Source organism: Impatiens glandulifera, chromosome 3 (assembly GCF_907164915.1).
Source record: "Impatiens glandulifera chromosome 3, dImpGla2.1, whole genome shotgun sequence".
In the NCBI taxonomy this organism is placed as follows: domain Eukaryota; kingdom Viridiplantae; phylum Streptophyta; class Magnoliopsida; order Ericales; family Balsaminaceae; genus Impatiens; species Impatiens glandulifera.
Genome location: NC_061864.1, coordinates 43,755,496 through 43,827,584, shown reverse-complemented (window position 1 = coordinate 43,827,584; position 72,089 = coordinate 43,755,496). Strand labels below are relative to the sequence as shown.

At 33.8% G+C, this 72,089-nt stretch overlaps 1 protein-coding gene across 1 annotated transcript; it reads right to left on the bottom strand.

Annotated features, from left to right (window-relative positions):
* Window positions 1-40,052: 40,052 nt before the first annotated feature.
* Window positions 40,053-40,833, bottom strand: LOC124930253. Its single transcript, XM_047470608.1, has 2 exons — window positions 40,408-40,833; window positions 40,053-40,082 (listed from the first exon to the last, which is right to left on the bottom strand). Exons 1-2 carry the CDS (start codon window positions 40,831-40,833, stop codon window positions 40,053-40,055), a joined length of 456 nt encoding a protein of 151 aa, XP_047326564.1.
* Between the last annotated feature and the right edge of the window lie 31,256 nt (window positions 40,834-72,089).

Genomic DNA, 72,089 nt, shown 5'->3' with positions numbered 1-72,089 from the left:
CATCTTCACGTCTGGAGCGGTTGGTGGCTCTTCAGCAGTCACCAGAGCCTTCGCAATGATAACGGACGTGGGTTGATCTTCTTACATCCTATAGTTCAGCTCGAACTCATAGGCCTTGAGGTCAGCGAAGAGATCAAAGAGAGAGATCTTGTTAAGATCTTTGGATTCTCTCATCTCCATAGTCTTTATGTCTCATTCCCTTGGAAGAGCATGCATGACCTTGATAGCAAGCTCCCAGTTTCTATAGGTCTTGCATAGGATAGACAAAGAGGAGACGATCTTACTAAATCTGGTGTCGAAATCGTTCATTTTTTCACCAAGACGCATTTTAAAGCCGTCGAACTGTTGAGTGGCAACCATGATCTTGTTTTCCTTGGTTTGCTCGTTGCCTTCGCACAGTTGAGTGAGTCTGTCCAGACCTCTTTGGCAGTATCGCATTCGATAATGTAGTTGAACTTGCTGTCATCGAGAGATCTGTACAGAACATCAAGAGCCATGCTGTTGAGGTTGTTTTGCCTCTTTTCATCAGCGGTCCAGTCAGCTTTCTCCTTATCAATCTTGATAGGACCTTCTGCAACAACGCTCCACATGTCATCATGAAGAGAAGAAAGATGAGTACGAACTCTTTTCTTCCAAACAAGGTAGTTTTCTCGAGAGAAATATGGAATGGTTGTAGCACTAGCATCTTTGGATATGGTAGACATATTTCAGGAAAGGCTTGAGAATAGAAACAAGGCTCTGATACCAATTGATAGGATCGACTTTATCGATAGAGACGGGGGTCTGGCTAAGGATGAAGGCTTATGAAAAACGGTTTGAAAGAAATCTTGTTAGGGATTTAATTCTCTTTCTATTCTACGCAAACTTTTGTAAACACTTGAAACGAAATCAAGGCGGAATTGTTTACTTGGGTTTGAAGCACAAGATGAAATATGAAAAGATGACAGAAATGAAGAACACAGAAGTTTGTTTATGGATGTTCAGAGAAACTCTCCTACGTCACCCCTTCTTCCAACCACCGGGAGGATTCACTATAATATGATTCGAATCAAATACAATTTACACCTATTTAGCTCACTATTGAAAAGAACATTTTCTGTTCAATTACAAGATGAAGAATATCACTCAGCTAAAGGTGTTTTGATTCTAGCTCTCTCTTGATTCACACATAGTACAATCAGAAAGCAGCTTCACAGTATGAGTTCAGTAAGCAAGATGATTGAGTAGTTTTTCTCTCTGCAAAATCAGATTGCTTGTTCGTTCTCTAAGGAAAATTCATAAGGCAGATTGTCCGTTGTCCTTGAGATTTGTTAAATATTGAGCAGGAGCTAACGGTCGAATCTTTAAGAATGATACGTGGCACTCTTCCATTGGAAAGCCTCCATGGTACACAACAGGTTCTAAGCACAAGGAAATTGGCCGTACATCACTGGTAGTGCGCCGAATATTCCATCAGGGATGTACCTGCAAAACAATAATGTGAGGAAAATTCTCTTGCGTGGCATTCCTTGGTTGGTTGCATATAGCTGTTGTACTAATCTTCACTAGAAAATGGAGCAGGAGTAGGGTACAGCTATAGCACGTGGGTAGGTGAAATGCTAGCTTCAAGCATACTGCTTAAACTGAGCATTAGATGTATTTCAGTTAGACGGATTTGTAAAATTAGTCTAATGAAATCACACATCTCCTTTTAATAATAACGTCTACTAGACCGCCTGGTCTAATAGAATTAGACTCACGTCTAATTACAATAACCATTAAACTGCACGTCTAACTCCACTGAGTTAGACTGCACGTCTAATTCCGGTTCTACCTCAGACTTGTCTAAAGGAGTTCGACTCGCGTCTAACTTTCACTAATTAGACTACACGTCTAATTATCCAATAACCATTAGACTACACGTCTAATTCCGGTTCTACCTCAGACATGTCTGAAGGAGTTAGACTCACGTCTAACTTTCACTAATTAGTCTATACGTCTAATTATCCAATAACCATTAGACTGCACGTCTAATTCCGGTTCTACCTCAGACTTGTCTAAAGGAGTTAGACTCACGTCTAACTTTCACTAATTAGACTACACGTCTAATTATCCAATAACCATTAGACTACACGTCTAATTCCGGTTCTACCTCAGACTTGTCTGAAGGAGTTAGACTCACGTCTAACTTTCACAGTCTATTAGACTGCACGTCTAACTCCACTGAGTTAGATTGCACGTCTAATTCCGCACAAATTAGACTATCCATCTAATTGCAAATATATTAGACTACACGTCTAACTCCGGTGAGTTAGACTATACGTCTAATTCCAAAATATCTATTAGAGCATCCGTCTAATTACAAGTCTATTAGACTACACGTCTAACTCCGGTGAGTTAGACTGTAAGTCTAATTTCGAACACATTAGATTTACGTCTAATTCCGTATATATTAGACTTACATCTAATTCCTATACATTCATTAGACTACACGTCTAACTCTGATGAGTTAGACTATACGTCTAATTCTATGCATTTATTATACTACACATCTAACTCCTATGAGTTAGACTGTATGTCTAATTCTATGCTTTCATTAGACTACACGTCTAATTCCGATGAGTTAGACTGTACGTCTAATTCTATGCATCTTATTGCCAAAATCGGTCTAATGATCCTCATTAGAGCCAAGTCTCATGAAATATTGTTTCAATACACCTACATTAAAACTCATTTCATCATCAAAGTATCAATGGTTAAATTATTTCAACACTTAGTCAAAATAATTTGACCCAACACGAACGCATCGAAGTAACTAGTGTAGTAGCGACACAAGTTGCAGATTCTGATGCTGGTGCATTGTGCATTGTTGATTCAAGTAGTGATGCTGTTAAAAAGGGGGAAGATAGTAGTCGATGGGCAACCAAGCGAAAGGTAAGAGGTGGAAGCGGATCTTGCAATCGGGCTCCTCAAACTCAAAGAAAACCAGACCACAGTGGAGGAAGTGTAGGACTGAGTGGAGGCAGTCGATTGCAACAACTTATGTTCGGCAAAAAAGGTCTCGATGGGTGAAGCTTCATGAAAAAGAAAGGGAGGGATCCTAAACGCAAACTCTATATTTTTATATTTTTGTTGTGTAATAATATTAATATAATCATATGTTTGGAAAATTTACCGAGTTAACTTAGATTTAACATCATCAAAAATGAGAAAAATGTTAGAATAAGTTAACTAAGAAAAGAAGAATAAATTAATAAATTAAAGAAATAATTAATTAAGGAAAAACGTGTAAATTGATTAAAATGAACTTAGGTAAATAAGAACTAGTTTAATCAATACAACATAATTTTAATGGTGTGTTCACATAAAGCATTAATACTGCATTTGTGAATAAAACTAAGTTGTGTACTTGTCTTTGCGCAGGAACAACTCATGAGACGACTGTTTGACAAGATGACGAAAGCAGAGCTAAGGCAGCAAGCAGACATTTATCTCCATCAGCAGAGCTGAAGCGCTAGTAGACGTCTAGGCTTCAACAGATGCTCTAGTCTGAAGAAGCGTTAGCAAACGTCTAGGCTTCAATAGACGCTCTGGTTTGAAGAAGCGCTAGTAGACGTATTTTCTTGAAATTTGGAAAGATTACAAAACCTACTTGATTGTTTATCATTATCCACCCCCCAATAAAGCATGCAACCATCTCTACAACATCGATTTATTCACGGATAAACTCAAATCTTCAACCAATTTCTTTATACAATAAAAAATATACGACATACAATTATTTTTGGGTAATATTGAACTAATGTAGTCCATATTTTTATTTAAAGCACGCTCTGACCAATTGTTCTCAGAGTTCATATTAAGTTGTTTTACCGTAGATTATAGTTTACTCTCGTTTTGATGACTAGGCCAGATTGGTTGATGTGTCGCGTTCAATGCTTTCCAGAACTATTGTGATAAAATATTTGTGTTTAAATTGGTAGAAGCTTAATTTCACACATTTGGTTGGTTACTTGATGTCATTTCATATATCATTGACTCATACACATTCTATCTTTCATTTTAATCTATCAATTGTCGTTTACGTTTAGTTGTATATCTTTGAGTTTTGAATTGATTCTTCATGAGCAGACCACGTATAATACTTTTACTTGAATCCATATTTTAACAAATTATTATGGTATAATTTAGACGTATTAAACTTTTGAATACGATATTTTTTTTGTAGGGTACCTGATTTTTTTACCATCCATATAAGAAAGTTGAGTTGTTCCAAATAAAATGAACTCTTCTAAACCTTAAAAAAAATCATGCATCCATGTTTCTTATTGTACATCCAAACTCGATAAGATCTCAAGTTATATATATATATATATATATAATATGTATTTATATATATATATATATATATATATAAATGATATAAATATAGTATATAAATATATTTACTAATGTTGTATATAAAATCACATATAAAAAAATATATTTCTATATTCTCTATATAAGTTATATATATAATCTCATATATTTCTATATTCTATATATGTTATATATATAATCAAAGACAAGATAAAAATAATAACTTAAATATATAAAACGTATTCAATATCTTAATGTGTTGATCTAAAGGTAAATATTTTCTAAAAATGTGATAAAACATGGAGACATACATGAAGAAAAGAATATTATATATATATATATATATATATATATATATATATATATATAGAATATATAAATATTTATTTTGATTTTACATGAAAAATATAAAAGAACATAATTTTGTTGATCAAATGATGAAGATAAATATATTTTGTTATATAAAGGTATTAATTATAAGTGTATAAATAAAGAACTGAATTGTGTTAAATTAATTCTGTGCAGATTGAAGAAAACTGGAAAAAAATAGTTGTCCGATAGTTGATCAAATCCGGTATTTGATCAAACTTCGGTTTTATAAAAGATGCGCTTCCGGTTTTATCTACAAATCGGTATTCTATACTTCGATATTCTATACTTCAGTATTGTATACTTCAGTATTTTATATTCGGTGTTATATTGGAAGCATAACTGGTAGTTTGTAACTTTGATATTATAAAATATTTAATAAAAACGTAATGCTAGTATATTACGAATATTTCGAATGATGTTTTCAAAATTAATAAAATAATAAAATCTAGATTGCAAAAATATGATATTATACAAAAATAAGTTACGAAAAAAATATTTATAAGATTTAATGCATAATGTAATATTAATATATTACGAATATTGCAAAAGATATTTACAAAATTATTAAATATAATTGCAATACAATGTGCAGTAATACTTTATCATTGAGTTGCATAATCAATTGCGATTAAATTATTTATTAATGTTAATGAAATATATTAGAAATTTCATTATAAACAACTAACACAGTACTTATTTTACAACAATTAAAACCTTATTTATATATTATGTGTTATAATAGAGAATAAAAATATATTTTGTTACAAAAGAATTATAAATATTGACGTCAATATATGTTAGTAATATTATAGTATTATTTTTTGACTTCTGTGTTATTAGATTAATTTCAACAACATATTTATATAAATTTGAAAAATATTAAATATTTCTATTTTTAGTGATATATTTTACAATTAATATATATTTTACGGATTACATTTTTCGTAAAAATACGTTTTGGTTGAAAATATATTAAGAAGATTTACAATATTCATTTTTTATTGCAATTTGGATTGCACCATATATTGCAATTCGACACTTTTCTTTTGTAATGTAATCTCTAGGAAACTTGAAAATAAAATTAATTATTATAAGAGAAAAATGTAAACAGATGTTTAGAAATTACTAAGTATTAATTTGATTGTGTTGACGACACTGATGGATTAATTCAGATCAACTTAGATGGTGGTGTTGATGTGCAACATAGATTGTGGTGTTGCAGTGAGAATCCTAGTGAGGAAGGAATTCAATGATGTCTAATTGATTTATGAATCAATTTAAAGTATGATTTGGATGTATGATTTAAATCTAAACTTAGAGTATAAATAATAGGTAATATATATTTTTTGAGTATGATATTAGTTAGCAATGATTTTTATAGTTATAAAATCCATTCAAATTTGAAGTGTTATAAAATTAAATTTAAAACATGATTTTTGATATCTTAAAACCGTGTAACTTAACTATTTAATATGTCAGAAAAAGATATAATATGTGGATAAAAATAAATAGGCCTATCAATTTAATAGGTACACAAAATAATAATGATAAATGATTAGAGATTTTATAATTGAAATTTTATTAATGCATAGTATAAACCAAAATTTGAATTTATAAATTATAAAATAAAGTTATATGGGAGTGTAATTGTTATATATCTGAGAGCATGATGACTAATATTTTCTTTTATTTTATTTAAAATTTTCTCACCAACTTTTCAAGTTTTTAACTTTTCAAAATTTTCAATTTTTATGTTCATCGAGACAAGCATTGACCAAGCGAGTGACTTCTTATAATCTATATATATAACTAATGATTCTTAATAAATAAAATGTATGTAGCGTGATATTCACACTTTCACCATATCTCATCTAGGCTTATTATATTTTATAACAATTTTTTTCTTATCATGACTACCTATTCATAATTATTAATTTATCTTTAATATCATAATTATTAATTTATATTTTTTAATTAATTTTTATTTTATTTTACTAATTTTTGTTTCCTAATATTATATATTATTTTTCTTCATTAATTTTATATAAATTTATATTTAATATTATTTATAAATATATATAATATACATAATAATACTATATATAATATATATATATAATAATGTTTAAATGATTTATTAAACTTAAAAAAATTTACAAATTTCTCTTTTATATTTATTTCTCTTTCATATTTATAATATATATTTCCTAATTAATTTCCGTTTTATCACACTAATAATTAATTTATTTTTTATTTTCTTTTTCCTCATTTATATATATATATATATATATTATATTTTCTTATAAATAAATTTTATATTTTTTTAATAAAATAAAATTTTAAAAAATTTTAATTTATTTAAAAATTAATATTAAGTGTTTCTCTCTCCTAAAATCTATATATATAAAATCTATATATAGTATATTTTATCATTAATTTTATATAAATATTTTTTTTTCATATTATCTTTCTATTCATATTTATTATTTATATAATTAATTAATTAATTTTTTATTATTCATTATATATTTTATCTATTATTAATTAACAAGAATTAAATATTTATACAAATATAAAATTTTAAATTAAACGTAAAAAACACAAGTAGTGTAATGGTTAAAGTGTTCACATTTAATATTAGAGACCAGAGTTTGAGTTTCAATTTATGTGAATTTATAAATATGTGATTGCGCATGTGGGTATGAGTGGGTGAATTTGTGGTCGATGTGGATGGCATGTGTGAATCCCTGATTGCGCATGTGGGTATGTGTGGGTGAATTTATGGTCGATGGGGATGGGGATGGCATGTGTTAGTCCCTACGTAGTGGGTATGAGTGGGTGAATTTGTGGTCTATGGGGAAGACCAAAAGTAAGGGTAAAATGACATATGTGAGTCATTGCATTAATGCGTGTGTGAATCTGTGATTATGGGGAAGGCCAAAAGTAAAAGTAAGGGTAATATATGTACAAATTGCTCGAATGGAGATAATATATATTGATGTTTAAAACTAAAAATTTAGGGTAATATCTACCAAACTTTTACACATTTTATATGAATTTCTCATCAAATTCTTGCGGTACAATCGTCTCTCATTTATCCTTAGGTCTATGTCTTTCTTCAATCAACTCTCATTTCTCCTTATGTAAAGTTAACACGAGAATAGGAGGTGGGCGTCGACAATGGAAGTGAGACCAGAGGAAAATATTCGATCTTGATTTGAAGAAAAATGGGAAGCGAATGAATACGACGATTCGAAATTAAAAGGAAGTCGAGGATTCTCTACCTCCGTAGATTTTGAAAAGTTTTTTTAAAAATTTAAGATTAATTAATTTTTTATTTTTACACATTTTATATAAATTTTTAATCAAATTCTCGTGTTATATTCGTCCTCCTTTGTCCTTAGGTTTAGGTATTTCTTAAATCGACAATGTTTTCTCTTTAGGTATAGGTAGCACGAGAAGAGGAGGAGGGCGACACCGACGTGACGGAGAAGGGCGACTGTTAGATAAAATTAGACCGGTTAATAGAACTTAACACAAATAAACCTTACATGCAGGTACAAAGAACCGGACCAGTCAAAGTACTCAACCGGTTTGAGAAAACCTACCGGTCAGACCAATGAACCTGTTAAGAAGCTCAACCGGTCAAGTTATCAAACTGACCAGAAACATGACCGCTCAAAGAAGGCCGGAAACACCAGACAGCCGGTCATTCAGAAGCCAAAGCAATAACCGGAAGTCATCCGGTTAAGACAAATAACCGACCAGCATAAGAAGATACTTCGGGTATCTGTTGAGAATGATACCAAAGGAACAGACTAAACATTGCCATATTCATACAAGTCTGAGGACAGTCTGCAGGCTGCAGAAGACCGTCCTACAAGATCTTTCCACTCCAGGATAAATCAGAAAGGCAATCTTCCAAGTACAGACAACTGTCTAACCAACAGTCACCATATTTAGTAAAAGACAAACCTAGGAGGTTTGTCTTACACACTGGAAGAACAGACCGCCAGGTCTGAAAAGTTGACCGCCAGGTCTGAAACACTGAACCTCTGCTCAGCCAATCAAAGTCAAGGAAGTGAAATATGACCGTTGGCATATTTCACCTATAAAAGGAGCAGCTGAAGAAGAGTAAATGTGGGACATAAGAGATTTTTTAAAGGGGACACAGTGAACAATTAATTTACAAGTGATAAGATTGTGTTCTCTCTCTAGAAAAGGCCTAAGTGCTAAAGTTGTAGTGTGTATTTACAATTTCGGTGTAAATTGTACGGGTGTTATCGAACAGGAAATAAGTCTCGATCGGATTGTATTTGTATTCCTTAGTGAATATCCTTCTCGCGGTTTCGAGAGGAAGGGGTGACGTAGGAGTTTTATCTCCGAACATCCATAAAAATTTGTCTTGTCATTTACTTTCTGCTGGTTCTACATTCTTTATGATTTGTACTAACCTACTTACACCGCTTTGACCAACTCTATACTATCTAAACCGAATCACCAAGTTACAAAAACCGACCCATCAATTTCCAAACCTGTCATATTCAAAACCGGTTCTGCCTATCCTGTAAGTGTGCTGCTTCAACCTGAAACAAACCTCTTCCGCGCTTGAACCTGGTTCAAGGGTTTGTGACAGTTTGTGTAATATTGAAACCCCGGTGTTAATCTCTAACCAGATTAATCACCACTCTTTGAGTGAGACGCGCTAACTGGCCAACCCCGGTCCTCTAGCCGCGACCTAGATCCTAACAATTGGTATCAGAGCAGTTAGTTTCAATACTCAAGCAAGCATGTCTTTTGATAGGCCACCAATGCTAGAAGGTGATGACTTTTCCAACTGGAAGGCACACATGTACCTGCATTTAATCACCATGGATGATGAAATGCAGTTCATCATAGCCGAAGGACCGATAATCATTGATAAGGACAGGAAGGATTGGACAGCTGAAGACAGGAGAAGAAATAACCTGGATAATCATGCTAGAAACTGGATTTCCAACAGTGTGGACAGAAACACGTACTGCAAGATCAGAGACTGCAAAACCGCAAAGGAAACATGGGACACGGTTATTCAGATCTATGAGGGAAATGAAATAACCAAGGAAAACAAGGTAATGGTGGCTACTCAGAAGTTTGAAAGCATCAAGATGAAACCGGGAGAAACAATGAGAGAATACAGTGACCGGTTCACAGGTGTGTTAGACGAGCTAGCAACTCTTGGCAAGAAGTATGATAACAATGAGGTTATCATTAAAGCATTAATATCTCTTCCAAGTGCGTGGGACATAAAGACAATGGTGATGAGGGAATCAAACTGCCTAAGCAAGATGAACCTACATGATGTATTCGAAGACTTTAAGGCATACGAGTTTGAAATGAGATTTAGGACTGAAGAAGAGGTTTCGGCTTCAACTTCAACTAGAGCACTGATCACATCCACAGAACCTGTTGCACCTGCACAGATCAGAACCGCTGAAAAGTTCACCGAGGATGCCATGGCAATGCTCGCACAGAAATTTGGGAGATTCATGAAAAGAAGCCAACCAACAAACAACTACAACTATGGTGATAAATCCAATGTAAGATGCTATAACTGTAACTATTTGGGACATTTCAAGTGGGAATGCAGAAAACCGAGGAGGGATGACCGTAAACCGGACAATCAAAATAACCGAAATAACTATCAACAAACCGGTGAAGGAAGTGAGGTTCAGAAAGCACTGATAGCCGATGATGGAGGAAGTCTATGGGCTCATAGTGATAGTGATGATGAACTCACGTGCCTCATGGCAAATGAGAAACAAGTATATGACTCTCCTTGTGAAGAATTTACTAAAGATGAGTTATATAATGCATTAAATGATATGGTAGCAGAATATAAGAACCTACTAGCCATGTTACCTAAGCAACTCAACTTTAGAGCCGACCCTATAGTACCCATTCTAACAGAACCAGAAATATCTGTTCTAACCGAACCAGAGATCATAGAACCTGATGAAATCCCTACCTTAGAAACCGAGTAAGCACCTGAACCACCCCTCGAGACCGAACAGTCTAATGAACCAGCTCGAGAACTGACCGAAGAAGAAAATGCCCGCCTCCAGTATAAAATGGCCGCATATAAGAGATCTAGTGACATGGTAAAGAAGATGTGTAGCTATAAGAGACACCCTTTCTGCATGTTTGGCCTAGGATACAAGAACGATAGATCCAAAAACCAAAAACCCGTAGACAAAGTAAGGTTCACAAAGGACGACCTACCTCTTATAAGTTTCATTAGAAGCTCCTTAACCGCTGAAAAGGAATTGACAGCATACTATACGGCAGAAAAACTAACCTATGTAGGTCCAACATACTCTGAAAAGTGGCTTGACCCTAAGAAAAGAAAAGCCAACCTGCTCAAAAATAGGAGAGCCAATCCTCAACCGCAAGGACAAACCAAAAATCACCCTCATTTAAGGCCTTCGTAGAAAAACCAAAATACCCAAAATCGAATGCCAAAAAGACGGTTAAGACCTTAGCAAAGAAAGTTGTCCGGTTCGTCAAGGTCTGGATGCCTAAGGGACTAATCGCATGTGGACCCAAGTAAATGTGGGTACCAAACAGTTGTAAATATGTACATTTTGCAGGATTTAAAGAAACGGCTAGGAAACTCTGAATGGTACTTGGATAGTGGTTGCTCCGGGCATATGACCGGGAACAACAACCTTCTAACCGACATCAGAATAGAAACAGGTGCACTAATCACTTTCGGTGACAACTCAAAAGGTAGAACTGTGGGCAAGGGTAAGATTGTCCATGGTAACTTAACAATTGATAATGTACTCTTAGTAGAAAACCTACGTTTTAACTTGCTAAGTATTAGTCAAATGTGTGATGCTGGATACACGGTAGAATTTCTTAAACATGCATGCTTAGTTAAGAACTCTCAAGGCACCATACTACTAACCGGAAATAGGCTAGGAAATATTTACAAGGTAGACTGGAAAACTAAAGTAGAATACCCTGTATGCATGATAGCTAAAACCGATCAAACCTGGCTATGGCATAAAAGACTAAACCATTTAAACATGAAAACCTTAAACTACATTCACGGTAAAAAGCTAGTTGAAGGAATTCCTGACATAGTATTTAACAAGGACAAGGTTTGTTTAGCATGTCAAATGGGTAAACAAACTAGGTCAACCTTTAAGAGTAAATGACACATTCAATCTAACCGATGCTTAGATCTCCTTCACATGGATTTATTCGGACCGATTCAGGTCATCAGCCTAGGAGGTATGCTTTACACTATGGTAGTTATTAACGATTACTCTAGGTACACATGGGTAATATTCTTACCATCCAAACATGACACCGCATCAAACTTGATCACACTGCTTAAACGTTTGCAAAATGAAAATCAACTCGCATTAATAGTATTAGAAGTAATAGAGGTACCCAATTCACCAATAGTACCTTAACCGCATTTCTTGATGAATTCGGTATTAGACACGAGTTGTCTAGTGCTAGGACTCCTCAACAAAATGGCCTGGCCGAGAGAAGAAACCGAACTCTCAAGGAAGCCGCACGGTCCATGATAGCCGATTCGGGCATTGCTCAAAAATTCTGGGCTGAGGCTATTAATACTGCATGTTACACACAAAACCGGTCTTTGATTAAAAAATTTCACAACAAAACACCTTATGAGGTTTATTTTAACAGGGTTCCCAACCTTAAGTACCTTAAGATTTTCGGGTGTAAATGTTATATTCATATAAATGGTAAAACATATCTTTCTGCTTTTGATGCAAAAACCGATACTGGGATCATGTTAGGTTACTCAGTAGTGAGTAAAGCATATAGTGTGTATAACAATAGAACTTTAACCATGGAGGAATCAATTCATGTTGTTTTCGATGAATCGGTTGAAAGTAATACTGCATCATGCTTTGATCTACACAACAGATTGGAAAACAACAATATCCATTCTGATGGTGAATATGAAATTCCGGTTTTCAGGCGATTTGTCCATGACCAGATGGGTAATGTTGAAATCCAGCCGGATCAAGCTGTCCCGCGACAGGAAGCTGACACTTCGGTTCAAACCGAGGAAATCGGTCGGTTTGACAATCCTGTTCAGCCTACCGATATGTCTAGCCTTGATCAAGTAAACGATAATTTGGTAGACATCCCTGAACCGAATTTCAAAAGGAACACTAAACACCCTCCTAAGCAAATTATAGGTGACCCTTCAGAACCTGTTCGAACTAGGCATCAAATTCTGGAGGAATATTTCAATTCCGCCTTTATATCCCAGATTGAGCCGAAAAGAGTAGATGAAGCATTGTCAGATCCGGATTGGATATTGGGAATGCAAGAAGAGCTAAACCAGTTCGAGAGTAACAAAGTCTGGTACCTAGTCCCTAGACCAAAAGATCAACCGGCCATAGGACAAGATGGGCATTTAGAAATAAACTCAATGAAGACGGTTTGGTCACGAGGAACAAAGCTAGATTAGTGGCACAAGGTTATAAACAGGAAGAATGCATTGATTTTGAAGAATCATTTGCCCCTGTAGCTAGGATTGAAGCTATTAAGATTTTTCTAGCTTTGCTGCTTTGAAAAACTTTAAGGTTTTCCAAATGGATGTTAAAAGTGCGTTTTTGAATGGTGACCTCCGTGAAGAGGTGTATGTTGAACAACCACCCGGCTTCAAAAATGCCTAACTACCCAACCATGTATACCGGTTAAACAAAGATTTATACGGTCTAAAGCAAGCACCTAGAGCCTGATATGACACACTAACCGCATTTTTGTTAAAGCATGATTTCACTATCGGTTCGGTGGATAAAACGTTATTTAAGTTTGAGAAGAAGGAACATATCCTACTTGTTCAAATCTATGTAGATGATATCATCTTCGGTTCAACCGATCCCAAGCTATGTGATAAATTTTCAACCCTGATGACTAACAAGTTTGAAATGAGTATGATGGGGGAATTAAGTTTCTTCCTAGGTCTTCAGGTTAAACAACTCGAAGAAGGAACTTTCATCAGTCAACCCAAGTACACTAAAGAATTGTTAAAGAAATTTGGAATGGATACATGCTCCTCAGCGGCTACTCCAATGAGCTCATCGGTCAAATTGGACAAAGATGATGAGGGTCAATCGGTAGACCTGACCGCTTACCGGGGCATCATCGGTTCTCTTCTATACCTAACAGCAAGTAGACCGGATATTCTATTTGCAGTCGGTGTGTGTGGAAGATTCCAAGCCAATCCAAAACAATCACACTACACAGCCGCAAAGCGAATATTGAAATACCTAAAAGGAACACCTGACGTCGGCCTGTGGTATCCAAAGGATTCATCATTTAACCTAACAAGTTACTCAGATGCAGACTATGCAGGCTGCAAGATTGATAGAAAAAGCACATGCGGAACATGCCAATTCCTAGGTGATCGGCTTGTTTCTTGGCATAGCAAGAAACAAACAACAGTTGCCACATCAACCGCAGAAGCTGAATACCTGGCGGCCGGAAGCTGCTGTTCACAACTTCTTTGGATCCAACAACAACTGAAGGATTTCGGTGTCATAGCCGAAGAGTCTCCGATCTTCTGTGATAACACAAGTGCCATAGCAATCACCTACAATCCGGTTCTACACTTTAGAACCAAGCACATTGAAATAAGGCACCACTTCATTCGGGAACATGTCATGCTGAAGCATTTCCGGTTGGAATACGTACCAACAGATCAACAAGTAGCCGATATCTTCACCAAGCCTCTACAGGAAGCTAAGTTCTCTCAATTCAGACTTACACTCGGTTTAACCGATATTAGTCAGATCATCCCTAAGGATGCTTAAAAAGGGAAATCGGTTCGGACAGACAAAACCGGTAGTTCCTCCTAAACTGTCGGATTTCAAATCTTCCAAGGTATCTATGGAAGAACCGCCTGGTCTATCAGTCAAGAGTAAATCGATCGGTTACTTAGTGCATGCACCAAATAACCGCATCGGGACGAACAACTGATAACTGACCGGTTCGGAAATAGTTTATCTCAGAATATTTGAACTTCAAACAAAAGTGGAATAATTACATGTGTTTAAACTTATCTGTCCTGAAACATTGCCTTTTCAAAGTAAAATGGTCGCACCTAAAAAGACGTGAAGATTTGATATCTTTCATGGTCCAGGCCTATGACCAACACCCTAGGCTGTAGACATGCTTATTTCATGCAAAACTCTTTATCCTATGGTTAATAGACATTATCACCTGGGATACCTGGATAACAGGCTCCTCTCCCCACTAGTATATAAGTTGAACAAACCTTAAACAAAACAATCACAAGTTGTATAACTCTTCCTCTCACTAAGACAAAATGTCTCAGTTTTCAAACATCCTTCAAGTGGATTTCAACTCTGCTCAAAGCACTGAGCATTATGAGGTCTTCAAGATGATCAAGTCACTTCAAGATACTGGTCTCCAACACTTTCTAGATGACAAACATGTCATCTATTCTGAGTCTGTCCTAGAGTTCTTTTACAATGCCAGGGTTTTTCGTGGTACTCCTCACTTTGACACCACATCCAGTCAAAGGTAGGAGGAATCGTATTTGACTTTACCGAAAATGACTTTGCCAGATGCTTTAACCTACCAAAGTAGGGGCTTACCGACCTCAACATACCGGTTGAACTAAAAGCCGAGATCTCCTTAGCCTTTGCCCGGTCAAGCCATCTAGTGGATGACCATGGTGCTAAGTCACTATTGAAAGCTGAATACCAGCTTCTCAATGACGTAGTCGGTCGAGGCATCCTGGGAAGGGATGTGACCAACATATACTGCACCGCTGCCTTCAACATGATGGCTGCTATAACTACTGGCACACCAGTCAATTGGTCGAGGATACTGTTCGACGTCCTAATCTGGATGATTGGCGTTCAAATAGTCGGCCTCGTTCCTCAAATAAGTTGTCTGCTTTTGGAGCTTGGAGTTCCAACATGCCCGGGGAAGGGCTGCACCAAGCACAAATACTTACTAAGGAAGTTACCGACTCTTTCTATGAGCGGTTTGAGAAGGCGTGGAAGAGGAGGAATCGTCACATCCACTCCAATGGTCACACCAACTCCAACGGATATTAGGTCACTCCCTCCTACACCCGGTCATTTTGCTGCACACACCGGTTGTATCTCTGTTCAACTCTTTTATGATCATTTCGGTTTTATCTATGTTCTCTTCGGTTTAATCTAGGTTATCTTCAGTTTCAATCGGTTACTTTTCAGTATGTTGTTGCATTAGTCATTAATGAAAAGTAACATTTAATTAATGAGGTAACCCCCAACTACATGAGTAATTACTACCCAACTAACTTGGTTATTTTTCAACTAAATCCTACCTCGAGCTCCGTAATTAGTCAAAAGCAACCTCTTCCCAACACACTTTGGAAACATAAATATTCTCTTCTCCAATAAGACAAAACTGACATTCAATATTGATATTTTCCCTCCAAAACCGAATCTATATAAAGGGCTATCCCCTAATCAACTCAACACATCCTAAACATAATTCTCTTCAACACTCTCTCTCTCTCTTAGCAAAGTTCGAATCATGCCAAGCCGGACTCTACCAAACTTCCTAAGCATTGATTTTGACTCTTGCTTGGAAATCATTGATCAAGAAACAAAAGAGATGTTATTTGAATCCCTCATTAACACCGGTCTTCGAACCATTCTCGAAGAATCCAGCCCTATACTCCTTGAGGATGTCAAGACCTTCTTTAGAAGTGCTTGCGTCAGAGGAAACTATATTGTTTCCACGGTAAGAGACCATACGTTATGGCTGGATGAAGCCGAATTTGCTCAGATGTTCAATCTGCCCACTGAAGGGTTTTCGGACTTCCCACCCTGGGAAGGAAGAGCCGCGGTGTCTTACTCTTGGCTGTTCTCAGGAACCGGGAGGCCGGTGGAGAACAACGGGCCAAAGACCTGTCTTCGGTTCCACATCCAGCTCCTACTTGAAATCATCAATCGCTTGTTTATCTGCCAATCCCCTAACCAGCGGTACTCCAAAAAGGTGTATAACATGATGACCTACATCATGAGTTATGCCCCCATAAACTGGTCATCGGTCATATTCAACAACCTGAAAACTATGGTGTTGACCAAAAGAGGCCTCGGTTAAGCTCCTCATATCAGTCGGCTCATACTCAAGTATCGTCCAGAATTTGGACCGGGTGCACCGGCATCCCTCTCAAATATTCTTGATGTGGAAGAGGTAGAGGATAAGTTCTCTAGGATGGTTATTTCCTAGGCCATATTCCTTTTTATCTCTTTTGTATTCCTTCCTTTCTGTATTTCCAAATCGATCTATATATCAGTTTCTGTCTTGTACCTTCATTTAATGAAACTTTATTTCACCCTAAATAACCGGGTCCAAATAACAATCAGAATATCCATCTAAGTAACCGGTTAATATTATTAAGTAACTTCGTTCTCATTGAAATATCAGGTCAATATCAAAGAAATCGCGTCTTCGCAGTTATGCACAGTCTCAAGAAGAACCGCTTAATCAAAAGTTGTAAATAATTCAGAACACTCATCTAAATAACCGGTTACATCGATAGACAAACATGTGTTCGTAGAATTTTCCGGTCAAGGTCAAAACACCGCATCATTGCGGTTCACAAACCACTTCATAATACGGTTTCAAAAAGGGGATTGCGTCATCAAAACCGAAATCGAAAATCTTGGAGGGAAATCTCCCGCCCAAAGAGCTCCCGCTCAAAATTCCCGCCTCTAATTTGGCGCCCTTAGCTTCCCGCCCATTGATTGCCGCCTCTTTGATTACCGCCCTTAGCTTCCCGCCCATTGATTGCCGCCTCTTTGCTTACCGCCCTTGGGTTCCCGCCCATTGATTACCGCCTTTTGGCTTGGAGGGAAAATTCCCGCCAAAAGTTGATGGGACGGTTTGCGACGGTTGGGCTTCCAGACCGCGCCTATAAAAAGGGTCCTTGGCCATTTCACTTCTCTCTTACGCGAAACAACTTTCTCTCTCTAAGCTCTCAAACTCTCTCACAGCGGTTATTTTTTTTATCACTCAAACTCTCTTAATCATCAACAATGGGTCGTGACTCGGCATTGTTCAAACACATCATTCAGGTGGACTTTGAGGAAATCAGACAGAACAGTTCGGTTCCGGCAAAGGAAGTTCTTACCCGAATTTCCGAAGCCGGACTCGAGTACTTTCTAGGCGGTCCTTTTGTTCTCTACAGGGAAGCAGTTGAAGAATTCTTCAAAACCGCATCTCTCTCTGGCGACAAAATAACCGCAACTGTTGGCGGCAAGCAATACGATATAACCAAAAAGTCGGTTGCCGAAATCCTACGTCTTCCAACAGATGGTCGTAACGCTTCGATGGAACTAGACCCAACAACTTTCGAGGCGGCTTGCCAAATTCTCTCGGCAACCGGGGCTCCTGTAAAAGTATCCGGTAAGAAGTCATCACTATGGCCGGAATATATACCGCTCTATGACATCTTCACTAAGTCAGTTCAAGCGAGAGGGGGAAATTTCGACAACCTCACCAAGGCCAAAATCGAGATGCTTATCGGCTTACTGGACGGTATAAACGTCAACTAGGCGAAGGAGATTTTTCACAACCTGAAAGACATGGTGAAACCGGATTCCACCCGGTCATGGGGATACGCCATCCCTCTTGGGAAGATCATGCTCCACAACAACATCAACACCGGTCCTAGTGTTCTTCTCTCATCGAGCAAAATAATAAGATCCCAACAATTCCTGGAGAAGAAGCAGCCGGCCCCCGGTTCTACATGTGGTCGAAGGAAGAAATCTACCGCCAAGACACCGGCTCCGGTAAAAGACACGTTCGGAAGCAAGGAAAAGGAACTGATAGTATTCACGGAACCGCGCTCAGAAATGCAAGATGAGGAAGACTCGGCTTCCACGTCTGACCGAACCGGCTCGTAGAAAACCGATGACAACCCATCCGATAAAGAAGAAGGACCGATTGAAGAGGAACAATCGGCTACAAGTCTTGACAATGCCGGTACGGCCGCAAGCCTTGAAAACACCGATGCCGGTGCAGACGGCCGTGGGGAGGATGAGGTTCCCGTTGATAACGACCAGAAGATAGCCGAGAACATTGTACGCAAAATCTTGGCAGGAATTAATCTGCAAGCTCAAAAGGCAGCACAAGCATACAATGAGTGGTTCCTGATCCGGCGCAATAAATTCTTCAAACATGTGCTATCGGACCTAACCACCGGACAAAGATTTAAAAGAATTCTGGAGATAGAGGAAGACGTTATCCAGCTCACAAACGCCGAGGATCCCAACGAAGCCATGGACCGACACGCAATAGTGGAACCGCGTGCTCGGTTACAAAAGCTAACCGCACATATACGAAAGCTTACAGAAAGGTATGTTGCGGGAACACCGAAGGCTAAATTACAACTCATAGTGTTGGATATGCTTGACGTCAAGAAAGGAGAATTCATTGACGAAATAGATCGGCTTGACGCGGTGCGCAGACAGCGAGAAACAGATGACGGTCAGAATCGAGGTGAAACGCCTCCTCTAGCGGATCCGGTCATAAACGAAACAGACGAAAGGACAGAGACTCCTTTCACCGGGCCACTTGAAACTGATCAACCTGGGGATTCAGAACCGGTCGTTACAGAAGAAAGGGTCAAGACTCTCATTGAAGAGTTTGCCAACAGAAAGGTTTGACCGTGGAAGAGGAAATTCAAGAAAGCCGCGCGCCAAACAATCTTGTTAGCCGAAAAAACGAGGGATGATCTTGTGAAGGCAGATGCCCGGATCACAGATATCGAAGCCGACTACCGGGACGATACTACTCTGCACAATGAACATCTTAAGCGAACCGAAGACTTGGAAGATAAGAACTCCAAGATGGTGGATGACTTGGAACGGTTTCAAGAGAAACCGATCAACTGTTCACAAAAGTCGATGAGAAGCTAGGGCGGTCAAGCGCCGAAGTCGGTTCGACACTTGACAGGGTCATAGATCTTGAAAAGAAGAATGCGAGTCTTGAGGAGCGCAACGACAAGCTTGAAGCCGACCTTAAGGCGGTCACCGAACAGGTGACTGAGTTGATAAATGTCAAGCTTAATGTTGATAAAGCGGTTGAGGAGGCAAATGCTCAAGCGGCTAAGGATATTCAGGATGCGCTGGACGAAGAAACGCGGAAGGCAAAGGAAGCACCGCGATTGACTGAAGAGGAATTAACCGTACGCACATAAAAGCTAGAGGCCAGAAATCTGGCACTTGTAAAGTCCATAGCAGCTCAAGTGGCCGAGGATGCAGAACGGTTAAATACTGAAAAACAAAGGCTCGCCGATTACGCAAAGGCTCACAAGAAGACCAAGGCGGCTTCTTCCTCTTCGGTTCCGGCAAAACGAAAGCGGAAAACACCATCAAGGAAGGTTCAAGTAGCCGGGATGCTGGAAAGGATTACCGAGACGATTATTGAAACTCAACTGAACCCAGCTATGCACACCGAGGATGAAAACGAAGAGAATCTCGAGCCGCGAACTACAAGACAGCGAGTTCTCAATACGGCTTCAATCAGCACGGTCGGTCAACCGCAAGCTGGAGGTTCATCTTCAAGAACAGCTCCACCGGATGAGGAACAACCGACCGATGACATGATGAAAGACTTCATGCCATCCGAATCAAAATAGGGGCTCTCTTTTCTTAATCTATGTTTATTTCGGTGTCTATATATATAACATTCTCCCCTTTTACGGTTACTTCTATATATATAAAGCTATTTTTGAAACCGGCCTATACTTGCAATCTTACATGGTTTTGATAATTTTAAATAAAATAATCAAAAAGGGAGAAATTGACAAGATAAAAATTCTCAGTTTCAAAAATCCGGTCAAATAAAGAACCGACCTACGTTTGCAATCTTACATGATTTTGATAATTTTAAATAAAATAATCAAAAAGGGAGAAATTGTTAGATAAAATTAGACCGGTTAATAGAACTTAACACAAATAAATCTTCCATGCAGGAACAAAGAACCAGACCAGTCAAAGTACCCAACCGGTTTGAGAAAACCTACTGGTCAGATCAATGAACCTATTAAGAAGCTCAACCGGTCAAGTTATTAAACCGACCAGAAACATGACCGCTCAAAGAAGGCCGGAAACACCAGACAGCCGGTCATTCAGAAGCCAAAGCAATAACCGGAAGTCATCCGGTTAAGACAAATAACCGACCAACATAAGAAGATACTTCGGGTATCTGTTGAGAATGATACCAAAGGAACAGACTGAACATTACCATATTCATACAAGTTTGAGGACAGTCTGCAGGCTGTAGAAGACCGTCCTACAAGATCTTTCCACTTCAGGATAAATTAGAAAGGCCATCTTCCAAGTACAGACAACTGTGTAACCAACACTCACCATATTGAGTAAAAAACAAACCTAGCAGGTTTGTCTTACACACTGGAAGAACAGACCGCCAGGTCTGAAAAGTTGACCGCCAGGTCTGAAACACTGAGCCTCTGCTCAGCCAATCAAACTCAAGGAAGTGAAATATGACCGTTGGCATATTTCACCTATAAAAGGAGCAGCTGAAGAAGAGTAAATGTGGGACATAAGAGATTTTTTAAAGGGGACACAGTGAACAATTAATTTACAAGTGATAAGATTGTGTTCTCTCTCTAGAAAATGCCTAAGTGCTAAAGTTGAAGTGTGTATTTACAATTTCGGTGTAAATTGTACGGGTGTTATCGAGCAGGAAATAAGTCTCGATCGGATTGTATTTGTATTCCTTAGTGAATATCCTTCGGTTTCGAGAGGAAGGGTGACGTAGGAGTTTTATCTCCGAACATCCATAAAAACTTGTCTTGTCATTTACTTTCTGTTGGTTCTACATTCTTACCGATTTGTACTAACCTACTTACACCGCTTTGACCGACTCTATACTATCTAAACCGAATCACCAAGTTACAAAAACCGACCCATCAATTTCCAAACCTATCCTATTCAAAACCGGTTCTGCCTATCCTATAAGTGTGTTGCTTCAACCTGAAACAAACCTCTTCCGTGCATGAACCTGGTTCAAGGGTTTGTGACAGTTTGTGTAGTATTGAAACCCCGATGTTAATCTCTAACCGGATTAATCACCACCCTTTGAGTGAGACGCGCTAACCGGCCCAACCCCGGTCCTCCAGCCGCGACCTAGATCCTAACAGCGACGATGACGCAACGGAGGAGGGCGACAACGACACAAGAGAGACATAGAGGAAAATATTCGATCTTGATTTGAAAAAAATGGGAAGCGAATGAAGACGAGGACTCGAAATCAAGAGGAAGACGTGTATTCTCTGTCTTCATAGATTTAAAAAAGAAAATAATTTTTTTATTTTTATTTTTACACATTTTAAATGAATTTCTCATTAAATTCGTCTCTCCTTTCTCCTTAGCTCTTGGTATTTTTTAAATTGACTCTCGTTTCTCCTTAGGTGCAAGTAGAACATGAAGAAGAGGTAGGCGACGACGACGCAACAAAGGAGAGCAACGACGATGTAAGAGAGACTTAGAAGAAAAAAATCGATCTTGATTTGAAGAAAAAATGGAAGCAAAAGAAGACGAGAATTTGAAATCAAGCGAAACCCGATAATTCTCTGCCTCCAAAGATTTAGAATTTTTAAAAAAAAATTATTATTAATTTTTTTCTTCTATAATAAAACCTAATAAAATATTTTATAATAAAACTATAAATAAAATTGTAATTTAATGAATAATATTAATATTTTAATTATATATATATATATTATATAATACAAAAATATAATAAATAGATTATATATATATATAAATAATACAAAATACAGTTAACTCTATATGATATGTTTTAAATAATTGATAAATATTTAATAATTTAATTTATAATATTATTATAAATATATATTTTTTTATATAAAATATTATAAAATTGAATTTTTATTTTTTTTAATAATAAAAATAACACTTTTATATATATATATATATATATATATATATATATATATATATATATATATATATAATTTTGAAACAAGAGTTTGATGGTGTTGACATAAAAAAGATGGTTCAATATTATTTTTTAATAGACATTTTACATATATTTTATATTTTGACTTTTAATATATAATAAACTGTTTTCGAAATTTTTGAAAGGATATAGTAGAAGATCAAATAATTATGTACAAAAGTGAAAAATACAAACATATTTTCTTCGAATATTATTTTCGCCAATTTAAGACAATGTGATAATTCACGTTAAAAAAAAGGAAAATTTAAATTAAATTAATAGAACGAAAAAACTAAAATTTTGAATAAATGACCATATTTATATTATTTTATTTTAGTTGTATTTAAAAAAAAGTTGTTATAAAGAAAAATTATAATAAATTAAAAATTAGATAGCTTCACAAAATATTAATAAAAATAGAAATGTGAAAGAATATATACACAATATTAAAATTTCTCAAATTTATATATTTAATATATATATTATATATTTAATATATATAATGTCTAACAATTATGATCTATAAAATTAATGTCAAACACAATTTAATGGTAAATTTTATGTAATAAAGTTTAAATGATTATTAATTTTTATAATTCACGTGTAAAGATGTAAATATAAAAATAAATTTAAATGTGTCAATTTTTATATAACAAAATTTAATTAAAGTGAAAATTTAAATTTATTGTATTTGATTAAATATTTTTAAAATATTAAATATAGAAATTGTTAATATATTATATAGTGTGATTCAATTTTTTTTATATAGAAATTTTAATTTTTTTATATATTTGTTTGTTTACATCGTGCGAAAATCTAGTATATATTAAATTTGGTAACTTGAGTTTGTGTACAATACTTTTATATTTGTGAAAGTTTATTTTAACACCGTAATTATATAATTAAAAGTCTATATTCTGAATGTAATAGATTTTATTTAAAAATAATTACATCAAATAGACTCTTAAAACTGGTGCTTTCAATTTTTGGTGGTCTTTCATAAATTTTAACTTTTGCACGTATTTCTATAAATAATCTCCTATAGGGTATAGGATATTTTGGGGAAAATAGAGTATAGAATATAAGGTATAAGATATAGATAGAGTCATGTTAATAATATTGTATAGGAAACCAACAATACTCAGTAGGAAACGAACAATACTGTGCTGGAAACCAAAATATGTTGAATTTATTATTTAATCAAATCATTGACGGGGACGGGTAGAAGCCTCTATCAAACTCCCATCCTCGTCCCAAGATTTTATGTTTTGTTTTGTCTTTTTATATATATATATATTTATTATTATATATATATTTATATATTTATTTGTTTATGATGATATTTGAGTGGAAAGAGATTATGATATATTATAGCTTGTTTCATTTTGGTTTTATAATTTGTAAATTTCTTTGAAAATTAGGTTTTTAAAGTTTATTAATTATTCTGTTATTAAATATATGAGATAAAATAATAAGAGAAAAAAACATTAAATAAGATGTATTTTGTTATTTCATAAATAAAAGAAACGATAAAATATATGAAGTGAAATTTGAGAAAATAATAGATTTTGGATAAAAAATTTTAAAAAAACTAATATCAAATCAGCTTATATTATTATTATTTTATTAGAGTTTTTTATTATAATTATATTATTTTCGAATTAAAAGAGTACTACCTTAAAACCCCACGACTATGGTTCATTATCATTATTTTTATGATTATTATTTTTGTAAGATTTGTTTGATACAATTATTTAAGTGTTATTAATATTTATGAGTATTTTTTATTTTTCAAATTATGTTTATTTATTTTATGTCCAGAATATTTTTTAACAATAAATAATTAGTTCTTTAAAATAATTAAAATGAAGATAATACCATTAAAAAATATTACAACATTTTGAAAATAATAATAGTAATATTATTATTCTACCAACTAATATTTTTTAAAAATTACATTCTAATGCATATTATATATATATATATATATATATATATATATATATATATATATATATATATATATATATATATATTATTTTGTTTGTGTTAATTTAAAAAACAAAATTTAACCTTTTAAGTCCACCCTAACTATAATTTATCCCTCCCGAAATAACCCCTTAAACTCTAAACATTCCCAAAAGCAGAGTCGTATCCGTGTTTGATAAGGCCTGAGGCAAAAAAATAAAAAATAGTCCCTTTTGTTACCGTAAAGTACAATATATATATATATATAAACCAGAAACAATATGTCACGTTAATAAAAAGACAAAAGTTAGCCATAATTATAATAACTAATTAAACATCACTCGTGTAGCTGTTTTAGAGGCAAAAATATAGATCAAATCTGTATAATCTAATTGACGGACTATTTCTTTCTTAATCGACAACATTGCTAGCCCATTTAGTCTATTCTGTGAAATTGTTGATCGAAGATAATTCTGATTAACTTCAACTTCGAGAAACTTTTTGCTACCGATGCAACTGTTATGGTTAATAAAATCTTATAGGTAATGTAAGTATTTGGGATTAAACCATCCGATTATGCCAAACATTGTAGCATATCAATTGCTTTGTTTTTCATTTGTTAAATATCATCTGACGACCAACAACTCTAAATACAATTCTTCACCATTAATGTTTGAACGTCCATTGTGACTCAAAAATTGTTGAAGCTCAATACAAGACTTCATCAAGCTAGCTAAAGGCTCACATTTTAACTTCTCCAAATTTAATAAAAACCCAAATATTTCTTGATATTGTTTAAATTGTTCAAACCGAACTTGAAGCGAAGATCGAGCTTCATCAATTATAAACAAATAATATTCAGTTCTAAAAGACTCTTCACCAGATTGTGTCACATCATCATTGCCACTTTCATCATATTAATTTTCTTCAAATGATGAGGTTTAATCCCCTTTTCACTATCCATTTGTATAGCTTCATTCATGGAATTAGCAAATCCATCTTCTCTAAACTCATCAAGAAATTGATCAAGTCCTTGTAAGAGGTTGATTGCAATATCAATATTCATATCTTCAGATTGGATAAACTTACTCACAATATTTATTAAGTGTAACAATTTATACCATAATACCATTCCATGCAAGAAATCAAAACTCTTAAGATCATATAATACTAAGGTCTCAACATCACCTTTTGTTTTAGAATTTCCAGCACCTTCTTCCTAGTCAAGTAAAGCATCTCTTATATGTACAATTTTCCCTTTTATAAATTTTACACTCTCAACATGACTTTCCCAGCGGGTATGTGACATTGGCTTAACACTATAACCACACATTGTATCTTTAAAAAATTCTCATCTCTTTGTAGAGGAATAGAAAAATTTACAGATGCGTTGCACCACTCCGAAGAACTTGGCTTTAAGATAACATTCTACCATATTAACTAATACCAAATTAAGACTATGACAACCACATGGTGTGAAAAAAGCTCTATAATTTATTTTAATCAATCTTTTTTGTACATCTTTGTGTCTTACACTCATTTTAGACCCATTATATTACCCCTGTCCTCTTACGTCATCAATGTCAAGCCCAACTCTAGTTAACACACCAAGACTTGACATGTTATCCACCTTCAAAAACTAAACCCAATATTCTTTTACTTTTGGTGTATTTGTCAAATCATCCACGCATCGTAACACTAGAGACATTTATTCTTGATGACTCACATCTGGAATACAATCAAGTATTATTGAAAATTATTTTTTATTTTTAACTTTTTCAATGATTGCCCTTTTCACTTCGTTTTACAAAGTCTTTATCAACACATTCTTAAATTTTGGACTTAAATATGTATATTATGATTACATTGCTTCACAACATCGAACATGCTCCTCCATCATTGTTCTCGACATAAAGTTTCTCATCATTTCCTTACTCATCGCGCGATAAACGACAAAATGTCACATTAGTACGCAAAGTAATCAATGGCATAATTCCACATGTCAATATTTAGATTCGACCGTTGCATTAACTATTGTGTATCCTTCTAAGAAGCTCAATAGTCACACGCTATTCAAATATGGTTACGATACACAAGTGCAGCTACATCACTCAAGTAGAGCTATGCTACATCACCACATAGAGCTCTACAACACGTAATCATTGAATGCAAAGTGATTGTGACTCATATATATAAGTGGATCTTAATCAAAAAGAATGTTGCTGCTTCACTCTCTTTAGTTACTCCATTGGTTCTTTTGACGTTGTCCATCTACGATCAAGATTACTCTCTCACTATTCCAGTTATAATTCGTATACTCCAAACTTTCCATTAAGATATGCTGAGAGAGAAATGAAAGTAATATCTGCTAAGAATATTAAGTATTGTAAGTTTAACACAACCACAACTTCAGTAGACGGCGTCCCTAAGATGATTGAAAAGTCAAGATATGAGTGGACAACTGAAGACAATCGTGGCAGCATCAGGACCATCATTGACGGATCACACCATCGGCTCACCGAAGAGTCATTCTCCAACTTTTTTCAACTTCCATCCGAAGGGTTTTCAAATTTCCCAACACCCCACTTTCTAGAAAAAGAGGACTACGCTTTCATCTTTTCGGCTCTATCCATCTGGTTGATGATTGTGGTAAAAAAGATGAACTCGCACCCCATTACCAAGTCTTTCATGACTTGGTACAACGGTCCATTCTAGGCCGAATAGCAAACCAAAACTACTCCCGGGAGGTATTCGACCTCATGATCGCAATCCTCACACCCTCGCCTATAAACTGGGCCTCATACCTCTTCAACAACCTGAAGAAGCTCATTCAAGCTCCAAGAGGAAGAATCGACTTTGCTCCTCAGATCAGTCGATATCTACGAGCTAACTTTCCCAACATAGGACCGGGGATTCCTGTAGGACCAGCCAACACCATGACCAATTCCATGATGGAAAGTTGGATAAGAAGAATTCAAAACCGGACTGGCAACACCGTGGATGAATGGGTCGACAGGATGAGAGAAGGAGAGTGGTTTCTTTTTCTTTAAATCTATGTAGTCTCCGGTTACTCTGGTCATTTTGTTGTACGACCAGATAATCATTTATGATCTCATTTCTTCCGGATTAATATAAGATTCTCATATTCAATCTTCCGGTTAACTACACAAACTCTTTTCTGGTTTTAACCTCATCCTTGTGAAATTCAGTCAAAAACTAAAAACTTGCGGTTAATCAAAATTTCCGGTTAACCAAATCTTCCAGTTAACAAGATTTCCGGTTAAGGAAATAAATCTCAAAAACACATCTTAAATTTTAAACTTACCATCAAACGGTTTACCGCCCACGGTTTACCTCCTATTATTACCGCCCATAATAACTCTTCAAAATTACAGCCAAAAGTTACTGCAGTAACTTTTGGAGGGAAAGTTGGCGCCAAAAACAGGAATGAAGTGACGGTTCAACTTCTTAACCGTCAAAAACCGTTCACCTATATAAGTCAGAAACCTCTCATTATTCACTCAAGCTTTCTCTCTCTAAAAATCTCCATAGATTTATGCATTCAAATCTTCTTACGATCTTCATCTTCTTTATTTAATCATTTCATCATGGAATCATATCACGCAATTTTCAAGTACATCTTGCAGGTCGATTTCAATGATATCGAAGAACATGCTGCCGACGAACACAAAGCAATGCTACAATCCGTGAAAGATTCTGGGCTGGAGACCTATCTTTCTGGTCCGTTCATTGTTCACCAGACTGAAGTTGAAGAGTTCTTAAACACGACGACTCTGACAAAAAGAACTATTTCCGCCACCGTTTGCGGTAAGGCTGTCGACATAACTGAAGAGATATTTTCGGAAGCTCTCGGTTTGCCCAACACCGGGAGAGACTGTTGGGTCAAATTATTTTGACTAAGTGTTGAAATAATTTACCCACTGATATTTTGATGATAAAATAATTTATAAGTTTCAATACAGGTGTATTGAGACAACATGTCTCTAGACTTGGATCTAATGAGGGCCAGTAGACCGATCTTGATTTTCATTCGCATAGAATTAGACTCACAGTCTAACTCATCGGAGTTAGACGTGTAGTCTAATAGACGTGAGTCTAATAGAATTAGACGTACAATCTAACTAATCGGAGTTAGACGTGTAAGTCTAATAGATGTGTAAAGAATTAGACGGATAGTCTAATGAATACACAGAATTAGACGTGAGTCTAATAGAATTAGACGTACAGTCTAACTCATCGGATTTAGACGTGTAAGTCTAATAGATGTGTAAAGAATTAGACGGATAGTCTAATGAATACACGGAATTAGACGTGAGTCTATTAGAATTAGACGTACAATCTAACTCATCGGAGTTAGACGTGTAAGTCTAATAGACGTAAAGAATTAGACGGATGGTCTAATGAATACACGGAATTAGACGTGAGTCTAATAGAATTAGACGTACAGTATAACTCATCGGAGTTAGACGTGTAAGTCTAATAGACGTAAAGAATTAGACGGATGGTCTAATGAATACGCGGAATTAGACGGGTTGTCTAATTAGTGAAAGTTAGACGTGAGTCTAACTCCTTCAGACAAATCTGAGGTAGAACCGGAATTAGACGCGTCAGTCTAACTCAGTAAAGAGTTAGACGTGTCGGTCTAATGGTTATTATAATTAGACGGGTTGTCTAATTAGTGAAAGTTAGACGTGAGTCTAACTCATTCAGATTAGTCTAAGGTAGAACCAGAATTAGACGTGGCAGTCTAACTCAGTGGAGTTAGATGTGCTGGTCTAATTGTTATTATAATTAGACGGGTTGTCTAATTAGTGAAAGTTAGACGTGATTCTAACTCCTTCAGACAAGTCTGAGGTAGAACCAGAATTAGACGTGGCAGTCTAACTCAGTGGAGTTAGACGTACCCGTCTAATAGTTATTAAAATTAGACGCGAGTCTAATTATATTAGACCAGGCGGTCTAATAGACATTTTTCATTAGAAGGAGTTGACTTATTTCATTAGACCGATTTTCTCAAATCCGTCTAACTGAAATACGTCTAATGCTATGTTCAAGCAGTACGATTGAATCTAGCATTTCTCCTATCCACGTGCTATAGTTGTACCCTACTCGTGCTCCACTTTCATGTGAAGATTAGTACAACAGCTATATGCATCCAATCAAGGAATGCCACGTAATATAATTTTCCTCACATTACCCGTTTTGCAGGTACATCCCTGATGGAATATTCGGCGCACTACCAGTTCGGTACGGCCACGATCCTTGTGCTCAGAACCTGCTGTGTACAATGGAGGCTTTCCAATGAAGAGCGCCACGTATCATTCTTGAAGATTCGACCGTTAGCTCCTACTCAGTATTTAATCAATCCTAAGGACTACGGACAATCAGCCTCAACCAATCTTAAGAAAAAGCATTCTGATTTTACAGAGAGAGACTACTCAATCATCTTGCTTACTGAACTTATTCTGTGAAGCTTCATTCTGATTGTACTGTGTGTGAATCGAGAGAGAAAGCTAGAATCAAAGCACCTTAGCTGAGTGATAGTCTTCATCTTGTAAATTGAACAGAAAGTGTTCTGTTCAATAGTGAGCTAAGTCTGTGTAAACTGTATTTGATTCTTATCATCTTATAGTGAATCGTTCCGGTGGTTGGAAGAAGGGGTGACGTAGGAGAGTTTCTCCGAACATCCATAAACAAACTGCTGTGTTCTTCATTTCTGGCATCTTTTCATATTTCATCTTGTGCTTCAAACCCAAGTAAACAATTCTGCCTTGAATCTTTGTCAAGTGTTTACACAAGTTTGCGTAGAATAGAAAGAGATATTAATCCCTAACAGGATTTCTATCAAACAGTTTTTCATAAGCCTTCATCATTAGTCAGACCCCCGTCTCTATTGATAAAGTCGATCCTATCAGAGACTTCAAAACAAATCTATCACAAGCTGACTCTAATGCAGTCCGAGTGACTATCTCAAACGATGGAACGGATTTGGTGTCTCACTCCAGCCGGAAGAACAAGGTCAAGCCAGAATTCAGATGGCTGGTGGACATCATCTCCAAATCTCTTCAAGGAAAAGGAGGAAACTTTGAAAATCTGACCAAACTAAAGATGCAAATGTTAATGGCGATTGTCCGCGATGACAAGATCGACTGCGGAAGCATCCTGTTCGAACAACTTTACGAGGTTGTTGCCAAAACGAACGGTCGGGTACAAGCGTACACCATGAAGATTGGGAAGATTTTGCATTTTCTACATGTCGAAATCGGTGAAGGTACACTGCTCTCCCCCTCCAAAATATTAACTGCTGAACACATGAGTAAAAGAGTTGTTAAACCGGCCAAGTTGAGAGCTACAAGAGCTAAAGTAACTAAGGAAGCTGAACTGGCTGCCCTGGTCGGCGAGTTCCTAAGAAGCCGATCCAAAAGGAAAGGCCAAAAATCCAGAGGTCCCGCAGAAAAAGGGGAGAGTAAAAATCTCAGCAAAGAAAACCGGTAAGAAACCGACAAATCAACTCCAAGATTCCGAGAAAACCTTGTCCTCGGGAAAAACTCCTAAACTGAATGATCAGCTGATTCAACCAACTCCACTAAACGTAGTCCGTCCGATATTGGTCCATTCCTCTCCTCCTCCGGAAAAAGAGACAGACTTAGCCGGAGAAGTTCCACTAAGGTAAACCGAATCCTCGGGGAGCCAAGTCGTACTGTCCAAGTTAAAGGAGACTCCGGTTAAAGAGGTTAGTACTCACTCCCAAAACTCTAAGTCTCCGTCTAAAAATATTAACGATGTGATCGACGATATCGGATTGAGAACATCGGAAGTGATAGAAAACGTGGTCCAAGATGTCAATCGTGATATTGAAAACGATGTGACAAGTACTCTCAAGAACACTTATCAGGTCAAAGAAACCGGTCAGACCACAGTTAACCCGACCAAAGAAGCGGCCAACTCTGAAAACATTATCCCTTCAGTGAGGGAGGGATACAACGATGAAAGGCAACCATCCGGCTTAGCTGGGGACAAATATGTTCCAACCGGATCAAATTCTCAAGCGGCCCAAGATGGGCCATCCAATCCATCTATCACACCTGAAGGTCCATCTCAGGTATCCAAAGGAAAAGAGGTAATGATCGAGAACCCTCCGGTACAAGGAGGAAGTGACTCACAAAGAAATGTAACCGGTCCCAGACAATCTGAAATCACACTCGACGCTGAGGTTCCGATTTCAGAGGAAGAAGAAGAATCAATTTTCCAAAAATTCATCGGCGATATGAATGAGGAAGCCGAAGAAATAGTCGGCCCATTCCACTTATGGGTCAGACTCAGATGTGAAACGAAGCTCTTCTACATGATCCCCGACTTCATAGGTAACGAATATTGGGCGGAGCTTTTGCAGTTAGAGCAAGAGTCTCTCAAAATTGCGGGTACTGAAGTCATCCAAGCCGCCTATGTCAAAACGGAGCTGATTGACGAATATGCTAAGTTGAAGGCGGTAACCGACACTTTGATGAAGGCGGATGGAGAAGAATTAAATCAAATGGAATTGAAAATGTTCAATCGGTTCCAGAAAGTACGAGATGTCCTCATTAGAAATGTTAACCGGCTAGAGGCTGAATGGAGAGAAAGTTGTAAATCTCTTCTTCTACATGCCGAACAGTTTCAAAGTAGACCGATCTTCAAAATCGGTGAATCTTCCAAGTCGGAAGGGAATGGGCAAGAGGGACCTCAGCCGCAAGAAGTTGAAAACGAGGATAACCGGATTAAATCTCCATCTCAGGCTGATCAAAATCTAGGACTTGAACAGATAAAGAGGGTCATTACCGATACTATCGCCTCCTCATTTAACGAATTCAACACAGTCACAGAAGCCAGAATTGCCTCCATACAAGCCGAACTAGTTGAAACAGTTCAGGCATCCATCAAGACAACGGTTGAAAGATCGGTTGAAATGGCAACCGCCCCGCTTCTCGAGATGATGCAAGTTATGGCAGCTCAAATTGAGGAGTTGACTAAGCTGCATGGGGCTAGAACTCAATAACAGATTCGATTGGATGCCGAAACAGCTCGCAGAATTCAAGCCAAAGAGGAAGACAGGGAACGGCTAAGAAAGGAAACCGAAGATAAGGATCACGAGTTGGCCAAACAATATGATAAGGAAGAAAAGGCCGCACAATCGGAATCCACGCCAACTCAAGCTCAGCATACAATGATAACAAGGAAAAGGGTAAAAAAAAAAGCAAGTTGAGAGCCTGTTAAAACTGGTGGAACAAAGCGGCATTGAAGGTCCTCAACCGGTTGGTCAGCTTGAGGAACCTCTTGATGATGAAGAAGAAGAAGATGCTCAACCATCTCGACAACCTAGATCAGCGGGCGATGTTTTCCTGTTCAACCCACGTCCTCCAGGAAGAACAAGTCTCCTTACCGGCTGGTGCATGGACGCAGATAGAAGAGAGAGGGAAGGGAAAGAAGAGGAGGCTAGGCAAAAAGAAAAAGAAAAGGGGGGATTATCCGGACTTTAACTTATTTCCTTACTTTACTCTATGAACTTATTTTCATTACCTATCGTAATTTTTACAGAACTTAGTTATTTTCGTGAGATTTCAAATTCATAATTAGTATCTTTGAAACACTTACTTATTTTGAAACTTTTCTCTGAAAAGCATCAAAAAGGGAGAAATTGCTAAACATATTTTTCAAAATCGGCCACACATTACAAGTTTTGAATATTTATTCTAAATAATCAAAAAAGGAGAAATTGTCAAAGATTATCAAAGATAACCGAGGCCCAATTGATGGGAGTTGGACTTACGATGTAGGTCATCATATCGAAAGACTTCTTGGTATAGTTCTGATTCGGAGTTTGACATAGAATGAATCGGTTGACGATCTCATGCAGAATTTGGATGTGAGGGGAAAGGTTGGCTTTGAGGCCGTTATTCTGAACCGGTGTTTGAGAGATGGAGAACAAGTCAGCATATTCATCATGCGTCCCATTCACTCGAGGTAGGAAATATGAAAATCCCTCAGTCGGGAGGTTGAACAATTCAGCGATTGTGTCCTCCAAGATTTGAATGAGAAAATTGTCGTATTGATGGAGATGATGAGATCGTCAAGCATGGATGCATTGGAAAAGAACTCCAATACCTCAGGAAGAAGAATGGATTCGGATTCTTCTAGAAATTCGCGAAGACCGGTGTCGATGAGTGATTCAAAGATGATCTCCTTCGTTTCATCATTATCAAAAAAAGCACCGAATCAAAGTTAACACACAAGTAATTTCTAAGTGTTAGGTGAAACATTTTTCAGATTGTGCTCATAGAGATGCAGGTTGTGTTCTTTGAAAACTTGCGGAATGTGTTGTGATCTTTGAAAGAGAGTGTGAGGCTTCTTAAATAGGGTGTAAATGAGGGAAGGAGAACGTAAGGACATTAATTATAAGATCCTTGCCGTTTATGAAATGTCTTATCAATGTTTTAAAATATGAGGAATATTTATGTTTTCAAAACAAAATTCTTGGGATGTGGTAGTTTTGACTGGTCATGGGAACCGAGGTGAAGAATCTAGTTGGAAACCAACTGAGTTTAATATTTTTGTAGTTTCCCATGCAACTAGAATTTAATATGCTAAGAGTCACAAAATAAGAGTAGATAATATTAGACCGATATTGAAACAATGTCACAAAATATCAACATAATTAACTATACAACCGGTTCATGCAACAAAATGACCGGTTGTCCGATGAAATGGTTTCTCAACGGCTGGAGGATAAGTTGTCTCTCTGCTTCTTCCACCCGGCTTTCTCGAAGCGTTCGAAAAATGAGTCGGCCGAATCTCCTGTCATAAGCTGAGAATGGCTCAATCCCACGCCCGGATAGAGGGGAACACCGAGATCTAGAAGGAGAGAGCTTATCTGGGGAATATAATCGGTGTGACGAGTGGAGATCATCCAGATTAAGTTGTCAAAGAGCAACCTTGACCAGTTAACCGGAACATCATTTGTGATGGTGGTCATGATATCAAAGGTTTTGGTACAGAAGACATTGGTAACATCCTTCCCTAGAATGGACTTACCAACAATATTGTTGACCAACTGATATTCAGCCCTCAACGAGGATCTTGCCCCGTGATCATCTACAGGGAGAGGAGAGCGAAAAAAGTGCTGAAACATTGTAGCCTTTTGTTCCGTCGAAGGAGAAAAGTCGGTGAGACCTTCTCTAGGTAGTTCATAGAACCGAGCAAAGTCTTTCTCGGTGAACTCAAAAACCGTACCTCTCACCTCGGACTGGATGAGAGTTTCATAGAAGGGAGTACCGCGGAAGATTCTTGCATTTTGGAAGAACTCCATAACGGTATCTGGAAAGATGATGTGTCTCAGTGGCTAGCATAAATAGACAAAAGAGTACATCGAAGAAGGATTTTGGAGCAGTTGACTCCAGGGAAATACAAGGATGGTCATCAAGGAAAGTCCGTAGACCGGAACTTTCAATTGATTTGATCATCTTATAGATTTCGAAGTGGTTTGTTCCTAGAACTGAGTCAAACTCGATTTGAAGAATGTTTTGGAATGAGGATTGAGACATTTTGATGAGAGAGATTTCTAAGAAGTGTAGAATAATTTAAGAGTGTGATTATATCTAACTTATATATTAGATTGTAAGATGGCAGTTGATGGTATTATCTAGTGGATGATGCATGATGTATGTTATTAACCGTAGGATAAAAGGTCTTACTAGGATTGGGTGTGGTTATAACCTAAGGGTGTGAGTCATTGGCCAAGACGGTGAGAGATATCACATCTTCATGTCTTTTGAGGCATGACTGCTTTGTTTTGAAAATGAATCTTTTCAGAACAGATACGTCCAAACACATAATCAGTTATTCTCTTTTGTTGGGAAACCAAATATTCCAAAGTAAAGTATATCCAAACCGGTTGGTTTTTAGTTATTAGTCCCGATACAGTTATTTGGTTTAGTACTAAATAATTAGTCGGTTGACTATAACTAATAGGCAATGCGGTTTTTCAATAGGTACAATGGTAATTTAATTTTCCGACATTTTAGGAAGAACTGCTGGTTTTGTCTGTCCGAACCGATTTTTCCTTTTAAAGGAAGAACATTTGAGTAATTTCGGTTAAAGATTTTAAGAGATAAGTTGTTTTATATCGGCAAGACCAAGAATATTTCTATAGAAAGAAAACTTAGCTTCCTGCAGAGGCTTTGTGAAAATATCGGCTACTTGTTGGTCGGTTGATACATATTCTAACCGGATGTGCTTCTGCTGAACATGTTCCCGGATGAAGTGATGCCATATATCAATATGCTTAGTTCTTGAGTGTAAAACCGGATTATATGTAATTGCTATGGCATGTGTGTTGTCACAGAATATTGGAGACTCTTCGGCGGTAACACCGAAATCTCTTAGTTTCTGTTGGATCCATAGAAGTTGAGCACAACAACTTCCGGCTTCCAAGTATTCAGCTTCTGTGGTTGACGTAGCAACCGACGTTTGCTTCTTGTTGTACCATGAAACAAGCCGATCTCCTAAAAATTGACATGTTCCATTGGTACTTTTTCTATCAACTTTACATCCTGCATAATCTGCATCAGAGTAGCTTGTTATATTAAAAGTAGAGTCCTTTGGATACCACAGTCCGACTTTCGGGGTTCCCTTTAGATACTTTAGAATTCGTTTGGCGGTTATGTAGTGAGATTGCTTGGGATTAGCCTGGAATCTTCCACATACTCCAACCGCAAATAATATGTCTGGTCGACTTGCTGTCATGTAGAGAAGTGAATTGATAATTCCACGATAGGCTGTTAGGTCTACTCCCTGACCGTCATCATCTTTATCCAGCTTGAGTGATGAACTCATTGGAGTGGAGGCAGGAGAACATGTTTCCATCCCAAATTTCTTTAGTAATTCCCTTGTGTATTTAGACTGGTTAATGAATGTTCCTCCTTCGATTTGTCGAACGTGAAGACCTAGGAAGAAGCTTAATTCTCCCATCATACTCATTTCAAACTTGTTAGTCATCAATTTTGAGAATTTATCGCATAGATTAGGATCAGTTGAACCGAAAATGATGTCATCTACATATATTTGAACAAGTAGAATATGTTCTTTCTTCTCGAATTTGAATAGGGTTTTATCTACTGAACCTATGGTGAAGTCATGATCGGTCAGAAAGTTTGTTAAAGTATCATACCAAGCTCTAGGAGCTTGTTTTAAGTCGTAAAGAGCTTTGTTTAGTCGATACACATGACTGATCAGGTCAGCATTTTTAAAATCGGGTGGTTGTTCAACGTATACTTCTTCACGTAATTCACCATTTAAGAATGCACTTTTAACATCCATTTGAAACACCTTGAAATTTTTGAAAGCAGCAAATGCTAGAAAGATTCTAATGGCTTCAATTCTAGCTACAGGAGCAAATGATTCTTCAAAATCAATGCCTTCTTCCTGTTTGTATCCTTGTGCCACTAATCTAGCTTTGTTCCTCGTAACCAAACCGTTTTCATTGAGCTTATTTCTGAATACCCATCTTGTTCCGATAACTGGTTGAACTTTTGGTTTAGGAACTAAGTACCAGACTTTATTACTCTCAAACTAGTTTAACTCTTCTTGCATTCTAAGATCCAATCCGGATCCAACAATGCTTCATCCACCTTTTTCGGCTCAATCTGGGATATGAAAGCAGAGTTTATATATTCTTCCAGTAATTGTTGCCTCGTTTGGATGGGTAGTGAAGGGTTACCTATAATAATCTCAAGAGGATGATTTATGTTCCTTTTGAAATCCAGTTTAGAGATGTCTACCAAATTACCGGTTATTTGATCAAGGCTAGACACATCAGTAGGCTGAACAATAATGTCAGACCTACCGATTTCCTTAGTTAAGACTAAGGTGTCAGCTTCCTGCTATTTGGCAGCTTGATCCGACTGAGATTCAACAATACCCATTTGGTCATGGACAAATCGTCTGAAAACTGGAATTTCATCATCACTATCAGAATGGATATTTTGATTTACCAATCTGTTGTATAGATCAAAGGATGATGTAGTGTTACTTTCAATCGATTCATCGAATACAACATGAAGAGATTCTTCCACGGTTGAAGTAATAGTATTATATACTCTATATGCCTTACTAACCGCTGAGTATCCTAGCATTATCCCAACATCAGATTTTGCATCAAAAACAGTTAAGTAATTTTGGCCATTTATGTGAATGTAACATTTACAACCGAAAATCCTAAGGTACTGAATGTTAGGAACTCTATCAAAGTATACTTCATATGGTGTTTTATTGCGATGCTTGTTAATCATAAACCAGTTTTGTGTATAACATGCAGTACTGATAGCTTCAGCCCAAAAATTTTTTGAGCAATACCCGAATCGGCTATCATAGACCTCGCGGCTTCCTTGAGAGTTCAATTTCTTCTCTCAGCTAGGTCGTTCTGTTGAGGAGTTCTAGCACTAGACAACTCGTGTCTAATGCCAGATTCCTCAAGAAATGCATTTAAAGTACTATTTGTAAATTCGGTTCCTCTATCACTTCTAATGGTATTTATACGTGTTGATTTCTCATTTTGTAAACGTTTAAGCAGTGTAATCAAATTATATGCGGTGTCACCTTTGGATACCAGAAATATGACCCATATATCTAGAGTAATCATCAATAACAACCATAGTGTAATGCATACCGCCTAAGTTGGTGACCCTAATCGGTCTAAATAGCTCCATGTGAAGAAGTTCCAGACATTGGCTAGACTGGATGTTTTATTTGCTATTAAAGGTTGATTTAATTTGTTTACCCATTTTACATTCTGAATACACTTTTTCTTTATTAAATCTTATGTCAGGAATTCCTTCAACTAACTTTTTAGTGCGAATATAGTTTATATTTTTGAAGTTTAGATGGTTTAATATTTTATGCCACAGCCAGATTTGATCATTTCTAGCTACCATACAAACAGGATATTCAATTTCATTATTCAAGTCTACCTTGTAGATATTTCCTAGCCTATTTCCGGTTAGTAATGTGCTACCCTGAGAATCTTTAACTAAACATGCACATCTATGAAATTCTACAGTATATCCAGCGACACACATTTGACTAATACTTAGCAAATTGAAATGTAAATTTTCAACAAGAAGTAAATTGTTAATCGTTAAATTACCATGGACAATCTAATCATTGCCCACAGTTCTACCTCTTGAGTTGTCATCAAAAACTATCATTGAACCGACTTCTACTTTGATGTCGGTCAGAAGATTGCTATTTCCAATCATATGTCTGGTGCAACCGCTGTCCAGGTACCACTCAGAGTTTCCTAGCCGTTTTTTTCATAACCTGTAAAATACACATAGTTACAACTATTTGGTACCCACATTTACTTGGGTCCATGGTTAATTAGTCTCTTGGATATCCATACTTTGATTATTCGCATAATTTTCCTAAAGATGGTTTTGATGGTTCTACATGCTCTAGGTTTGGTGTGTTTCTGTCTACTTCTTGTTACCTTGTGATGTGGAGATGAGATTTGGTCGGTATAGTATGGGTACTTATTATTTAGTTGAGTAGTTTTTCTTCTCTCAGGACGAAACCATTTGGCTGTGTCGGTTGGACCTACATATGTTATTTCCTTAGCTAGTTTTGAATCATGAGATGATTCGGTGTTGGTTGAAGAGCTCTTGACAAAGCTTATGAATGGAAGCTTGTCTTTGGTGAGATTCAATCTGTTGGAGGATTTGTGTTGGGTGGGTGTTTTACTATCGTAACCGAGACCAAATTTACACTTATTGGATCTTCGATAGCTCGCCATTTTACTAACTACTTCACTAGATCTCTTCCATGCTTCCATTAAATACTTAGTTCGTTCATCTTCTTCTTCGGTCAACTCTTGAACTGACTCCTTGAGTTGTTCATTCTCAGAGGATAGTTCAGGTGTTGCCTCAATTTCTATGATCTCATCGGGTTGAGCACTATCAGTTTCAAGGTTGGGTCGGGCTGGTGCTATAGGGTCGGTTCCAAAGTTAAGCCGGGTTGGTACTATAGTTGATAGATGTTTATACTCTACTACCATGGCATTTAGTGAAGTAACTAAGTCATCTCTAGTAAATTCTTCACAAGAAAAATCAAATACCTGTTCTTCATTTGCCATGACGCAAGAGATTTCATCATCGCTGTCACTATGAGCCCATGGACTTTCTCCATCATCGGCTATTATTGCTTTCTGAATTTCCTTTCCTTTACCGGTTTGTGGGTAGTTGTTTCTTTGGTTCTGATCATCCGGTTTCCAGTCATCCCATCTTGGCTTTCTGCATTCCCACCTGTAATGTCCCAAACCATCACAGTTATAACACCTAATATTAGATTTATCACCGTAGTTATAGTTGTAGTTTTTGTCGGTTGGCTTTTCTTCATGAATCTGCCAAACTTCTTTGCAAGCATTGTCATTGCATCCTCAGAGAATTGTTTTGCGGATTTGATTGGTACAGTAGTTGCTGGTTCTATGGATGTGACTAGTGCCTTAATAGCGGTTGACGTTGATACTTCATTTTCGATCCTGGATCTCATTTCAAACTCATATGCCTTCAGATCCTAAAATACATCGTGTAGCTTCATCTTGTCTAGGCAGTTTGATTCTCTCATCACCATCGTCTTTATATCCCATGTACTAGGGAGAGATCTCAAAGCTTTGATGATTATTTCCTTGTTATCATATTTATTTCCGAGAACCGACAATTCATTTACCACATTTGTGAATCGATCACTAAACTCCTTCATGGTTTCACCTGGCTTCATTTTGATGTTTTCAAAATTCTGGGTAGCTACCATTATCTTGTTTTCCTTGGTTCTTTTATTTCCCTCATGGAGTTGAATCACCATTTCACATGCCTCCTTTGCAGTTTTGCATTCTCTGACCATACTGAAAGTGTTTCTATCCAGAGACTTGAAGATGTGGCTTCTGCAGTGATTATCCAGATTGTTTCTCCTTTTATCATCAGTTGTCCATTCCTTTATGTCTTTCTCAATCTTTATCGGTTTATCAGACAGAATGAATGTCATCTCATCATCCATAGTAACTAGTGCAGATGCATGCATATTTTCCAGTTAGCGAAATCGTCTCCTTCTAGCATTGGAGGCTTTTCGCTGAAAGACATGCTTGCTTGCTCCGTGTTGCTTGAGTTTTGAAACTGACCGCTCTGATACCAATTGTTAGGATCTAGATCGACGATAGTGGACCGGGGTCCGGCTAAAGGATAATCTCTAATAACACTCAACGGTTGGCGCTAATCCGGTTAAAAATTAACATCGGTTTCAATACTACACAAGCTGTCACAAACCCTTGAACCGAGTTCAAGTGCGGAAGTAGTTTGTTTCAGATTGAAGCAACACACACAAAGGATGGATAGAGATGAGATTTGGAGAATATCAGTTTGAAGATTAGTGAGGCGGTTAGGATGATATGAGTCGGTTCAAATATGGAGCCTATAGGAAATAGAGCACAAGACACAAGTTTTTATGGATGTTCGGAGATAAAACTCCTACGTCACCCCTTCTTCTCAAACAACGAGAAGGATATTCACTAAGGAATACTCACACATAATACACGATCGAGTCTTATTTACTGCTCGATAATTACTCTTACAACTCTCAGAGGAATTGTAATACACTTCACAAATGCACACTTAAGCTTTGAATCTTTTAGAGAGATAAGAGCTTTTGATCACTTTGTAACTTCGTAACTTGTTCGCTCACAACTCTGCTTCTTCAGCTTCTCCTTTTATAGGTGAAATGTGTCAATGATCACATTTCTTCAACGGATACCTTCAGGGCAATTCTTGAATTTGATTGGTTGAGCAGAGGATCAACATAGCATTAAATGCGGTTTTGGTTTCCAAGACATGAATCAGACCGACTTCATTTGTCTTTACTTGATTATAGCAATTGTCGGTTGGACAGTTGCCTGCACCTGGGAAGTTGCTCCTATGACTTATACCAAAATGGTAACTTTTCTTTAGGCAATCTTCTGCAGCCTGTAGCGTATCATCAGACTTGTATGAATATGGCAATGTCACAGTCTGATCCTTTGATGTAATCTTATGTATATACTCAAAGTATTTGTTTGCACCAATTTGTAAACTGTTCTCAATTTGATATCCTTGACTTCTTTCTCTAAATAGTCTTCTCGTTGGATTTGGATTGTATGCTTCACTTCAACTGATTATGTTTACCGGTTGTTTAGTTCAACCAGATAGCTTCATGTTTTAGATATGTCATTTGCTTCTTCTAGTCGGCTTGATTTCTTGACCGGTTAGAGTTCTTGACCGTTCCTGCCCAATAAGTTTGTTTTGTTAAGTTCTTATTGACCGGTCAAATTTATCTAACAAAAGTGTATAAACAAATAAATTATTTTGAAAAATATATTCTAAGTTGGTAAGATAGCCTCACTTACAAATTTGTTTATTTTTGTAAATAGTTTAGATATAATATTTGGTTTAATGTAAGTTTAACACCAATATTACCATTTATAATCTTATAATTTTATAATTAACCATTTCAAGTTTTAAAAAAGGATCACCTATTAACAAACCACCTCCATTTACTTACTCTTACAAAATATATACTATAAAAACTAATCATTACAAATGAAAATTAAATTAATTATTTTTTAAATAATAATAAAGTCTCAAACTTACCCTTACATTCACGCAATAAGTATACAGATCTATTACTAATTTAAATAAAATATATTAATTTCACACTTATACAAATTGAGAAATAAAAAAATTAATGATTTTCATAAATATACCGAATACGACAAAGAAATTGAAGAGTTTCACACTTATACAGAATACGACAAATACATTCAAGAATTTCACATTTTTGCATAATACGACAAAGAAATTAAAGTATTTCAAGGTTTGAGATATTTTGTAGTATAATAGTAAACTTCATGATTTATATAGTCTAATATCGATATTGTGTTTATTAGATTTTACTATGTTTGTGATTTTAACGTTTTAATCACATTTTCTCTATTTTAATAAGCTTTAATATTAACCCAAATATACCTAATTCTAACTACCTTAAAATTATTTTGTATAACTTATTATAGATATATCTTAAAATTTCAATTAATTAGATTTTATAATTATATTTTATGGTGATTCAAGTGGGAGATTATTCTATTCATTTTTGTTAACAATTTAAAATAAATTTAGACTTCAAGACAAAGATGATTCTATATTATTAATTTTTTTAATTTATTAGTTTATTAATTTAAGTTAAATATTTTTTTGAATGATTTATAATGATAACCAATAAGTACACACCTAAGTTAATTTCTACTAATAATTTTAAAAAATCTTCAATTAAATATAATATATTATATAAATATATAATAATTTTAAAAAATCTTTAATTAAATATAACATATAATATTGATATTACATTAAATAAACTTTTACATTATAAAATAATTCTAAAAAAGAAACACTTAATTTTAAAATTCTTTAAATCTCAATTTCAATTTTTTCCGATAAATTATGGTTATATTAGAGTATACTTAAAAAAATTTACATTCACTATTTACAAACATATATATATATATATAATATTAATATGTAATCAAATATTAATAATATTTCAATTCCAAAATAAAAATATAAGTCACTTTTTCTTTAAGTTAATTTAGGGTGTTTAATAGTACTAAATATTTTATTTTTTATATAGCATATTGATATTTTAAAATGGATGGTTACTATATCAAAAATTTAGTTTAATTTAGGAACTATATATGGAAATTAATCAATAGTATTAAATATATATCTATCTAAAACAAATATGCAATTTAATAAATTACCTACATCTAATTTGTATTAAAAAAATAAAATTTATTTCTAGAATCTAAGATGATTATAACAGGTTTAATATAATTTTAACTTTTACCAAATATTAATATATATAATTAAATATTAATAATATTTCATTTTAAAAATAAATAAATAAGTCATCTCTTCTTTATATTAATTTATTAGGTTTAATAGTACTAAATATGTTATTCTACGTAGTAAAATAATATTTTAAAATTTATGTTTACTGAATTAAATAACTTTTAGGAGATATTCAGGGAAATAAATTAAAAATATTAAATATGTTTCTATCTAAATAAAAAGTATTTTTTTATTAATTAATTAATTAAATAATATTTTATATTATACATAAAAGGTATTTCATGAATCTAGGTAGGATTACAAGTAATTTTTATTAATTAATTAAATCATATTTTATATTATACATGAAAGGTATTTCAAAAATCTATGTAGGATTAGAAAAGGATTTATACAATTTTATTTTTATTTATTATATTATTTTAATATAAATTCAAGTGTTTGAAATTATCTATAGAACTATATAAATATAGAAGTTGTTATAACTTTCTTCCTCGTACTCACATCTTCTCTAACTCCTTCATCAATCTTTCATTATGAATTTTTAATTTTTTTCAATCACTATTTTTATGCTTTTAATTTTATTATATTTACTACATAAAATGAGAAATATTGTATATTAATTTCTCTAAATGGTCTTCTTTCAGAATGTTAATAATGTTAATGGAATAATTTTTTCATTCCTAGAATTAACATCTGATGGACACAATTATTCCTCGAAAAAAACATATTTGTACTCTTTATCTTGTTTAGTCAATTAATTTGATTTCTTTTATTAACATTATTCTCTTATTTTTAAAAGACTTTATTATTTAAAACAGTTAAAAAAGTAATGATTTTATCAAGCATTACTAGGAAAGAATTTTGTATTTTAGACGATTTTTTCAAAAAATAAATATTTGTTTCGAGATTTCTGATAGATAGGAAGTATCAATAATAAGGTACAGATTTATGATGGCTTATATAGACTTATTATAAGTTAGTAAGATTTTCATATACTTGTGTTTGATGTTTGTAAACATCCAATTCATTTATATCTTAATCAAACTAATTTGTGATATCTCTATATAAACCATCATAGATATATAACTTAATATTAATACATATCGTTTTATAAATTTCAACAAAATGTATTTTTTTTTATTGTATTTCATGTGTACCTTTTTATTTCTTAATAATAACATTATTGTCTGAATTTGTGTTCTCTTTATTAACTTAGTACTCTAAATCTAATAAAATTCTTAAATATGAGTGATTGGTTCATTGATTGAAGAGCATCATGATTTGCTTGGAGGGATGGAGTGGAGCCTTATGAAATGGTTTTACGAATTAATTAGAATTTGATATAAACAAAAATTATTGAGAATGAGGACTTTAAAAATCTTAATGATGCGGGACATGACCATTATTAATATTATGTTGTAAAACGTGGAGCTATTTGTATTTATATTAATTTTGTTTAATAATTTTTCTTTGATATATCGTTTAAAATACTCTGAGTAATTTAGAAGTAAAATGTTTCATTTACTATTATTTTTTTTTATTGATCATCTATATCAACTTTACAAATATGGGTTATTGTTGTCCAATCTAGATTAATAGTAGTTCTCTCTAAATAATATTATATTAATGTTAAACAATTATTATTATAAATTAAGATAAAATAAATTTTAAACTTTGTGCACATATTAATTTGAAACTTGAATTATAAATATGGAATAATGTTTTTTTTAATCAAAAATTTGAAAACAAATCAAGAAGAGAATAACCATTCTTCCATTACATAGAATTTGAAATTAAAAAAAATTACTTTTAACAAATATGTGATTTAATTAAATAATTAAATTTTAATATATGATTGTTAAAAAATAAATGATTATGTGTATAAAGTGGTAAAAATATTACAATACAAGAATATTAATTTTATAATATTTAATTTGAATTTAAAATAAATTTTTAACTCTTTTTAAATGTTAGTTTAAATTAGATTTTATAAAATATTAATTAATAGTTTTTTATTTCAAACTAAAAATAAGGAAAAGAATTAAAAAATGATTAAAAATAGTGTAATATCTCAAAGACAATTTGTATATTATAATTCCTAAAAACAATTATATCAAATTAAACATATGAAAAATTAAGGTGGTCTCAATTGTTTGAGGTAATAAATAAAAGTCCATAATACAAGATATAGAAACATGTTTTTGAATTAAACTTTTACCCATTTATAAAATCCCAAAAATCATTGATTTCTTGTGTATTAGAATATCATATTATATTATTTATACCTAAATTTGTTCTCATAATATTTGTAATGAGTTTGTGTATTTCTCTCTTTGCAATAATCAAAAAATAATGTTATTCTATTATTTTAATATTTTGACTTATTTAATATAATCTACTTTTTTTTAGTAATAAATATTTTTAAATTCACCATTTGAATTAAAATTATAACAAATATTTCTCCATCAATAAGAGATATTCCTGAAATAAATAAAATTCTATCTAAAATTTATAAGCATCTTTAATAAATATGTCAAAGTAGTTACCAACCTAACCTAAGTAATTTCTTATATTACTATACAAGAATAAAACATTGATTTATTATTTAAATATTAAAGTATATAAACAAATAAATTAATTTTATAAATATATTCTAAGTTGGTTAGATAGCCTCACTTTCAAATTTGTTTATTTTTGTAAATAGTTTAGATATAATATCTGGTTATTTGTAAGTTTAATATCAATATTACCATTTATAATCTTATAATTTTATAATTAACCATTTCAAGTTTTAAAAGAGGATCATCTATTAACAAACCACCTCCATTTACTTACTCTTACAAAATATATACTATCAAAACTAATCATTACATATGAAAATTAAATTAATTATTTTTTAAATAATAATAAAGTCTCAAACTTACCCTTACATTCACTCAATAAGTATACGGATCTATTACTAATTTAAATGAAATATATTAATTTCACACTTATACAAATTAAGAAATAAAAAAATTAATGATTTTCACAAATATACCGAATACGACAAAGAAATTGAAGAGTTTCACACTTATACAGAATACGACAAATACATTCAAGAATTTCACATTTTTGCATAATACGGCAAAGAAATTAAAGTATTTCAAGGTTTGGGATATTTTTGTAGTATAATAGTAAACTTCATGATTTATATAGTCTAATATCGATATTGTATTTATTAGATTTTACTATGTTTGTGATTTTAACGTTTTAATCACATTTTCTCTATTTTAACAAGCTTTAATATTAACCCAAATATACCTAATTCTAACTACCTTAAAAATTATTTTGTATAACTTATTATAGACATATATCTTAAAATTTCAATTAATTAGATTTTATAATTATATTTTATGGTGATTCAAGTGGGAGATTATTCTATTCATTTTTGTTAACAATTTAAAATAAATTTAGACTTCAAGACAAAGATGATTCTATATTATTAGTTTTTTTTTTAATTTATTAGTTTATTAATTTACATTAAATATTTTTTTGAATGATTTATAATGATAACCAATAAGTACACCTAAGTTAATTTCTACTAATAATTTTAAAAATTCTTCAATTAAATATAATATATAATATAAATATTTGTATTATAAAGTGCTTATATTATTCAGGTTTGACATATAATATTGCTATTACATTAAATAAACTTTTACATTATAAAATAATTCTAAAAAAGAAACACTTAATTTTTAAATTTTTAAATCTCAATTTCAATTTTTTCCAATAAATTATGGTTATATTAGAGTATACTTAAAAAAATTTACATTCACTATTTACAAACACATATATATATATATATATATAATATTAATATGTAATCAAATATTAATAATATTTCAATTCCAAAATAAAAATATAAGTCACTTTTTCTTTAAGTTAATTTAGGGTGTTTAATAGTACTAAATATTTTATTTTTTATATAGCATATTGATATTTTAAAATGGATGGTTACTATATAAAAATTTAGTTTAGTTTAAGAACTATATATGGAAATTAATCAATAGTATTCAATATATATCTATCTAAAAAAAATATGCAATTTAATAAATCAGCTACATCTAATTTATATTAAACAAATAAAATTTATTTCTAGAATCTAAGATGATTATAACAAGTTTAATATAATTTTAACTTTTACCAAATATTAATATATATAATTAAATATTAATAATATTTCATTTTAAAAATAAATAAATAAGTCATCTCTTCTTTATATTAATTCATTATGTTTAATAGTACTAAATATGTTATTCTAGGTAGTAAAATGATATTTTAAAATTTATGTTTACTGAATTAAATAACTTTTAGGAGATATTCAGGGAAATAAATTAAAAATATTAAATATGTCTCTATCTAAATAAAAAGTATTTTTTATTAATTAATTAATTAAATAATATTTTATATTATACATAAAAGGTATTTCATGAATCTAGGTAGGATTACACGTATTTTTTATTAATTAATTAAATCATATTTTATATTATACATGAAAGGTATTTCAAAAATCTATGTAGGATTACAAAAGGATTTATACAATTTTTATTTTATTATTTTAATATAAATTCAAGTGTTTGAAATTATCTATAGAATTATATAAATATAGAAGTTGTTATAACTTTCTTCCTCGTACTCTCATCTTCTCTAACTCCTTCATCAATCTTTCATTATGAATTTTTAATTTTTTCAATCACTATTTTTATGCTTTTAATTTTATTATATTTACTACATAAAATGAGAAATATTGTATATTAATTTCTCTAAATGGTCTTCTTTCAGAATGTTAATCATGTTAATGGAATAATTTTTTCATTCCTAGAATTAACATCTGATGGCCACAATTATTCCTCGAAAAAAACATATTTGTACTCTTCATCTTGTTTAGTTAATTAATTTGATTTCGTTTATTAACATTATTCTCTTATTTTTAAAAGACTTTATTATTTAAAATAGTTAAAGAGTAATGATTTTATCAAGCTGTTAGGATCGGGGACGCCCTTGGAGGACCGGGGTGTTTCCGGTTTCGGGAAGGGTGGCCTCTTACAACACACAACACACTTTGGTGATAGTCCGGTTAGAGACTATAACCGTTCTCAGCACTACACAAACTGTCACAGACTCTTGAACCGGGTTCAAGGGTGGAAATGTCTGTTTCAGTTTGAAGCAACGTATGCGACTTAGATGATGTTTTAGAAGGAGTCGGTTTTAGAGATGTGAGTGAACCGGTTTACGAAGTGTGATTAATTTGGTTTGAGGTTAGGTTAAGTGAGTAAGTAATGAAACGAAAGAAAGAACACAAGACAATGATTTTTTATGGATGTTCAAAGCAAACCCTCCTACGTCACCCCTTCTTCTCAGATTATGAGAAGGATCTCCACTAACTTTTATAGTTACAACAACACTGCCGGTCGAGCCCAACTCGCTACTCGCCGGTTACACCAACTCACTCTTTGATATAATACAATAACTCAACACACCAGAACACAGAAAGCTTCCGGTTTATGATAGACCGGTTTTGGATCGTAAGAGTTTATCTCTCTAACTTATCGCTTTTCTTAGAAAGATTATGATTCGTATTTTTCGCTTGATGATTCGCATTAAATGAGGACGTTTCATCTTCCTTTTATAGCCTTGAGATCCAACAGTCATTTTCTTCTCTCTCCTTTGGATTGGTTGATCATTATCACGCCGGTGTAGAGAGGTTACTTGCACGTTTCATCTTCCTCAACACTTGGCAATCATGCAGACAACTCTGAGTGTAGGATGACGTAATCGGTTTTTCAGATTTGAACACTTGTCGGGCATGCACTTCAGGTTGTCAACTTCGGGTCAATAAAGCATCATTGCTTCCCTCGCATGCTTCCGATCGGATCTGATCTTCTTTTATTCCTTCGAGACACGTCTATTTCGTCATGTTACGTCACTCTTGTAGTTTGATGTTTCCGGTTTTATCTCTTGTGCAATATGATCCGGCTGGTATGTGAACTTTTGTCTTTGCTGGCCGGTCACTTGAGAAAGTGAAAACCGGTTCCTCTGATCTTTGACTTGATCACTTGGAACTGGTTTCTTTGAAGTATTTCAGCAACCGGTTTATGAGGCTCCAGCTGGTTCATACGATTTGGCCTCCACCTGCACATGAAAGTTAACAACTGTTTAGTTTTTCTAGCCGGTTCCAAAAATTAATTTTACTTATTTTTTCTTATCAATTTCTCCCTTTTTGATTATTTAGAATAAATATTCAAAACTTGTAATGGGTGGCCGGTTTGAAAATTAACTTACTTAATTTTTCTTATCAATTTCTCCCTTTTTGATTATTTAGAATAAATATTCAAAACTTGTAATGTGTGGCCGGTTTGAAAAACTTGTTTAGCGATTTCTCCCTTTTTGATTATTTTGAAAAATTGTCAAAAACATGTGTTTTAATTTTTTTTTAATTTTTTTTTTAAAAAGATATTTAGAGACTAATGAATTCAAAAGTATGATAAAATGACTGAGTTCTGAAACAAAGTTAAACATAAGTTGTTCTTAAGGAAAGAAAAGGAGACTAAGGCTTGGATGGTCCCCCCTTTTAGAGTTCTTTCTCCAGTTCTTTTTCAAGCCGCCTTCTTTCTTCCTCTTCCCTTGCCTTCCACTCCCTGTCGCGTCTTTTAGCGTCAATCTGAAATCCGGCCCACACACTTGAGATGCCGGGAGTCTTTTTGCCGAATCCAAAACCGGTACAGACTGGTTTTGGTTGATGAGGCGGTTGAGAAACAATTGGTCTGGAGCGTGGAGTTGCGGTTGACCTTTCAATTGTCCTCTTCTTGCACTGATTAAGTTCTTCGATATCCTCCTCTTCTTCATCTTCTTCTTCTTCATCAACAGGTTGCACGTTCAGCCCGACTGGTACAATTACTCTTTGTCTGTTTTGTTCTGCCCGCTTTATTACCTCTGTAACCGCCTTCCTTTTCTTCTTGTTTTGTGTTTTCATAGCATGAGACGGTTGAGCCGGTGTGGGTTCCTGGATAGCTGCCTGTTCTTCCTCGTTGCATTTCTGGGCAAGCTCATGATCTTTCTCCTCAATTTCTTTCTGCAACCGTTCCCTTTCCCGTTCTTCGTCTTGTAGCCTCTTAGCGGTTTCGGCATCAGACTCGATTTGCTCTTGAGTTTTGTTTACTTGGAGTTTAGATAACTCCCCAATTTGAATAGCCATTGTCTGCAGCATATCTACCAGAGGAGCGGTTGCGGTTTGGATGGATTCTGCAATCAAGGATGTGACAGAGGTTTGCACCGCCTCATCTATCATGGATTTGATAGATGTTTGAACGGTGTTCGCTATTTCGGTTTGAACAGATCCCCGTATAGTGTTTGACAAATTCGCTTCAGCTGTTGCAATCCTCTCATCGGTTGAAGTTTTGTAATTTCCAAGACATGACTCAATGGTATCAATCACCGCCTATTTTATCTGATCCAGTTCAGGAGCCTTATCATTTTGAGGAGGATCTCGTTCCCGGTTTTCCTCTGTTCTAGATGTCTCCCCGGCAACAAAGAGGGGCTTACTTTTATATATATCGGCATTGCTAAGTTGGTGTCGGCAGCCGTTTCTCCATTGTGCATCGAGATGGTCAAGGCTTTGCAGAAGCTTTTCCCGCACCGGAAGAAACCGTTCAGACATTTTCATTTCAATCGGAGTTAGCGTTGCTCCTTCCACTTCCTTTAATGCATCTTCAACTTCTTGTAACCGAGCGAATTCACGAATCACCGCGGTTTTGCTGAAGGCAGGTTGAATAAGATTGGTGTGTGCCAGCTTAAGGCCCCTTCCTTCTAATTTTATGAGTTTATCCCAATGTTTGTTGCCGCTCATCTCTGGAACCATATCCGACAGCTTTGTCTCACAACGAAGCTGTACCCATAGGAGGTATGGTGCTATCGCATCACTTGCACTTTTGTTCATATCCCTGATGAGCCCCTCGAACAATTCTTCCTCTTGTTCTACTGAAAGAGTGGCCGTGTCCCCGGTTAAGATTTCTGGTTGGGGGCCGGTTTGTAGAGTACCTTTTCCCATCACTGCTGAATCTTCAACAAGGACCTCTTTTCCTTTGTTAACCTGAACTGACCCTTCAGGTATTAAAGCTGAGTCGGTTGCCCCATCTTGAGCCGATTGGATTGATGAAACATCTGGAACTGACTTGTTCCCTGCGGAACCGGATGGTTCCTGTTCTTCAGTGTTGCCCTCCTGAGCCGGAGGAGTAATGCTTGCGGTTTTGGCCGTTTCTTCGACCGATTGAACTTCATTTTGATCGGGTATCACAACCTGATCAACTGATTTACGACGACTCGACACATCGTCTTCGGTTTCCCTTGCAATATTTTGGACTACGTCCACAATAATTTCAGAGGAGTTTAAGCCTACGTCGGCTATTACCTCTTCGATCCTTTTGCTTGGGGACTTGGAGTTTTCAGAGTTGATACTAACCTCTGCTTCCCCTTTTGACGCTGACTCGGTTTTGTGATTCCCCGAGGGTTCGGTTTGCCTTGGTGACTTAGAGTGAACAGGAATAGGGCGAACGGTATTGATGAGAATGGGTTGGAAAATGTCTCCGGTTCTCTTTGGTGGATTATCCGAGGAAAGGGTTTTCTCGGAGTCCACCGGTTTGTTGGAGCTCTTCTTTGCAGAGGACTTCTTCCTCCCCTTCGTTTCTTGTGCGGCTTCGGTTCCAACCGCCTTTCTCTTTGGTTTCTTTTGTTTTGAACATTCTTCAGCCGGAGCAGAAGAACTGGTCCCCTTGGAAGACTTTGTTCTGGAGGACTTCGGTTTAACCGCTTTATCGGGCTTCTCAATCATCGACTCGGAGTTGAGAATATTGTTGGGTGGAAGCGGTTCACCTTCACCAAGATCTAACTTAAGAAACTTGAGAATCTTGACAATCTGCATTGCGAAGGCCTGAACCCGGCCATCCTTCTGAATCACCATCTCACAGAATTCTTCGAAAATGACAGCTCCCCAATCCACCTTGTCACCGCGGACAATGACCATCATCATTTTGAGTTTAAATTTCGTCAGGTTATCGAAGTTACCTCCTCTTCCCTACATTGAACGAGCGATGATGTTCAGCAGCCACCTGAACTCCGGTTTCAGCTTGTTCTTCCGGCTTGAGTGAATCACCAGATCCTGATCTTTAGCGGATATCACCAACCGGACAACATTAGACTCTGCATCGGTTAAGTCAGTTTTGAGATCCAAACCGGTGTTGGGCAAACCGAGGACTTCAGAAAATAGCTCCTCGGTGATCAGAATTTCCTTGCCGTTAACGGTGGCGGATACCTTCCTTTTTGTTAGCGTCGCCGTCGCCAGAAACTCCATTACCGCCGTCGGATATACAATGAATGGACCAGATAAGAACTCCTCCAACCCTGAATCTCTTAGAGATTGAAGAACAACTTTGTTTTTGTCTCCAGCATGTTCATCAATATCTGCGAAATCGACCTGTAACATCCATTGGAAGGGTGCTTTGCCTAGAGCCATGGTAGATTTTAAGAAGAGAAGATGAAGAATGATGATGATCGGAGTTTGGAATGCCCTTGAAGATCTGGAAAATTTTAGAGAGAGAAAGCGTATGTGTCGAATGGGCTGATTTGAACTTATATAGACGACGATTACGAACGGTTGGAAGACGAACCGTCACTTGATAATGTTTTGGGCGCCAATTTTCCCTCCAAAAGTTACTGCAGTAACTTTCGGCGGTAAATACGGAAAACCAATGGGCGGTAAATTTTGGGAGGTAAAACCGTGTGCGGTAAAATTTTCAAACTTTTCGTTTTGCTTGAGATTCTGGTTTTACTTGAAGCATTGTTAACCGGAAGTTTCGTTTAACATTAAGTCTTATGTCTATTTGAACTTTTAAAGACCGGAAAGAAAGATATGAACAGAAAACCGGAGTCTTTAAAATTAGAAATTTTATAAGTGATAGAAGGTTAACATCAAGCGGATTTGGTCGTACAACAAAATGACCAAAAAAACCGGAAGGAAAGACAAATAACTTAGTTTTCTTTGAACCAATCCCCTTCCACCATTCTTTCGTACCACTTGTCCACGGTGTTGTCAGGTGTCCGTTCCTCAATCCTCGAAATCCATCTGTTTAGCATGGATATGGTGATGGTGTTGGACGGTCCGACGGGAACACCGGGTTCAAGGTAACGGCGCTGAGCCATCAGAAACCGGGTGATTTGAGGGGCGAAACTGGTCCTTCCCCTTGAAGCGGTTATCAGCGACTTCAAGTTGTTGAAAAGGTAGGTTGCCCAGTTGATTGACGAGTTGCGAATGATGGCTATCATGATGTCGAAAGCCTCCCAGTTGTAGTTCTGGTTAGGCATTGGGCCCATGATAGACCTTTGAACCAAATCATGCAAGACTTGGTAGTTAGGAGCAAGCTTCTCTTTCTTCCCAAAGTCCTTGATCGGTACGTTGGAAGAAGAGAAGATATGGAAGAAGTCTTCCTTAGCCGGAAGGAATGGCGTTGGGAAGTCAGAAAAGCCTTCGGTTGGAAGGTGAAAGAAGTTTGCAAATTGATCTTCAGTAATCCGAAGAAATTGGCCGTTGATGATGGTGCGGATGCTGCCATCATCTAGAATGTGGCCATTATTGAAGAACTCGCACACCTCCTCTACGAGGATAGTGTCTGAGTCTTTGAGGAATCCTTAAAACCCCGATTCTATGATCGGTTGGAAGATGCAGTCATGATATCTGTTATCTTTTACTTCTTCGAAGTCGACAATGAGAGTGTTTCTAAGTTCAGCAGACATTGTGAGAAAGAGTGAGAAAGGTTGAAGAGATTTTCTGATCTTTCAAGCTTTAGAGAGAGGAATGAAGAAAGCGTGTTTTGAAAATGGAGGATTGAGTCCCCTTTTATAGCTTGAAACGGTTGGATGCATTTAATGAGGATTTTTGAAAAATCTGACTGTTTATGTCTGGTCACTAATGGCTTTGTGAATTTTCAAGAGAATAAAGACATGTCTTGTCGAATCAGATCAGGCATGCTTATTGAAAATGGAGATTTCTGTTTCCAAGAGGGATTTGATTTGATTGGGTACGACGCATTAAATGTTTGATCATTTATGATTTTTAGATTTTAGATTAAAGTGGAAGGAAATAAGCTTCATTAATTGTGGTACCAAACCGGTAGTACAACAAAATTACCGGTTTTGGAAAAGAAAAGAAAAGAAAAGGAGACAGAAGGGTAGACAGGCTAAACGTTAGATGATACGGCCGCTTGATTTCTTTTAGCCTTAACTGCTTCCCACCGGTCGACCAGCTCTTGTACTCTCTCTTTAGTGAACACATGCTTTGGATGGAGGGTTACGAAAGGTCCGGAGTGGATGTCCAGACTGGCACAAAAACCGCTCAGCTGAGGAGCGTAGCCAGTTTTGTTGGAGAGGAGCATCTTCTTCAGGTTGCTGAAGATGATCCAGGACCAATTGACCGGTGTCCCAACCGTTACAGCAATCATCATCTCGAAAAGCCTTTGGATGTAATAATAGCTTTTCTCTCTGCCCAAGATGGACTTTCCCAGAATCTCACAGAGAAGCTGGTACTTGTGGGAGAATTGGTTTTTAGCACCCCAGGGTCTAACCGGGATGTCAGAGTTTGAGAACCGACGACACATTTCTTCCATGGTCATCGGAGAGTATGTTAAGTCGGTTACCCCTTCAGTGGGCAAACCGCAGTATTCAGCGAAATCCGTCTCGCTGAATAGAAATTTCTGACCGTAAACTTGTGCAACGATTATGTCTCGATGCACTTCCTTTGCGGTCTGGAAGAATTCTTTGACTACTAGGTAGTCGAGAATGAATCTGTTTTCGAGGAAACCTCTTAGCCCGCTTCTTTCAACGGCTAAGAACATTTCTTTAACCTCATGGTCTTCATATTGGTAGATGGAGTTAAAATCCGCCAATAGAATCTTCTTTTCTAGAGTGTTGGAGTTCATGTTCTTGAGAGAGAGTTTTAATCTCAAGACTGTTTTTGTGAATAGTAATTTTGTGAAGATTCGTGAGGGTTTAAGGGTGGTTTATATAGCCAGGGGTTCGGCTAGATTAGTAGGTTTAAGCATGCTTGATGATGTCATCCGTTATTTAATAGGCTTTAACTTGTTGAAGTAAATAATGTTTATTTCCCAGACAAAAACTAATTATTACCAAGATATTCATGATGATAAAAATCTGTTGACAAGATGTGAGTCTCCCTCTCTTGATGATGGACACATGTCGTCATCTCGATTGTGATAGACTGTTTTCATTTATTACAGGCTTCATTTTTCAAAATGTGCATGAAAACTCAGTTAGTCATCCCAGGTTAACCGGAGAAGTTCATTCTATCAGACCAGAATGCATTTGTACTAAACGGTTTTCCATGAACGGTTTTAGTAGGATATTTTGTTCCGATTGTGAAGAAATGTTGAGTTACGTCAACATTTGTTCATCTTTGGATTTAGTATATCCACTTCAACCTGGTTGTTTCAACCGTATAGTAAGTATACATGTGATTTGACGTTACGAAGTAATCGGGCGTAACCAGAGACTTCCTCCCGGTTAGCATTCTTGAATTATCAATGGCCTATTTGAATATGGTTTGAGAAGCGAGAGTTTCTCCCTGAACACATATCCCGGTTTCTCATTGTTACTTAGGTAATCAGTGTGCATGCATAATCATGATATGAGTTGATTAATATTAGTAATTCCCAAAATATTTCGAAAGTGAGAAAACTTAGCTTCCTGTAGCGGTTTTGTGAATATATCCGCTACTTGTTGCTCGGTTGAGACGTATTCCAGCCGGATGTGTTTCTCCTGAACGTGTTCCCGGATGAAATGATGTCTTATGTCAATATGCTTCGTTCTTGAGTGCAACACCGGATTGTATGTAATTGCTATAGCACTAGTGTTATCACAGAAAATTGGAGATTCCTTGGCTTCTATCCCGAAGTCCCTTAGTTGCTGTTGAATCCAGAGAAGTTGTGCACAGCAGCTTCCGGCCGCTATGTACTCTGCCTCTGCGGTTGATGTTGCAACATATGTTTGTTTCTTGCTGCTCCAGGTGACTAACCGGTCACCTAAGAACTGGCAGGTTTCACTTGTGCTCTTTCTATCGATCTTACATCCTTCGTAATCGGCATCTGAGTAGCTTATAAGGTTAAAACTCGAGTCTTTTCGATACCAAAGTCCCACTTCTTGAGTTCCCTTCAGATATTTTAAGATTCTTTTGGCCGCAGTATAATGTGATTGCTTTGGATTTGCTTGGAATCTTCCGCATACTCCAACCGCAAACAGAATGTCAGGTCGGCTGGCTGTTAGGTATAGCAATGATCCGATCATTCCTCGATATGCTGTGATATCAACGGCTTGACCATCCTCATCTTTGTCCAGTTTTACGGAAGGACTCATTGGCGTAGCCGCTTCAGCGCATGTATCCATTCCAAATTTCTTCAACAGTTCGGCTGTATACTTCGGTTGGCTTATGAAGGTTCCGGCTTCAATCTGCTTAACCTGAAGTCCTAGAAAGAAACTCAATTCTCCCATCATACTCATTTGAAATTTGTCAGTCATCATTTTTGAGAATTTATCACATAGTTTTGGATCGGTTGACCCGAATATAATATCATCAACATAAATCTGAACAAGTAATATTTGTTCCTTTCTCTCAAATTTGAAAAGTGTTTTGTCTACCGAACCTATTGTGAATTTGTGATCAAATAAAAATTGTGTCAATGTATCATACCAAGCTCTTGGAGCTTGTTTCAAACCATAAAGGGCTTTGTTCAGCCGGTAAACATATTTTTCGTGTTATGAATTTTTGAAACCTGGAGGTTGATTAACATACACCTCTTCATTTACTTTACCGTTTAGAAAAGCACTCTTAACATCCATTTGAAAAACTTTGAAATTTTTAAACGCTGCATATGCTAAAAATATTCTAATGGCCTCAAGTCTAGCTACAGGGGCAAATGATTCTTCAAAATCAACGCCTTCTTCCTGTTTATAGCTTTGAGCCACTAACCGGGCTTTGTTCCCCGTAACTAAACCGTCTTCATTGAGTTTATTTCTGAATACTCATTGTGTTCCTATAACCGGTTTGTTTTTCGGTCTAGGAACTAGGTACCAGACTTTATTTCTCTCAAACTCGTTTAATTCCTCTTGCATTGCTAGGATCCAATCGGGATCTAACAATGCTTCATCCACCTTTTTCGGCTCAATTTGTGATATGAAAGCTGAGTTTTCATAGTGATCCAAATTATGTTGCCTAGTTCGGACGGGTGAGGATATGTTACCTATTACTAGTTCAAGAGGATGATTTTTGTTCCTTCTAAGGTTAATCTGAGACGTGTCTATCAAGCTTTCGGTTGTCTGATCAGGGTTAGACTGATCGGTAGGTTGAGCAGAGTCAGACCAACCGATTTCTTCAGTAGAAACTGAAGAGTCAACTTTCTGCGGTAAAGCAGCTTGATCAGGCTGAGTTTCAGCATCAACCGCTTGGTCCTTGACAAATTGTCTAAAAACCGGGACCTCGTCTTCATCATCAGAATAGATATTGAAATTTTCCATTCTGTTGTGAAGATCGAAGGGTAATGCAGTGTTTCGTTCAACCGATTCATCGAAAACAACGTGTGCGGTTTCTTCAACTGTTAAAGTCCTAGTATTGTATATTTTGTAGGCTTTACTTACAGCTGAATATCCCAACATTATTCCCTCATCGGATTTAACATCAAAAGCGGTCAAGTAATTCTTGCCGTTATTGTGAACAAAACATTTGCTACCAAAAATTCGAAAATACCGTACGCTTGGAATTTGATCTTAGTAAATTTCAAAAGGAGTTTTAGAAAATCGTTTAGTTACTAAAGATCGGTTTTGTGTATAGCATGCGATATTGATAGCTTCAGCCCAAAACTTTTGAGCAATACCCGAATCAGCTATCATTGACCTTGCGGCTTCCTTGAGAGTTCGGTTTCTTCTCTCAGCCAGGCCGTTTTGTTGAGGAGTTCTGGCACTAGACAACTCGTGTCTAATACCGGAGTCATCAAGAAAAGTAGTTAAATTACTGTTTATAAATTCAGTTCCTCTATCACTTCTGATTTTGTTTACTCGAATAGATTTTTCATTTTGTATTCTCAAAATCAGTTTAATCAGGTTTGGAGTTGCTTGGCTTTTAGAAGCTAGAAAAGTCATCCAAGTAAATTTAGAATAATCATCAATAACTACCATAGTATAATGCATGCCTCCTAAACTGGTTACTTTAACCGGACCAAACAGATCCATATGCAAAAGTTCTAAGCATCGTTCAGATTGATAGTTTCCTTTACTTTTGAAAGATGAATTTACTTGTTTGCCCATTTGACATGCAGCACATACTTTATCTTTTGAGAACTTAACATTTGGAAAACCGTGAACTAGTTCCTTGGAACATATGAAGTTAATTGTTTTGAAAGTCAAGTGATTTAACCGTTTATGCCAAAGCCAGTTTGGATCATTTCCGGCTAACATACACACAGGTTTTTCAAAATCAGTTTTCCAATTAACTTTGTAAATATTTCCCATCCGGTTACCGGTTAAAAGAATATCATTATTCTGATTCTTAACTAAACATGCGTTTTTATGAAACTCGACTTTGTAACCCACATCACACATTTGACTTATGCTTAGCAAGTTAAAATGCAGTTCTTCTACCAGCAATACATTACTTATGGATAGATTACCATGGACAATCTTACCCTTGCCCACGGTTTTACCTTTCGAGTTGTCCCCGAATGTTATGATTGCTCCGGTTTCATATTTGATGTCGGTTAGTAGCTCTTCGTTTCCGGTCATATGTCTTGAGCATCCACTGTCCAGATACCATTCCAAATTCTTTAGCCGGTTGCTCCTCCTAACCTGCAACAGAAAATTATTTACACATTTTTGGTACCCACATTCAGTTGGGTCCATGGTTGATTAGTCCCTTTGGGATCCAGACTTGAATAAGTCGGATCACTTTCCCGGTATCTGTTTTTATGGTATTTGGCTTAACTTCTTGACTGTTGCTCAAGAATGCCTTATGTTGTGATGAGTTTCTTTGAGATCGAATTTTATTTGGTTTATTTGGTTTCCGGTTGACTTTCCTTTTCTCAGGATGAAGCCATTTTTCCGATTCAGTAGGGCTTACATACTTAAGTTTTTCTTCCGGTTTTAAGTCATTTTCGGTTGTTGAACTCTTGACAAATTTTATAAATGGAAGGTTGTCTTTTGTGAGTTTCATCCCGTTAGGTTGTTTTGATTCGTTTTGTTTATTTGGTTCGTAACCGATGCCAAACCTACACTTAGGGTGTCTTTTATAATTACACATTTGTTTTACAGCTTGACGTGATCTCTCCCACGCAGTCGTGACGTACATTGCTCGTTCATCGGTTTCAGTTACCGGTTGAACTGTCTTCTCATTATCGGAGAATAGTTCATCCGGTTCATACATTTCGGTTTCATATGTTTTATCAGAGACATTATTTGATTGTTCGGTTTTAGATTCTACGGGAGTCGGTAAGTACGCAGATATGTTTCTGAACTCAGCGACCATTTCGTTGAGTGCAGAAATCAAATCTTCTTTGGTAAACTCGTCAGAAGAGAAATCAAATACCTCTTCGTCATTTTCCATGAAACAAGTCACTCTCTCTTCATTGTCTTCATTATCGGAGTACGCCCACTCGCTTCCACCGTCGGATGCAATGAGTGCTTTCTTAATCTCCTTTCCTTCGTCTGTATGCTGATCATCGTTTCTCCGGTAGTCGTTTCGTTGGTTATCGTTTCTTCGGTGGTTGTTTCCCTGGTAGTTATTTCCCTGGTACCGGTTGCCTTGATAGTTGTTCCCTTAATAGTTTATTTCCGGTTTTCTATCGTCTCTCCTTGGTTTTCTACATTCTGACCTGAAATATCCAAAACCGTCACAGTTATAACATCGTTTATTTGATTTATCTACATAATCATAATTAAAATCGTTGTTAGATGGTGGCTGGCTCTTCTTCATGAATCTCCCAAATTTCTGAGCTAGCATCGCCATCACATCTTCAGTGATCTGATCAGTGCTTTTGACTGGAGCCGGAACGGTTGATACTTGGACCGCCGGTTCTAACGATGTAACCAAAGCTCTGGTTGCGGTTGATGTGGATGCTTCATCTTCGATTCGAGATTTGATCTCGAACTTGTAGGCTTTTAGATCCTCGAACACATCATGCAACTTCATCTGCCCGAGGGTGCTTGATTCCCTCATCACCATGGTCTTGATATCCCAAATGCTTGGTAGAGATCTTAAGACTTTGATGATTACTTCTCGGTTGTCATACTTCTTTCCGAGTGTTTGAAGCTCGTTGACCACACTAGTGAACCGGTTGCTGAATTCCTTCATGTTTTCCCCCGGTTTCATCATGATGTTTTCATATTTCTGTGTAGCCACCAAGATTTTGTTCTCCTTAGTTCTTTCGTTTCCCTCATGGATCTAAATGATCGTTTTCCAGGCTTCCTTTGCACTATCACAGTCTGACATTTTGTTCAAGGTGTTATCATCTATAGCTTTGTAGATGTGCCTCATGCAATGGTTGTCCAGGTTACTCCGTCTTCGATCTTCATTTGACCATTGGTCTACCACCTTGTTGATCTTGATCGGTCCCTCTTTCAGGACTCGGCTCATCTCATCATCTAACGTAATCAGATGTAGATACATCTGTTTCTTCCAACTGCTAAACGCTTCGCTGTTTAGTATTGGTGGCTTGTCGCTGTGGGTCATGCTTCCCATCTTCTTCAGTTGCTTGAGTGCTAAGAACCTCGCTCTAATACTACTTGTTAGGATCGGGGACGCCCTTGGAGGACCGGGGTGTTTCCGGTTTCGGGAAGGGTGGCCTCTTACAACACACAACACACATTGGTGATAGTCTGGTTAGAGATTATAACCGTTCTCAGCACTACATAAACTGTCACAGACTCTTGAACCGGGTTCATGGGCGGAAATGTCTGTTTCAGTTTGAAGCAACGTATGCGACTTAGATGATGTTTTAGAAGGAGTCGGTTTTAGAGATGTGAGTGAACCGGTTTACGAAGTGTGATTAATTTGGTTTGAGGTTAGGTTAAGTGAGTAAGTAATGAAACGAAAGAAAGAACACTGCCGGTAAATGCGGAAAGGATTTTTTATGGATGTTCGGAGCAAACCCTCCTACGTCACCCCTTCTTCTCAGATTATGAGAAGGATCTCCACTAACTTTTATAGTTACAACAACACTGCCGGTCGAGCCCAATTCGCTACTCACCGGTTACACCAACTCACTCTTTGATGTAATACAATAACTCAACACACTAGAACACAGAAAACTTCCAGTTTATGATAGACCGGTTTTGGATCGTAAGAGTTTATCTCTCTAACTTATCGCTTTTCTTAGAAAGATTATGATTCGTATTTTTCGCTTGATGATTCGCATTAAATGAGGACGTTTCATCTTCCTTTTATAGCCTTGAGATCCAACGATCATTTTCTTCTCTCTCCTCTGGATTGGTTGATCATTATCACGCCGGTGCAGAGAGGTTACTTGCACGTTTCATCTTCCTCAACACTTGGCAATCATGCAGACAACTCTGAGTGTAGGATGACGTAATCAGTTTTTCAGATTTGAACACTTGTCGGGCATGCACTTCAGGTTGTCAACTTCGGGTCAGTAAAGCATCATTGCTTTCCTCGCATGCTTCCGATCGGATCTAATCTTCTTTTATTCCTTCGAGACACGTCTATTTCGTCATGTTACGTCACTCTTGTAGTTTGAAGTTTCCGGTTTTATCTCTTGTGCAATATGATCCGGCTGGTATGTGAACTTTTGTCTTTGTTGGCCGGTCACTTGAGAAAATGAAAACCGGTTCCTCTGATCTTTGACTTGATCACTTAGAACTGGTTTCTTTGAAGTATTTCAGCAACCGGTTTATGAGGCTCCAACCGGTTCATACGATTTGGCCTCCACCTGCACATGAAAGTTAACAACTGTTTAGTTTTTCTAGTCGGTTCCAAAAATTAATTTTACTTAATTTTTCTTATCACAAGCATTACTAGGAAAGAATTTTGTATTTTAGGCGAATTTTTCAAAAAATAAATATTTGTTTCAAGATTTCTAATAGATAGTAAGTATCAATAATAAGGTACAGATTTATGATGGCTTATATAGACTTATTATAAGTTAGTAAGATTTTCATATACATGTGTTTGATGTTTGTAAACATCCAATTCATTTATATCTTAATCAAACTAATTTGTGATATCTCTATATAAACCATCATAGATATATAACTTAATATTAATACATATCGTTTTATAAATTTCAACAAAATATATTTTTTTTATTGTATTTCATGTGTACCTTTTTATTTCTTAATAATAACATTATTGTCTGAATTTGTGTTCTCTTTATTAACTTAGTACTCTAAATCTAATAAAATTCTTAAATATGAGTGATTGGTTCATTGATTAAAGAGCATCATGATTTGCTTGGAGGGATGGAGTGGAGCCTTATGAAATGGTTTTACGAATTAATTAGAATTTGATATAAACAAAAATTATTGAGAATGAGGACTTTATATTAATTTAAGTTAAATATTTTTTTGAATGATTTATAATGATAACCAATAAGTACACCTAAGTTTTTTTCTACTAATAATTTTAAAAAATATTCAATTAAATATGATATATAATATAAATATTTATATTATAAAGTTCTTATATTATTCAGGTTTGACATATAATATTTCTATTACATTAAATAAACTTTTACATTATAAAATAATTCTAAAAAAGAAACACTTAATTTTAAAATTCTTTAAATCTCAATATCAATTTTTTCCGATAAATTTTGGTTATATTAGAGTATACTTAAAAAAATTTACATTCACTATTTACAAACACACACACATATATATATATATATATATATATATATATATATATATAATATTAATATGTAATCAAATATTAATAATATTTCAATTCCAACATAAAAATATAAGTCAATTTTTCTTTAAGTTAATTTAGGGTGTTTAATAGTACTAAATATTTTATTTATTTACATAGCATATTGATATTTTAAAATGGATGGTTACTATATAAAATTTTAGTTTAGTTTAGGAACTATATATGGAAATTAATCAATAGTATTAAATATATATCTATCTAAAAAAAATATTCAATTTAATAAATTACCTACATCTAATTTGTATTAAACGAATAAAATTTATTTCTAGAATCTAAGATGATTATAACAAGTTTAATATAATTTTAACTTTTACCAAATATTAATATATATAATTAAATATTAATAATATTTCATTTTAAAAATAAATAAATAAGTCATCTCTTCTTTATATTAATTTATTATGTTTAATAGTACTAAATATGTTATTCTACTTAATAAAATGATATTTTAAAATTTATGTTTACTGAATTAAATAACTTTTAGGAGATATTCAGGGAAATAAATTAAAAATATTAAATATGTCTCTATCTAAATAAAAAGTATTTTTTTATTAATTAATTAATTAAATCATATTTTATATTATACATAAAAGGTATTTCACGAATCTAGGTAGGATTACAAGTATTTTTTATTAATTAATTAAATCATATTTTATATTATACATAAAAGGTATTTGAAGAATCTATGTAGGATTACAAAAGGATTTATACAATTTTTATTTTTATTTATTATATTATTTTAATATAAATTCAAGTGTTTGAAATTATCTATAGAACTATATAAATATAGAAGTTGTTATAACTTTCTTCCTCGTACTCTCATCTTCTCTAACTCCTTCATCAATCTTTCATTATGAATTTTTAACTTTTTTCAATCACTATTTTTAAACTTTTAATTTTATTATATTTATTACATAAAATGAGAAATATTGTATATTAATTTCACTAAATGGTCTTCTTTCAGCATGTTAATCATGTTAATGGAATAATTTTTTCATTCATATAATTAACATCTGATGGTCACAATTATTCCTCGAAAAAAACATATTTGTACTCTTTATCTTGTTTAGTCAATTAATTTGATTTCGTTTATTAACATTATTCTCTTATTTTTAAAAACTTAATTATTTAAAATAGTTAAAGAATAATGATTTTATCAAGAATTACTAGGAAAGAATTTTGTATTTTAGACGAATTTTTCAAAAAATAAATACTTGTTTCGAGATTTCTGATAGATAAGAAGTATCAATAATAAGGTACAGATTTATGATGGCTTATATAGACTTATTATAAGTTAGTAAGATTTTCATATACTTGTGTTTGATGTTTGTAAACATTCAATTCATTTATATCTTAATCAAACTAATTTGTGATATCTTTATATGAACCATCATAGATATATAACTTAATATTAATACATATCGTTTTATAAATTTCAACAAAATGTATATTTTTATTGTATTTTATGTGTACCTTTTTATTTCTTAATAATAACATTATTGTCTGAATTTGTGTTCTCTTTATTAACTTAGTACTCTAAATCTAATAAAATTCTTAAATATGAGTGATTGTGTCATTGATTGAAGAGCATCATGATTTGCTTGGAGGGATGGAGTGGAGCCTTATGAAATGGTTTCAAGAATTAATTAGAATTTGATATAAACAAAAATTATTGAGAATGAGGACTTTAAAAATCTTAATGATGTAGGACATGGCCATTATTAATATTATGTTGTAAAACGTGGAGCTATTTGTATTTATATTAATTTTGTTTATTATTTTTCCTTTGATATATCGTTTAAAATACTCTGAGTAATTTAGAAGTAAAATGTTTCATTTACTATTATTATTTTTTATTGATCATCTATATCAACTTTACAAATATGGGTTATTGTTCTCCAATCTATATTAATAGTAGTTCTCTCTAAATAAGATTATATTAATGTTAAACAATTATTATTATAAATTCAGATAAAATAAATTTTAAACTTTGTGCACATATTGATTTGAAACTTGAATTATAAATATGGAATAATGTTTTTTTAATCAAAAATTTGAAAACAAATCAAGAAGAGAATAACCATTCTTTCATTACATAGAATTTGAAATTAAAAAAATTACTTTTCACAAATATGTGATTTAATTAAATAATTAAATTTTAATATATGATTGTTAAAAAATAAATGATTATGTGTATAAAGAGGTAAAAATATTACAATACAAGAATATTAATTTTATAATATTTAATTTGAATTTAAAATAAATTTTTAACTCTTTTTAAATGTTAGTTTGAATTAGAGTTTATAAAATATTAAGTAATAGTTTTTTATTTCAAACTAAAAATAAGGAAAAGAATTGAAAAATGATTAAAAATAGTGTAATATCCCAAAGAGAATTAGTATATTATAATTTCTAAAAAAACAATTATATCAAATTAAACATATGAAAAATTAAGGTGGTCTCAATTGTTTGAGCTAATAAATAAAAGTCCATAATCTAAGATATAGAAGCATGTTTTTGAATTAAACTTTTACCCATTTATAAAATCCCAAAAATCATTGATTTCTTGTGTATTAGAATATCATATTATATTATTTATACCTAAATTTTTTCACATAATATTTGTAATGAGTTTGTGCATTTCTCTCTTTGCAATAATCAATAAATAATGTTATTCTATTATTTTAATATTTTGACTTATTTAATATAATCTACTTTTTTTAGTAATAATTATTTTTAAATTCACCATTTGAATTAAAATTATAACAAATATTTCTCCACCAATAAGAGATATTCCTGAAATAAATAAAATTCTATCTAAAATTTATTAGCATCTTTAATAAATATGTCAAAGTAGTTACCAACCTAAGTAATTTCTTATATTACTATACAAGAATAAAACATTGATTTATTATTTAAATATTAAAGTATATAAACAAATAAATTAATTTGATAAATATATTATAAGTTGGTTAGATAGCCTCACTTTTAAATTTGTTTATTTTTGTAAATAGTTTATATATAATATATGGTTTAATGTAAGTTTAACATCAATATTACCATTTATAATCCTATAATTTTATAATTAACCATTTTAAGTTTTAAAAGAGGATCATCTATTAACAAACCACCTCCATTTACTTACTCTTACAAAATATATACTATCAAAACTAATCATTACATATGAAAATTAAATTAATTATTTTTTAAATAATAATAAAGTCTCAAACTTACCCTTACATTCACTCAATAATTATACGGATCTATTACTAATTTAAACGAAATATATTAATTTCACACTTATACAAATTAAGAAATAAAAAATTAATGATTTTCACAAATATACCGAATACGACAAAGAAATTGAAGAGTTTCACACTTATACAGAATACGACAAATATATTCAAGAATTTCACATTTTTGCATAATACGACAAAGAAATTAAAGTATTTCAAGGTTTGAGATATTTTTGTAGTATAATAGTAAACTTCATGATTTATATAGTCTAATATCGATATAGTGTTTATTAGATTTTACTATGTTTGTGATTTTAACGTTTTAATCACATTTTCTCTATTTTAACAAGCTTTAATATTAACCCAAATATACCTAATTCTAACTACCTTAAAATTATTTTGTATAATTTATTATAGACATATATCTTAAAATTTCAATTAATTATATTTTATAATTATATTTCATGGTGTTTCAAGTGGGAGATTATTCTATTAATTTCTGTTAAAAATTTTAAACAATTTTAGACTTCAAGACAAATATAATTCTATATTAACTTGTGTTTGATGTTTGTATCCAATTCATTTATATCTTAATCAAACTAATTTGTGATATCTCTATATAAACCATCATAGATATATAACTTAATATTAATACATATCGTTTTATAAATTTCAACAAAATGTATTTTTTTGTATTGTATTTCATGTGTACATTTTTATTTCTTAATAATAATATTATTGTATGAATTTGTGTTCTCTTTTTTAAATTAAGTACTCTAAATCTAATAAGATTCTTAAATATGAGTGATTGTGTCATTGATTGAAGAGCTACATGATTTGCTTGGAGGGATGGAGTGGAGTCTTATGAAACGATTTTGCGGATTAATTAGAATTTGATATAAATAAAAATTATTGAGAATGAGGACTTTAAGAATCTTAATGATGCAAAACATGACCATTAGGAATGTTGTAAAACGTGAAGCTATTTGTATTTATATTAATTTTGTTTATTATTTGTTATTTGATATATCGTTTAAAATACTCTGGGTAATTTAGAAGTAAAATTATTCATTTACTATTATTACTTTTTTATCATCCTCTATATCAACTTTACAAATTTGGGTTATTGTTGTCCAATCTAGATTAATTTAGTTCTCTCTAAATAAGATAATATTAATGCTAAACAATTATTTTTATAAATTCAGATAAAATAAATTTTAAACTTTGTGCACATATTATTTTGAAACTTGAATTATAAATATGGAATAATATTTTTTTAATAAAAAAATTTAAAACAAATCAAGAAGTGAATAATCATTCTTCCATTACATAAAATTTAAAATTACAAAAAATTACTTTTAATAAATATGTGATTTAATTAACTAATTAGATTTTAATATATGATTGTTAAAAAATAAATGATTATGTGTATAAAGTGGTAAAATATTACAATACAAGAATATTAATTTTATAATATTTAATTTGAATTTAAAATAATTTTTTAACTCTTTTTAAATGTTAATTTGAATAAGTGTTTATAAAATATTAAGTAATAGTTTTTTATTTCAAACTAAAAATAAGGAAAAGAATTGAAAAATGATTTAAAATAGTGTAATATCTCACTGACAATTAGTATATTATAATTCCTACAATAAAAAAATTATATCAAATTAAACATATGAAAAATTAAGGTGGTCTCAATTGTTTAAGCAAATAAATAAAAGTACATAATCCTAGATATATAATCCTAGATATAGAAGTACTTTTTCGAATTAAACTTTTACCCATTATAAAATACCATAAATCATTGATTTCTTGTGTATAAGAAGGTCATATTACATTATTTATATCTAAATTTGTTCACATAGTATTTGTAATGAGTTTGTGTATTTCTATCTTTGAAAATCAATAAATAATGTTATTCTATTATTTTAATATTTTGACTTATTTAATATAATCTATTATTTTCGTAATAAATATTTTTAAATTCGCCATTTTAATTAAAATCATATCAATTATTTCTCCACCAATAAGAGATATTCCTGAAATAAATAAAATGCTATCCAAAATTGGTAAGCATCTTTAATAAATATATCAAAGTAGTTACCAAACTGGTTAATTTTTTATAGTACTATACAAGAATAAAACATTGATTTATTATTTAAATATTAAAGTATTTAAACAAATAAATTCATTTGAAAAATATATTCTAGGTTGGTTAGACAGACTCACTTTCAAATTTGTTTATTATTGTAAATAATTTAGATATAATATGTGATTTAATGTAAGTTTAATATCAATATTTACTATTTATAATCTTATAATTTTATAATTAACCATTTCAAGTTTTAAAAAAGATCACCTATTAACCAACGACCTCCAATTACTATTAAAACTAATCATTAAAACTTACTATAAAAAAATATATATATACTATTAAAACTAATCATTACAAAAGAAAATTAAATTAATTATTTTTTAAATAATAATGAAGTCTCAAACTTACCCTTACATTCACGCAATAAGAATACGGATATATTACTAATTTAAATGAAATATATTAATTTCACACCTATACAAATTAAGACATAAAATAGTTAATGATTTTCACAAATATATCGAATACGACAAAGAAATTGAAGGGTTTCACTTTTATACAGAATACAACAAATAAATTCAAGAATTTCACATATTTGCATAATTCGACAAAGAAATTGAATTGTTTCAAGGTTTGAGATATTTTGGTAGCATAATAGTAAACTTCATGATTTTTATAGTCTAATACGGATGATATTGTGTTTATTAGATTTTACTATGTTTGTGACTTTAACGTTTTAATCACATTTTCTCAATTTTAACCATCTTTAATATTAACCTAAATATACCTAGTTCTAACTCGTTGTAATTATTTTGTATAATTTATTATAGAGATATATCTTAAAATTTTAATTAATTAGATTTTATAATTATATTTCATATTTTTCAAGTGGGAGATTATTCTATTCATTTCTTTTAACAATTTAAAATAATTTTGGACTTTAAGACAAAGATATTATATATTATTAGTTTTTTTTTAATTTATTAGTTTATTAATTTAATTTAAATTTTTTTTCTCAATCATTTATAAAGATAACCAATAAGTACACCTATGTGTTTTTTTTCTACTAATTATTTTAAAAAATCTTCAATTAAATATAATATATAATATATAATATATAATATTAATATTTGTATTCTAAAGTTCTTATATTATTCAGGTTTCATATATTATATTTCTATTACATTAAATAAACTTTTATATTATAAAATAATTCTAAAAAAGAAACACTTAATTTTAAAATTCTTTTAATTTTAATTTCAATTTTTTCGGATTAAATATGGTAATATAAGAGTATATTTAAAAAGTTGACATTCACTATTTACATATATATATATATATATATATATATATATATATATATATATATATATATATATATATATATATATATATAATATTAATATGTAATCAAATATTAATAACATTTCATTCTAAAATAAAAATATAAGTCACTTTTTCTTTATGTTAATTTAGGGTGTTTCATAGTACTAAATATTTATTTTTTATATAACATAATGATATTTTAAAATAGATATTTACTATATAAAAATTTAGTTGAGGAGGTATAGTTGGAAATTAATCAAAAATATTAAATATATATCTCTAAAAAAATATTCATATTAATAAATTACTTACATTTATTTTGTGTTAAACAAATAAAATTTATTTCTAGAATCTAAGATGATTATAACAAGTTTAATATAATTTTCATTTTTACCAAATATTAATATATATAATTAAATATTAATAATATTTCATTTTCAAAATAAATAAATAAGTCATATTTTCTTTATATTAATTTATTATGTTTAATAATACTAAATATGTTATTCTTATGTAGTAGAATGATATTTTAAAATTTATGTTTGCTGAATTAAATATCTTGTAGGAGATATTCAAATAAATAAATCTAAAATATTAAATATGTCTCTATCTAAATAAAAATTTATTTATTTTATTAATTAATTACTTAAATCATATTTTATATGGTTTTGAATTATACATAACAGTTATTTCAGGAATCAGGTAGAGTACAAAAGGATTTATATAATTTTTATTTTTATTTATTATATTATTTTAATATAAATTCAAGTGTGTGGAATTATCTATAGAACTATATAAATATAAAAGTTTTTATAACTTTCTTCCTTGTACTCTTATCTTTTATAACTCCTTCCCAAGCAATATTATTATGTTGCGACTAAGAGAATATTAAAATATCTTAAAGGAACTCAAAACGTGGGACTATGATATTCGAATGATTCCAGTTTCAATCTAATAAGTTATTCTAATGCAGACTATACAGGATGTAAAGTGGAAAAAAAAAGTATCAGCGGAATTTGTTAGTTCCTAGGTGACTGACTCGTCTCCTAGTACAACAAGAAGCAAACATCCATTGCAACTTCAATAGCAGAAGCAGAGTATCTTGCAGCCGGCAGTTACTATGCTCAACTACTCTATATTCAACAATAGCTAAAAGATTTTGGTATCGAAGTTGTGGAGTCCCCGATCTTTTGTGACTACACCAGTGCCATTGCCATAACGTACAACCTGGTGTTGCACTCGAGGACCAAACATATCGACATCCGACATCATTTAATTCGGGACCATGTGACGCAGAAGTATATTCGGCTGGAATATGTGCCAACCGATCAGTAAGTGGCCGACATATTCACCAAGACACTCCAAGAGACTATATTTTCTTATTTTAGAAACATCCTAGGACTTGCTAACATTAACTAAATTATTTTAAAAATACTGACATGCATTTAGGAAGAAACTCCTTCATTTTCAAAAAGAAATCTTCTTGCATTTATTTTTATGAAAAATCGGGCATAATTTCAGGGAGAAACCTTCGCTTCTCAAATTATCTCCATTGCATAAAATTGTGATTTTGGTACTCTTTTAAACCGATCGGACTCTCAAAGGGTTTCAGTATTTTCTCAAACCGGTCGGATTTTCAGACTTTTTATTTTTCTAAAACATTTCATTTGCATAAGTACAGA

Coding starts and splice junctions, on each gene's coding strand:
- LOC124930253 (XM_047470608.1), bottom strand. CDS start 40,833: ATGGATGATGAGATGACATTCATTCTGTCTGATAAACCGATAAAGATT. Junction 40,083..40,407: donor CATGGGATATAAAGACGATG/GTGATGAGAGAA, acceptor GGGACATTACAG/GTGGGAATGCAGAAAGCCAA.